Raw genomic sequence first — 72,089 nt, 5'->3', positions numbered from 1 at the left:
CATTCTGACTGGATTGACAATGGCTTCAACTGTATAAGGCACTAGATATCTGGGCAGGAATTTCCGTGGTCCCTTCAGAGAGATATGTTTAGTGGCTAACCAAACCGTATCCCCTATTTGATAGCTGGGAGCTTCCTTTCTATGGTGGTCTGCACATTTCTTGTGTTGCTTTTAAGCCAGTGACAGATGCTCCGTAGCTTCTTTCAAGTCTGACGAATTGTGTCATGAATGGATTTAACAGCTGGCATGTCTAGGACTTCGGGTGGGTAATAAACAGAGGTTTGTGGGTGTCGACCATAAAGCACATAGAAGGGACTTTCCCCAGAGGAGGTGTGCACTAAGTTGTTGTATGCATATTCTGCTATCCATAACACCTCTGCCCATGTTTGTTCCGTTTGATGGAGCATGCAGCAAAGGTATTGTTCTAGTGTTTGATTAGTTCACTCAGTTTGTCCATCAGTTTGAGGGTGGTGACTGGAGAATAACTGCACATCGATCTTCACTAGATCGCAACTCCTTTTCCAGAATTTAGATATGAATTGACTGCCTCGGTCTGAAATTACTATGGAGGGGAAGCCATGAAGCCTGACCATCTGCTCGAGGAAGACTTTAGCCGAGATGGAAGCTGTTGGAAGTCCTTTTAGAGCAATGAAATGTGCCATTTTGGACAGAAGGCCCACAACAACTAGGATAGTGTTGTACCCATTGCACAGTGGCAAGTCTGTAATGAAATCTAATGATACTGTATGCTAGCATACCGGAGGTACCGTTAGTGATTGCAAAAGACCAGATGGTTTTTGTTTCTGAGATTTGTTTTGTGCATAGACCTTGCAGGTTTGTATGTACTGAATAACATCGCTGCACCAGGTTGGCCACCAGAAGAATCATTTAATCTTGGCCAAGGCTTTAGTGATCCCGGGATGTCCTTCCATCAAGGTACTTGTATAGTCTGCCAGAACCTGATTATGTATGGTGGGCGTTGGGAGGTACAGTCGCTCTTGGTGATACGGTAACCCTTCTCGGATCTTCCAGCCTGCGTCTTTGGCCACCCACTCCTGTAGTTCCGTTGTTGTCATGGTTAGTCTTACTGATGCTTGCAGTTCTTCTAGGGGAGTGGAGACGGTTTTTAAGACGCCTAAGATCTTGCTTGCCGCGATGATGTCCACTGGTTCTGGTGTGGCATAAGTGTCCTCTCCTTTCCCTAGGCACGACAATGCATCTGCCTTGCCGCTTTAGACCCCAGGCCGATAAGTAATCACAAAGTCATATTCCGTGAAGAATAACACCCATCTCAGTTGTTGTGATGATTGTGCACGTTCAGAGCGCCGATATTGCAGATTTAGTTGGTCGATAATGAGGGTGACAGAATACATGGTGCCTAGTAAATAGTGCCTCCATTCCTTGAGGGCCGCCTTGATGGCCAGCAGCTCTTTGTCGTTGATGGCGTAGTTAAGCTTGCCGATGTGAACTTCTTTGAACAAAATGCCTCTGGGTGCAGTTGACCAGTATCTGTGTGCTTCTGGGAGAGTACAGCACCCATGACGATGTTGGAAGCATCAGTTTCAACCATATACAGAAGTTCCGGCTTCGGATGCTGTAGTACTGGTGCTGTCGCGAACCTGCACTTCATTGTCTGGAATGTGTCCTCAGCTTCTTGAGATCAATGGAATGTCTTGTTTTTTCGAAGCAAGGTTGAAATAGGTTGCACCAACTGAGAGAAGTCAGAAATGAAGCGACAATGAAAGTTTGCGAACCCTAGAAAACTCTGGACACCTTTTACTGAAGTCGGGGAGGGCCAGTTGAGGATCGCATCAACCTTTCGGTTGTCCATCCGTATACCCTGCAGGGTTAGGATGAAACACAGAAACTCGACTTCGCTGACGTGAAAGGTGCATTTTTCCAGTTTCGCGTACAGCTAGTGTTGTCACAACTTTTCCAGAACAGCTCCCACATGGCCTATGTGAACTTGAGGTGTGGCAGAATAGACCAAGATGTAATCGATGTACACCACTGCACATACATCCAACAATTCCTGAAAAACGTAGTTCAAAAAATATTTGAATGCTGCAGGGGCATTGCACAACCTGAAGGGCATTACCTGGTACTCATAAAGCCCTTATTTGGTGCGGAGGCCAGCCTTTCATTTGTCTCCATTCTTAACTTGCATAAATGATATGCCCTCTGAGTTCAAATTTGGAGTAGATTGTAGCATGCTTAACTTAGCACGGGTATTAATGGCAATTCTCAATTGTTATTTGGTTTAATGCGTAGTTGTCTATACATGTTCTCACCTTCTTTGGCACAAAGAAGAGGGGAGAGGTCGCCGGGGACTTGGATGGTTGAATGAACCCATTGGCAAGGTGTGAACAATGTAGGCTTTGAGATGGAGGTTTTCCTTCTCAGTTAGTGCATAGATTTGAATTCACAGGACTTGGGACCCAGGAACAAGAACAATTTGGCAGTCATACGGCCTGTGTGGAGGAAGGGTATTAGCTTATTCCTTTTTTAACACATCTTGAAACTCTGAGTACTCGGGGGGCAGCGCCCCTACCAACTCTAGGATGGCACTAGTGCTACGAGGAGGCATCACAGGGTTTTTCCTAGGCGCATCATTCTCCCGATAACATGTGTATCTACATTTGTCAGAGAAGGTAAATGTTCTTACACACCAGTCAATATGAGGATTATGGCCTTCCAGCCAGGACACACCAAGAATCATCTGGAACTGAGGAGCACTGATCAAATCGAAAGAAATCTTCTCCAGAGCAACTGAGTGCCATCCACTGCTGTGATGTTCTCAGCCACAGGTTTTGATCGAACGGGAACCCCAATTCTGTGGGCCAAGTCGTGATCCATGTATTTGCCGATCGCACCGTTGTCCACATATGCTTCCAGGGTGTTGATCCGTGAAGGCTGTTGACGGCAGACGAGAACCACGGTTATGACTAGATGTGAGGCCAACAGTACCTCCTCATGGCTCGACAAACTGACCTCTATGCTTGCCGGGCGTTGGAGTTTTCCGACTGGCTTCCTTCCTCCCCCTTGTCCAGAGCTCCCACTACCTTCTTCGGTGGTTTCACAGCACACTCCCTAAGGAAATGACCTGCTTTCCTGCAGTATAAACACAGCTGCTGCTGCCTTTGTTTTTTTCTCTCCTCTCGGATGAGAGGGTTCGGTAAGCCTCCTATCTGCATAGGCTCTGGGTGCAACTCTGGTTGGCGGGCTGAGTTGCCCCTCGAGCAGACGTATAGGGGTCTACCCTCTGAGCATGCACGATCCGCTCTGTGGTTCTGCAATCTGTGGTCAAGCTGCAAGGCCAAGTTAATGTATTGTGCGCATCCCTCAGGTGGATTAACCACTTGGGCCAGTATGGCCTTTAGTTCCCCTCTCATGCCACGGTAGAACAAGGTTGTTTGTTTTGCCTCTTGCCAGTTTGCTTCTGCGACTAAGCGGTTGAACGTTGCTACATTAGCCAAAATGTCTTGACTTCCCTGCCGCAAGGATAAGAATTCATTGTCCAGTGCCTTCCACTGAGTACGGCGGGCAAACAGTTTCTCTAATATCTGCTGGAACCCCTGGGAAGTTACGCAATAGGTGGTCATCTCGGTTCACCAAGGGGATGGACCAGTTTGCAGCATGTCCCCCCAAATTGGACAACACAAAAGCCACCTTCGACTGGTCAGTAGGGAAAACGCCCAGTCTGCAGAGGAAATGCAAATGACACTGATTCATAAAGAATGCAAACTTGTGAGGGTCACATGTGAAGCATTCTGGTGGGGCCAACGGGACTGCAGCAATGATAACCACCTGTACTGGAGCGACGAGAGAGACTTGCGGACCAGCTCTGGGTAATGGGGCTTGCCCAGCCTTATTCTGGAGCAGCTGTCTTGCTAATTCCTCTGTAGATCCCTACTCACCACTAGTTCCCGCCGGAGGGCATTAGTCTCGAGCAGGCTGCATGGACCTCTGCTTGGAGCTCCCCTAACAATTGGGACAACTGGTCCACCCCTGAAGTATCCATGATTCTCAAACAGAAGGTTAGACGTGGGCTTCGTGTTCTGTAACGCTTACCGTCTGTTGTGGTCTTCTCCGGGAGCACCTGGGCCTTCGGGTAGACTGAGCTTGCTCTGGGATGAATGGAGTAGAGGTAGCTAGGGCTTCTCCTGGAGAGAGGGAAGAGAGATCTGACTAGCTGAAACCCACTGTGCCCCCCACCCTTCCTTGCCTCCCTTCAGTATAACCTCTATGTGCGTTTAGCTCACCTGGGTTTACGTGTTGTTGGGATCTCCGTCCTGCCATCTGCTGCAGGGGCGCAGTTCTTCTGTCCGCATGTGCACCAGTTACTTCACTGGTGTCAGGTCCAGGCCAATTGTGAGCTGGAGTACTACGCTTGCCTTAAGTGAAAAACAGTGAAAGAAATGTTCTGGGACCTTCATTGGCTGATCCTGAGGGTCTAATAGGCTATAGAGCTTCAGTGGGGCTCTAGAGTTTCTGTGGTCCTGTGAGATGTCTGTGAGGCTGCAGAATGAAGCTATGGAGCTTCCGTGAAACTGTAGGGCTTCTGTGAGTCTGTGGAGCTACTGTGAGCGCTGCTGCGCTACATTCTGCAGAGCGCACCTTGCCAACACTACTCTTCAGCCCAGCATTAAACACAAGCACAGACACACTCACACACCATTCACACATGCACCTATTCACCATACACTCATAGACAGGCACATCTAGCCACCCACACATCATACACCCACTCATTCACACACAGTACATAATATACATATTCAACCCCACATGTCCCTTCTGCACCCTTCCCACCTTCTCCAAAACCCAAAAAATCAGCTCCTCAGCCCAGCATTAAACACAAGCACACATCCATTCACATGCCATTCAGACATGCACCATACACTCACAGACACGCACACCCAGCCACACATATATGATAGACTCACTTATTCACAAATGTTACATAATATATATATCCACCCCCACACATCCCCATCCCTCACCAACACCCAACACAGCTCCTCATCCCTGCATTAGACAGAAGCACACACACATTGACACATGCACATATTCACCATACATGCAAAAACATGCATACACAGCCACACATATATCAAACACTCACAAGATATAATGTACATATACACCCCCACATGTCCCGTCTCCCTCCATTCCAATCCCCTCTCTGAATTCTGTAAGCTCCAAGAAACTCTTCCTCTGCAGACAGAAGTCATGTATTCGGCTCCATGCTCCACGCAACACAGGAACAGTTCCTGTCATGCATAGAGCAGAGTAGCCAGAGACCTCCATCCATGTCCAGGGTGGGGAGTGGACTCTGACTTCTAAAAGAAATAATTAGTTTTAGAAGTCAGAGTCCACCCACCATTCACACGTATAGATGCACAGGGGTCACAAGCAATCGACCAGGGGTCATGACCCCTGGTTACCCCCAATTGATGTCCCTGAGTATGAGTAAGTAATGTGGGGGTCTGTGCTCTGTACATATGCATCAGAATCCCAGTGTTTCATGTGTTTTTTGCACAGTTCTGAACACTACATTTACATTCAGTTTCCTTTGCTGTGCTTTTAAGTAACTGTCTCAGTTTGGAAATGGTGGAATGTGCACTGAGTCCGAATTTGAAGTTATCCTGGCAGACTTGGAAGGGGGTAGGCACTTTAATCTCGTTATGTACTATGTTTTTGAGAAGAATGTGTCTAAAATACAGTATGGGTATGCTTATTTGGGAAGTCATAGGCTACGGGTTCTGTGGCAGCTCAGAAACAGGAGACAGATTAGAAGTTGCCATTTTCAATGTTTACTTATACAAAATAATAAACACATACCTAACTTTCCCATAGCTGTTGGTTTCCCTACCTAACACAAATAACTAGGGTGCTCGTCGTCAGTTGTGAAGTCCAAATCAAGTCTGTCCTCTGTTCAAATCTAAGCTGAGCTGATCTACCACTAATGTTAAACAACTAAAATCCAGGAGAATGACTCCCTTCTCCTGAGTTGCTTCACCAGTATGTCTCTATCAATATATAATCTTCAGATAGTGCTTAGCTATCTCTTTCAACAGTTTGTTCACTTTGCTTAAGAAACTTTTCCACGCCCCTTGGTTCCCCTTCTTTATGGATGCTCCAATATCTTGAGATCTTTTCACTGTCTCCTTTTTGCAGAAAATGCAGTCTCACTCTGTCTGATTTAAAACTTAAATTTGGAGGCTTACAAACAATATTCTTCTCAATATCAGCCTTGGTCTTCTTTTCACTTAGCTGTTCACTGGGACCTGTACAATATGCCCTTTAAAGATTCTCTCTCATCTCTGAGTTTTGTATTTCACTGGGACGAGTATGATGGACCCAGTAATTATCCTCACTCTGTTTGTTACTTTGTGTTTCACTGGGATGAGTTTGATGAGCCCAGTACTTAGTCTCACGCTGCTTATCACTTTGTATTCTGCTGGGATGAGTAGGATAAGTACAGTAGTATTTCTCACTCTTCAGCACTTTGTACTCTACTGTTCCCTCGAGTTTACCAGTATCGCTCTCACAGCTGGTTTGAAACTCCTGGGTCTCTCTCTCCTCCCACTCTTATGATGCTGCTGTGTGGCTTCCCAGCATCTTGTGGAAGTCCTTCTTGAGTTTCTGAGCCGCATTCATTATGACTCGCTTGGGTTTCTTCGTCACAGTACCAGGCATGTACTTATCTTAGTGGCAACTGCACAAACATTCTTCCTGTTTTCTTTCAGCGTGTTTGCTGTTGGAGAAGTATGGGCTGGGGTGGAAAGGGAGTTCTTCCTTGGAATGGGAGTCCTTGTCCCCATGGGAGGAGTGTCTCCCTGTGAGGTCCCGCTTGCCTCTACCCCTAGGGCAGGTATTGCATAGTGTGTTCACCTCCGTAGCCTCACAAGGATAGGCTCCCCCCTGGGATCACTCAATTTGTCGTAGTGCACTAAGGGAGAGATGTGACTTAAAGGGGTAAGAACACAACCTTACATGTCAGTCAGTATTTGTATATGATGTTTCCGTGCAGTCCAGTAATTGTTTGATTTTGTTATGCTGTAAGCTGTCGCCTATGATCCAGAATGTGACTAAGGAGAACCCTGTGTTGCATGAAAAGAAGTAGATGGAGCTTGGCAAGGTCTTTGCAGGCATACTGTTCAGAGATAAGACATGTGAACACGTAAATTAATGTTTAAGCAGGATAGCATTTTACTTTTATTTCATTTTTTTGTTTGTTTACAAAGCTTTCTTTTCAAAACACTGTAAAAATAGTGACAGGAGTAGAGGAATTCTTAGCGAAGATTGTTTATAAGCAGGATTTGAAACACATTGCATCAAGTCATTAGGTTAAACCATGAGGTAAAGATAGCTTCAATGAATTATGGGAAAATACTCTTACAATAACTACTATGTTAGCTGATATTAATAGCGCTAATTCATATTGGCTTGTGAGATTCTAGTCCTCTGATCTGATCATGATATTCTAAAGTGACATCTGGCAATGCCATTAACAAGTGCTTTAAGAATATAAATCCATAATCACTAGGATCAGTTAAAAAAGATATACATAGATACAAAAGAATCACATTAAAATAACTTCTATTGGTAGTGAATATTTTACAAAATGTGGACAATTAATCATCCAATCAAGGGACGAAAATATCCACAAACAGTAAACTTTCAAATGAGAGATTACCAATAATTCTAATTCTGAATGGGTTCATGGTACTTAAAATGGAAAATGTATTGAGATTACTATTAAGCACATGGCAGCATGGCTGTGTAGTAATCATTGCTTTTGAACTGAATCAATCCTTGTTCTTTGTTGAATAAATCACACCGCACATACGTTTATCATGCTACGTAACTCAGGATTTTCAACATAACATGGCAAGAAATATATTTTGGATCCATAGAGTAGTTAGGTGCATAACTCTTTAAGATAATTATGAGAGTATCCACAGTGATAATTAAAATTTCTTATATTGCAATCTAGATTCATAATCCTCAGTCATTGTTAAATATATTTCTTGGACTAGGTTAATTTTTCTTGCAAGTTATCCAGATGTTCAGACTGAGCAAGACGCTACAAGACCTAGAAAGAAGTCAGATTGCAAAGACAGAACCATTCTCCACAGGCTCTCTTAATGACCAACCTATATTGAAAGTCATCTATTTTAGGTGCACTGGGACAAACCTAGAGCTTACCTAACTCTAGGTAATTTTCTGGTTTATGCATTTGCTTGTAGGGAATCCTATTAGAGCCAGGTTGAATCAACATATCACTTCAATCCTCTATTTGGGGATACTCATTCTCTGGTCCAAAGCTTACTGCCAAAAGAGCAATGGTCTGAGTTGTGCTTCATATAGAATTCCATGCATTCCAAGTTCTAGCTGGAGAGAAAGAGAGAAAGAATAAAGGTTGTCATAACCCCATATATCGGCCACATATAAAGCTGTAGAATTAATTTTGCTCATTAGATTTCTAAGATTTAGTCAATGGCTTTCCTGCCATAATGCTTAGAAAATATTTAGAGCAAATTAAGAGCACCACCAAACCTGGCCAATGACAGCTCGCTTCTTACAGTTTGTTTATCCCATGAGTCTTTTTCATCAATATGCACTCTGTCTGACAGACCTCCAATGCACACACTTGGAATAAATACAACACATGAGGGAAAAACACCCAGCATACCTTTTGCAATGAGAACAAGGTTTAATTGCATACAAGAAAAGTACATGCCATTAAAGAACTCTGCTAACACGGAGCGCACAGAGACGTTCATGCCAGACATCAGAGTTTTGAATGTCCATGTCATCATAGGCGTTGTGCATCGAATAAGTTACAATTTCCAGTAGCTGGTTGGTGCAACCCTCTACATATACCACCTGCTCCATAAGGGAGGCCAGGCTATTGGTCCCAGCTTCTCCTGTTCATCTTCTTCCACGTGGGGTTCTTCTCTGTACATCATCAGGTGCGAAGCTCCTAATTGGCAATTGCCAACACAAATCATAACATCCCCTATCTGTTGCCTAATATGCACCTGGTACTGCAGACATGGGCGCAGACGCTACTTTCGAGGTCAAGATAACTCTCCAAACTATGCAAACCCTTGCCTGATCCCAGACACATTTGCGCCTGTCCAAATCTTCCTAACTCGAGTTTATTTATTTATTTTATTTATTTATTTTATTACATTTGTTATACGCCCAGACCCGGGGTATCACGGCGTAGTTACAGACAATGGGAGAATGCAATCTTAGAAAGTACACAGAGGTACACAGGAATAGCAGTCAATAATATACAATAATATGCAAGGCAGTCAATAATATACAACAAAATGCAAAGCAGTCAGATATGTACAGTTAATTGGAGCGGATTAGTGCTCTAGTTCAGTTATAACTTATTGAAGAGCCAAGTGTTCAGGAAACTTTTGAATTTAGGGAAGGAGGTTTCGTTCATAATGTGGGTAGGTAGCGCATTCCAGTGTCTAGGTGCCAGTGTTTTGAAGCTACTACCTTTTACCTTAGCTTATATTTGTTATTTTTCCCCCATGGAACCTGGCAGCACAAATCAAAGGGATCCCAGTTGGGGGGAACTATCCTCACTGCTGTGAACCTCCTGATAATTTATTACACTGTGGGCCCGATTCATGGAAAAGTGTGCAGAGATCCTGCAAAGGCTGATCTCTGAGAACACCTCTGCGCAAGCCTGTGTGCACATGTTTTTCTGCACGCTCCACGTATTAATGGATTGTCCATGCAAAGTGACCGTATACGCAAGTCGCTGCCGCAAGGCCCCCAACACGCTCCCATGCAAAGCAAAAAGAGCCAGATTCAGCTAGCTTTGCATGCTCCTTGGGTGTGAACACATGCGCCCTTAAAACAGTGCGTGGGGTCTCCACAACTAGGTCTGTACCTCAGGGGCAAAGCGCAGGGGCCGCCGTAACTATTACCGGCTCCCCGACAACATGCGTACAAATGTCCATATCTCAGGTAAAACTCCAGAAATTCTGCGTGCGAACCTCCGTAAACTGTTCATGCACCCCTCTACACTGTGTATGTGCACCCCTCGGTTAGTTCTGAACCTGGTTTGCATTCACCCAACCCCAAATCCAACAGGCGGTCTCACCATGCAGACGTGATACCTATGCGCAAGTGTCTATACGCTTACCTTTGGGTTGCAGATAGATTGAGGGCTTTGCATGGGCCTTTCCACAACGAGACCTCATGCGGTCAGCTCCATGAATACACTTCGCTACACGCATTTGTGGGCATGCATTAGACCATGCTCTTCCCCATTATGCGTGTTCTGCCCCTTGCCAACACAAATCATCACATCCCCTACCTTTTGCCTAGTATGCACCTGGTACTGCAGACATGGGATCAGACGCTACTTTCGAGGTCACAATAACTCTCCAAACTATGCAAACCCTTGCTTGATCCCAGATACATTTGCGCCTGTCCAAATCTTCCTAACTCGAGTTTATGTTATTTTTCCCCCATGGTAATTGGCAGCACAAATCACAGGGATACCAGTTGGGGGGAACTATCCTCACTGCTGTGAACCTCCTGATACATTATTACACTGTGGGCCCGATTCATGGAAAAGTGTGCAGAGATCCTGCAAAGGCTGAGCGCTAAGAACGTCTCTGCGCAAGCCTGTGTGCCCATGTTTTTTCTGCACTCTCCGCGTATTCATGGATTGTTCATGCAAAGTGACCGTATATGCAAGTCGTGGCCGGACCGCCCCCAACACGTTCCCACGCAAAGCAAAAAGAGCCAGATTCAGCTAGCTTTGCATGCTCCTCGGGTGTGAACACATGCACCCTTAAAACAGTGCATGGGGTCCCCGCAACTAGGTCTGCACCTCAGGGGCAAAGCGCAGGGCCGCCGTAACTATTACCGGCACCGCAACAACATGCGTACAAATGTCCATATCTCAGGTAAAACTCCAGAAATTCTGCGTGCGAACCTCCGTTAACTGTTCATGCACCCCTCTACACTGTGTATGTGCACCCCTCGGTTAGTTCTGAACCTGGTTTGCATTCACCCACCCCTAAATCCAACAGGCGATCTCACCATGCAGACATGATTCCTATGCGCAAGTGCCTATACGCCTACCTTTGGGTTGCAGATAGGTTGAGGGCTTTGCATGGGCCTTTCCACGCCGAGAGCTCATGCGGTCAGATCCATGAATACACTTTGCTACACGCATTTGTGGGCATGCGTTAGACCATGCTCTTCCCCATTTTGCGTGTTCTGCCCCTTACTCTGGCCTCTGCGCAGGCCATGCCCACACTCTGCGTGGTGTCTCGCGCAGTGCAATCGACTGCACTCAGAAACATGCAGAGTCTGCGTGAAGTCCCGGCAAAGTATGGAAAAGTCCGGTTTGTAGATTCCATTAATCGACAAACAGGATTTTGCACACAGTTTGGTGCGCAAAGTCCCTATTTACTGCTCAGAAAAATACATGAATTGGGCCCTACCAGTTCTATGGTCGGTGGTCTGGGGCTGACTGGTACGCTGGAATACTGGGGTCTCAGGGCGGGAGTATCAGGACACTAAAACTTAGAATTTGGAATGGTGAAGGTTGAATGCTAATGCCTTCCTTTACGTGGGATAACAGTACTCTCTGCCCCCTCATGGCCTTGCAGGGCAAATTCCTTCTGAAATATATGCACTAATCGTGTGAGACAAAGGAAGGTTTATGAATCTCCAGGGATTTGGCCTTCTACACTGAGGCCTATGCTGCGACCCGAGCCTGCATACACACACTCAATTCTATGTATTGGGACTGGGCATAATGCCCTGGCTGCAGTGCAGTGCTAGGCCTCGATTTCAAAATGGCTGCTGATTTCTAAAATGGCATTTCACTACTAGCGCAATCTATTCCTAAACAAATAATGATCTCCCCCAATCCAGCTTCTATTACCGATTCCCCTCCCCCCTACAACCTCCTCAGGCACCTACAATGCACTCTTATGTCTCTGCCTCATATGGAACCTCTTGGAGGCCAGGGACAACCGACCTTGCTTCCCACCATTCCCACTCTTTTGTTAATCCTACATTAATGAACTCCCACCCAAGCCTTTGTTTGTCCTCCTCCTCCATTTTCTCCCTTTCCAATATTTCTGCTTTACTCATACCACCAAGCTCCCTTCCTTGGAACCCACGCTTTCCATGCAGATTGCAAAATTTCTCGTGCCTGCGCATACTGCTCTAGTGTACACATGAGATAAATGCATCCCCCATCTGCTGCACGGTTGAGACAATGTTCGCTATAGATCTTGGGGTCTGGTTGGGGAGTAGTGACAGTGCCTGGGGGTGAAGGCGTTGCTCTATCCTAACCATGCAGGGTGCGGTAGGGTTATCCATTTGTTCCTGGGTATCTTTTTTACCACAAGGTGCACTTTGTGCCCCAATTGAAACTATCATCATTGCACTGCTAGACATAGCCTTGGCACAGCATCGAAGTCCCATCTGGCATGTGCAGAATATCACCACCATGTCCACCAACATACTAATATCTACACGATCGCCCCCATCCACGATGGTGCCAATGAGAAAAGGTCATCAAACCAGCCTCCGTCTGCATGTGGGTACCGAGGGTGTGCATATCCTCTTTTATTTGTGTGAGAGACCCATTGGCTACGTTGTAAGGGTGTATGTATGTGCAACATGAAACCCCAATTTCTTTTACAGATGCCTAGTTCCATTGCTGTAAGCAAGTCCAACACGTAGCGATTCTGGAATGTCATTAACCTGATCGCTCGCATCTCAGCCTTTATTGCGTTCAGTCCTTGTGTGTCTCGTTTTCCAACTGTATCACTTCCCAGTGAACTATGTAAAGTCACTTAGTGCTTGCAGTTGCTTGTATTCCTAGCAAAAAGGGTCTCTTTTCTGTTGTACAGTCTCTATTGGTCTGATATTCCTTTGAGAAGCTGCAATGAGTCTTGGGACAAATACTTGGATCTCCTCTTTCTGCGCAATGTTTCTTTCTTCTGCTTCTCTGGCAGGATACGGAATATGGGGGGTGGTGGCAGGATCATGATAGAGACATCTGACACTGGTGCCGGTGTTGGGGCGGGCAACCCACCAGGCCCCACTATTAAATGTTCTTATGGAACCACAGGGAGAAAGGAGTGCAGTGAGGTCAGCAAGCAGGTGCCCCTCCATAATGGTGGTAGGTGCAGAAACGCTTGCTGGCCACAGACCCAGTAATTATCCATCACTGCTGATATGCCTTTTTTGTGGTCTGGAATGTATAATGTTTGTTTGCATTTGTTGTTGGCCCCCACAAAGACATTTCACTTGTTGTAGAAACACAATTGATGTTCTTCTTGTTTCTGCACTTTCACTGGCTTTTCCATAGCTTCAATCCACATGAGCTTTGCCACTTGCTAACTCCAGTACTCTCGGCACACATCGTTCACCCTCTGGATAACTTCTTCGCCAAATCCCACGAGTCCTCTTGACATGCAGCTCATTGTAGTCTCTTGCCATCTGTTTGCCACAAATTGTACACCTTCCAACTTCATATATGGCCTTTGTATATCCAGTGGGCTTCTGTCCATCTTGATCCATCATCACAAGTTGTATGCTATGTGCCTAGAAAGTGTGTAACAGTCTGCATAACGTGAGATGGACTAAACACTGAGCCTCCATAAGTGGAACCTCTTGCAGCATCAATACTTTAGGGGCCCGCGACACATGTGGCATCAAGGAACAAATGTAACAGCTCTCATTCACCCTCCTTTTCCCCACTGAGCTATTGTCTACGTACCAACGATTACTCAATTCTGGGTGGTGCACATCTTCTATCATATCCAAACCCAATCCTCTATGCTCATCATATTTGTTTCCCTTCACTTGTCTTTAAGAGCATTTAGATGCAGTTAAGATTGCAGTTATACTAGAAGACATTAGGGAATAACAGCAACATGGCCAGTTTAGTAACATTTTCCATTTCTTCCTGGATGGCATTCAAATTAATAGCAGTTGTATTGTTTTTCCCCGTTTCCCAATTCTGTATTGAAATATTGGCATTTAGGGATGAAATATTGGCATTCAGCGATGAAATATTGGCATTCCCCTGTCCTCGCTTTTATATGCCCTCATAGCAAATAGTGCACCCAGTTCTTCTTTAACGTGGTGCACAACTTTGAAAGCTTACTTTTCAACTGAGCATTGATCCATTCTACAACCCTGTTGGCCTGGGTGTGGTAAATTGTGCACATCTGATGCCTGATGGCCAGCTATCTCCTTGAACAGCTCATTGTAGAAGTGCATGCCATTGTCCGACCTTAATACATAAGACACTCCCTAGCAAGGAAACACCTCTCTCACCAAAAACTTGGCAGCACACTCAACATCTGTATGTGCACACGGACCTGCCTCCATCCATCGGGAGAAGGCACACACAGTCACAATCATCTACCTACATCCATTACAACGTACCCCCATGTCGGCATAATCAATTTGTGGCACGCAGAATGGTCCAATTGGGTGGTGTTAGGATATCTCGGATAGTTTGTAGGGGTTGAACAGTACTGTTAGTTTGGCATGTAGTGCAATTGATTACCATTTTGGTCAGCATCTCTTGCAGATTGGGGACAAACCAGTCCTCCTGTATATCTGCAGTACTATGTTTTGGTACATGAGATGTGTAGTGCAATGGTCAAAAGCGACCAGCAGTAGCGTGTGTGGCATAGCGGCTTTGCCTGTTGGTGCCTGCCACCATAATAGTTTGTGGTGGACTGTTTACACCTTCTCCTCTGACACAAACCATTCTCTTCCTGTAGAGAGCGCTCCTGTAATTCAATATTTTGTCCAATTGGTAATGAGTGGTAAGGTGCAGGCAACTGCTCTCATCCCCATGCTTTCAATGGATATTCAGAAACACTGGGCATGGGAAGATACACGGCCTGTTTGGCTGCAGCTTCTGCAGCAGTGTTACAAAGTGAAACTTTGTCCATATAATTTGTGTGGGCACTGCACTTAACCACCGCCGTCACGGAGGGCTGAGAAAGGGCATCAATCAATTTGTCTAACAATGCTGCATTTCGAACGGGGGAGCTGTCTGCTCTCTGGAATCCCCTCCTTTTCCACCTTGCAAGACCAGAATGCACTGTAGTGGTCACATAGTGTCATGACCCCTGACCGTGACCTTGGCAGTCTGGCCACCTGGGCTGCACCATGGTCTTCCATCATGGCCCCAAGGGCCCCATTATGTCCCCCAAGACTTGCTTGGAGTCAGTCCTGGCACCTTTGGCGCCAGGCTCATATGGGAAATTGAGGAACTGGAACTCACAATGACATTTTCACAACATGGATGTCCCCGCATGGCTCAGTTCCAGAACTGAGCCATGCGATCTAGCATTTAGGGTGTGGTCAGGCCTGGGGGCACCTGGGATACCTGCAGGCTATATAAGCCATGTCCAAGCTGGAGAACACGCTTTGTGTTACTCTGCTGGTCGCAGCGTGATGCTCACTGCGGTCTGTCGGATCTTCCTCTGCATTCCGGGCCCGATACCTGCAAGTACAAGAACACTGCTAGTATTCACCTACCTATTAGCGAGCCCTGCTTCTGTCATCCGCTCCAGAATCCCAAACTTAAAGCACCTCGGCAAACGCTCGCTCTCTCTCTTGGAAGCTGCAACCTGGGAAGAACAGAGAAGCAGCATTAGTAAGCATTTATTCTTCAACATTGAAAAAACAACCAAAAGGCGCACGCTTACCTGAATTTGACTTGCTTTTGGTCAACGTCCATTCTGGGCCTTTCAATGACCTGCAAGAAGAAAGACAAGGCCGATTAACCCACATAAGTGCTAGAAGGCGGTTCGAACAACACTTTACTCACGGCTCTCCATCTTCTCGGCAACATAAAGTCCGGAACATCACGGCGGCCTGCAAGAAAGGGACAACAAACAGGTTAGCACAAGAAAAGCATCACCAGAACTCCTTCCGCATCTAAGAAAGAAGGAAAGACATTAATAGGGGTAATTACAAATAAGGGCAAGCTGCCAAAACAGCAGACTTACCTGACAAACTGAGTCACAGCACGTCTGGACTCTGAGGGGCCCGCACCAGTGAAGCAACTAGGTTGCGACATGCCCATCCACAACACACCCCTGCACAGAACAGCAGGACGGAGAGCGCACCCTACCAAGAAACAAGGTGAGGAGAGCACTAAGGGGTTGTTGGGTCCACAAGGGAGGTGGGCTCCGGGCTAAAAGAGACAATAATCTAAAACCTAAACTCCTGTGTTTTTAGACTTGGTCCTCAGCCAAACAAGAGTCCAAGGGAGTGGGTCCAAGGTCGGAAGCAGTCCAGCCAGATTGGGTGACATCCCCGTGGATACCAGGTGAGCGTTACACATAGGCAGAATCAAAATAGATAGTAACATAACACCTCTGGGATGCTAAAAGCGATTTGATGCATGCAATAAGTTCTCCAGCTTGATCTGAATAATGCATGGGTAATCTATTTTGTAGCATTACTTCATATTCCCCGTTCACTAGGCGTACTACCGCCACACTAGTTTGCCTTAAGCCTGTCCCCTGGTTAATGATCGCTGAACTGTCAACAAAAAGCACTCGCATGGGGTTCCCTGTTTTCCTTGGTGGCTGCGACACCCCAGGCCCAAATCTGTAGGTTGTCCACAAGACCAAAATCCTGAGTAGCGCTGTGCACTAATGCAGCGCGCTCTGGGGTTATTTTCTTCCCATGAACAGATATCAATTACCCTAGGTAAAGAACTTCCTAAAGGCAATATTGTAACTTGACATGTCCACTTTGTACCCCTTATGTGCTAGCAACTGAAGGAGCATGACTGAGTCTCTTCTACACTGTTGTTCTTCATCACTGCACACTAACAGGTTGTCTACATATTGGATGATGGTGCTACGTGCCTCTATGTTCCCTAAGTCATTGTGCAGCATTCTGTTAAATATACTGGCGTCTCTCAATACCCCTGATGCAGTCTTGTGTGCTCGTACGTCAATCCCACATGTATAAATGCAGTGAGATTTTGGAAGTCTGGGTGCAGATGGAAAAGAAGGCGTCTTTTATCCCTTCCTCTGCTTCTTTGAACAATGGGTACTGCCTCACTCGGGTAGCACCGCACCAGGTTTCAATGTTATTCAAACTGAGGTCCCTCCTTGTAAAAGACCTACATCGTGAGCACTAGTTGTCAACAGCTTCTCAGGTACTTGGGCTAAATCAGTCCCAATTAATGTGGGGGCTGCAATGGAGACCATCATGGGGATTGGACTCTGCAGTATTGTACCATTATGTCACAGGGTATACCTATGGCCAATACTATTTCTCCCTCATCAGCCCTGTCCTCAAACAGTTCCTCATCTGTCACTTCCTCCAAGGGGATTGTTGGCACAATACACAGTACAATGCACCACTCACACCCATCTGAATTGTACAAACATTTTGAATGAAACACCTTCAAATGAACACCATGAAACACTGTCTGACAAGGCTTTATGTAGGCAGAGCCAGTAAATGCACCCAACAACGAAAACGGGTAAAGATAAAAACAAAATATGCATTGTACCATCATGATGTATGCAGGGCCCAACAAAATAATAGTGGCAAAGTTGGCAGGTAGGATAAACCTGACAGTGTCTGTCTTCAGCCGATTGAGGTGTTCCCAGGCATGCATCTAATGTCTGGCCCACAACCACAATGGGAATGATGCATGTCTGTGTGCTTATTTGCCTAAGAATAGTGAAGCAGGAAGTGTTATGCATAGGGCATGCAGGTGGCTTGATCCCTGCTGAATGACAATGAGGTACTCAGTGGTGAAACGAAAGCCATTATCTTACATGGTTGTCTCGGCTGTAATTCTGAGATGACTTGGAACCAGATTAGTGGTCACATATGTTAGTGAAATGGCCGTTTCAGTTGATATAAAGAGCAATATGAACAAATATCCCTCTCAAATGCAATAGGTTGGAAATCCTTGAGCACTTCATTGAACCAATTCCGTAAACCAGCACAACCAGTGTCTTTGAATTAAATGTCGAACCAATTCTGGTGACCCTCAAGAGCCACTTGCCTTCAAGCATTAGATTTGAAACACAACAAGCCTCCTTTTGACCCTGCTCAACACCACCCCATGCCTAATACAATGCAACCACTACACCCAAAAGTCTTGAACCCCATGAACAGCACCAGACAGCATGGCTCGCCATATTCGACTCGCCAAGAAGATACTATTGACCCATAACTGCCATGTTGGTCCATTTAGGGCCCAAGGGATTTGTTAGGACACGTGCACCTTTTCGAGTACTGCATTCTCTCTCTTCTTGAATATTCTCTGTTCTTTTCACAGGGATAGATTTTGTGCAGTTGTCCTATTCAGTTTTCTTTCAGATGTTGTATTTAATGAAAGTATATATTTTTGTATAGAACCTTGATTGGACATTCCCTTTATGGTGAGCTGTGATACATTGTTGTTTGGGTATCTACTAAATCACATTCACACCCCTATTAAGAGTACAGCTTTCCCTCGGAGCAGGTTACAGCCAAAGGCAAAGGAGTTATATTTCTTGACTTTGCCTGTTTTACCTTTATGATTGGGATCCCTGTTGGTTTGTAAAAGTGTGATGACCGAATAGGTGGTTAATTTACTACTCACGCCTTTACTTCTGCAGAGCAGAAGTCATTTCGTCACACATGGGAAATATATGAAGGAGAAAGCTCACACCTGGAGGGGAGGTGAGAGCACAAAGCCCTGAACAATTCTGTGACCTGTAAATATGGAGGAACAAGCCCCAACTATCACAGAGTGCATTTAGAGACTTGAGACTGCTGAAGCAGCATGTAAGGAAGCATGAGACCACTTTTGAGAGATTTAAGACTGTGCTGCGGTGACTTGGGAAAGTGGCTGAGAGAGTGGAAGGAAAAGATGAGAACAGGTGGCTGGTCCAGAAGGCCCACTCCCTTAAGGAAATGAGACAACACGGAGATCTTAGCGCAAGAATCCTGATGCAAGTCATAGCCCACAGAATAGCAAGGGTCAGAGCGCATTGGGGAGGAGTGCTATTAGCCTGCTGTAGACCATTCCCCATACCCTGATGGAACCCAGTAGCCACCCGAAACCGATGAGGAGCCTTACTAGCCTCCTCCCATCTCCAAGCCAGAGCTTGACGGAAGCCAAAGAATAAGGAGATGAAAACCTGTGATGGGCTCAAGCTCTGGATGCCAACCCTTGGCTGGTGCGGGATAATAACTTCAGTCTGACAAGTACCCAAGCATTGGAGCTAACATTCCTGCTAATAACAGCCATGGGCACCCCATAAGGCCAGGGGAAACAATGCCTTCTCACTGATAGGAGTGTGCTGTGTAGACATCAATGGCGCTCAGAAGGGTGATTCAAGACAAGAGGGCCTCCCCACCTGCTTCATGAGCCACCCCCAAGGTCAAGAAAAATGTCTTCTCAAATGCTTAAGGCGTTGTTGGACGTTTCTTTGTGTACAGTGTGAAATTGGACTCGGACTGGGACAACTTGTTTTGTTGCTACTCAATCCTGACTTTGTTAGCCAGAGCTCTTCTTCTTAACTTATACATGACCATCTTCATACCCATTCTGAGATATCAATACAGGTGTTGAGCCTATGTTCTGTGTCCTGAGTGCACTGTTAAGGCCATACCATGACACGGGCGAGGGGGGAGTTAATTGTATCTTGGTGGATGTTTGTCTTTTAGGTGCGTTCTTAAAGCACGTTGCCAAGAGTCTTGCACTTTTTTCGTACTCACTCAGGTATTCTTAATTAAAGCAATAATATTTTTTGATGAAGAGATGGCTAAGATGCATGCAAGATAATTTTCAAACATACCTTTAAGTCATTTGAAATCAGAATACTCCTTTGTAATGTTAGACCACTCCCGGGGTGTTACAAACTTACTGTGAAGTTGAAAGGAAAAAAAGTACATGAAACACAACTTGTTTTAAAAGCACCTACTGTGAGTCATAACTGTTATTCAGTGATACTGCAAGTATCCATTTCAGAAGATACATTTCCTGGAAAAAATATCAAAGTCGTTTGTTCTTTTTAATATTCTTGCTAGTCATTTTACAGGTATTCGCTCTCAGATGTGGCTGTGTCTTTTCTAATTGCTAAATTGGAGGTCAATTACAGATTTTATTTCAAACAAATTTAATACACACCAGAAAAACAAAAAAAAAATGTAATTTACAACTATTTTTTTGACAAGCAATACACATTGAAGTCATGAAGAGGATCTATGAGCCCAAAGCAGTAGGGATATTATATTAAAGGACGCTCCTGACAATCAATCTCAAAGAAGCCTCTGAGAAGTTCACTAAAAGGTTGCACGGTGGCACCACCAAGATCTTAACCCCAGAAAAAAACACTGTCACAAATAAATGAAAACGTAATTGATCTTAGAGTCATCTGCCTACAATCTCTCACGCAAACAAACAGACCAGGAACTATCGTGTTAACAACACCTACAAGCCCCGTGCAAAAAAGGCTGGAGGCCGGAGTCTGATGCCAGCCTGCAAGTGCCCTGTACAGCACGGGCAGACTGTGTGTTGACGCAGTCACTGAACTGTCAGAGCCGAGCAGCTGATTTGGAGAATAAACATCAGCTTTTTTGGACAGAGCACATAGATGTTGGTAATCGTATTTGGCAACTGTCAAATTACCAAACAAATTCATTGGGATTTCAGTTTGTGAAATGTTGCCTTTTCCAAGCTGGGAGTACATGCTCGTGAAGCAGTTCTGCATCTCACACATAATAAATATGGCTTTACTGCTCCATTTAGGGGGTAACTGAGGGGTGCAAGGTGGCATTTTGCCAGCTTGGTGATGCATTCTGGGATGAATACGTGTTTGTCCAGGTAAACATGTTTTATGGAAATGAGCAACTTTCATGGAGTTAGGCAGCATTTGCAGAATTTGCTGGTAATATTCACATTTCTCAAGCACACACAAGGGAAGTCGCCAAGAATCTGATTGTTGTTGCCCTAATCAGCTGCTGGCCTTTCCAACAGCTTCCATGGCAGCATCAACTAAGGGCACACAGTGTGACTGCTGTCTGCCTACTACGTTAATTCTACCACAAGTGAGACGCTAAGGTTTGGATCAGGTTCCCTCCCACTGAAAATGAGGCTCAGCCAATAAGAGACATTACACGCAGCCCACTGAAGAGTCGCCAAAGAGGAATTGCATTCGCTTGCGGCCAAGTTGACTGGCCCCTCATACAGGGATTTCAGATCAATTCAGTTCCCTTAATCCTTTCAAACTATCAACACTTCTTTCATGTTGCATGTCCTGCATCTTTTCTTTGTTAATTGATGTAAAATGTTCAGTCCCAATCTGTGAGAAGGTACCCCCATGGTTGGTTGGTCTTCGTTAACTTACCTCCGAATGGCACTGCACATAAGGAAACAACAGCTGGATTCAAGGGGGTGACTTACACTATTTAACATCATTATGGGAAGGTGTTTTCGAATATTTCCGAGAATAATGTTTTCCCTCTTTTCCCCCATAAGACAAGATTTTTAAACTTTTATTGAATATGGTCGGCTAATATTTCCTCATACTGCAGATATGTGTATCAGATATCTTAAAGTTTTTGAATACTACTATGTATATCTTATTTGGATTATCTTCAAGTATAATGAATTGTTTTTCCAGTGAAAATATCTTTTTCTAAAGATCTTTTCACTGAAAGGTCACTTTAGAAAGACCGCTCCGTGACCGCATGGAGCGGTTTTTCTAAAGCAAACTGTCACGGCCCTGCCACACAGGAGAGAGCGCTGGGGCTGACAGGCTCTGCGGGACCAGGAAGCGAAGAGCCAGGACAACAGGTAAATGCGTGTGTATGTGCGCGTGTGTGTTGGTGTACGTGTGTTGTATGTATGTGTTTTGTTTTGGTTTGGGGGAGGGGCTGAAATCCAGTGGGAGAGGGTGGGGGTGGGGGGAAAACAATGGGGGACTTAGGTGGTGAAACTCCCTGAATATTAAAAAATAAAAAAGGGAGAAAACCGCTTTTTAAAGTTAAAGATCTCAGGAGAAATAGACCTTTACAATGAAGGTTTTTCTGATCAAAAGAAAATCGGTCAAAGTAAATGGGTCTTTATCTCTTGAGATCTTTAAAAAAAGGTCACTTCACATAGAACCTGAATTGTTTTAATGTTACTGTCTGTACTGAGATGATATACTGCACTGTATACTAAATGTTGTTTTTGTGGATTCTTTTGTTTTCCGAGATAAACATATTTGAGTGAGTGAGTTATTATTGGGCTTGTGTGACCTTTGAACCCATGATATTTGTTTGAAATAGAAGGAACAATTCCAGTTTGAGGAGAGTTCCTATGGGGTGTGGAGTACCTGTAACTTTAGTCAACTTGCTTTCATTCCTCCTTGGCTTGCTAATTGACCCTACGTCAAAGCTTAGGACCTATGCAGTGTGCACTGCAGTCTGACCAATTTTGGATCCTGATCAGCCAAGAACTGAGGATGAAACAAAGTACTGGAGATCATCTGTGGATTTCTATTTGGATACAACCCTGAACAAAGCAAATGGACTAAAAGAAACCTTCCAAAGAACCTTTCTTCTTCAATATTCCTCCAGAACGAAAAAGGGCACTTACATATTGAAACGGCACGGGTGATAATAAACATTAGCTCAATTAGGCCCACCTCCAGATTTTAATAAAGGAAACATATATGGTTAATACCAGTGCTCAAGTAGAGAGGACGCGCGGGTGGATGAAGTCCACCCAAGTTTTCCAGAGGGTGGACCCAGTCCATACCAGCTAAAACGAGAAACATTGAATGTCCTCTTTGAATTTATGAACTAAAGCCAACCTCAGAGATCACACTGCAGTCCCCAGGTTTGAAGCCGGACACTTCACCACTGCACTATATCATCTGATGAAAAATAGCAAACAACTAAAGGCGAAATGTCCCATTTTGATACTGCAAGTTCAAGGAAAAACATGTGTATTGGTTCTTGGAGTTTAAAACATGCACCTTTAAATGTTATCAAAAACACTATTAGAAGAACATATGCTCTTTCGGTTGTGTGTGTTGATTTTATGAAAGGCAAATGCCATTCGTCCTGTGCAATTTGGGTGATTATGCAAAGCCAATATAATAAAATGTGCATATTTCCCTAGATATGCTAATTTCTGGCCACATCACATTGCATTTTGTGATGAGTCACCCCACTAATTTTTTAGGACTTGCCCACTGGTTAATACAATCGTTTGAGAACTGCTACTTTGTGGGTTCTGTGTATTGTAGTCTAGTTTAGGGATTCCCAGACACTGCAATAGTGATGGCTGGGTGAGAGTAACAACTCAGAATCATCGAAAGTGTGTTAAAACGCTAAAGCAAAATGTACTATAAGGGAAAAAGACAAAGAGATTGGTCTAAAATGGTTGACATTTCGGGTGTGCCTAGTTGTGGTTATTTCTGTATTCAGTCTAGACTACAAGAGACATTAGGGGGACCTGGACGTGCTCGAGTCTCCCCTGCAACTATAACACTTCTGCAAACCTCCTGGACCCATGCATTCATTCCATTCATACTCTACAGTGTGACAGTGATTGTGCGCAATATTCTACAAATGTATTTAATTTCTCTGTATACACAAAACCCAAGGTGGGAACCTCAGCAGTCACTGGCACCTTGAGGTAGAAGCATACAATGAAATACAAAGTGGTGCCAGGAGAGCGGGATCCTCCAAATAAAGTGGAATGAACAATTGTTAGATGTATATGTGAAGAGATTTGGAAATGAATCGTACATTTCTCTTTTGTATCTTAAAATAATTAAAGAAATGTTAGGGATTTATTTAGACTGAATGAATGAATGTTTGGATGCATGTTTTATAGAATGCTTTTATAACCAAATTGATTAAAATGTGTAATGTTTTTGTATTTAAATCAAAATAAAATGAAATAATGATTTGATTTGTTTAGCTTCCTGCCCTCCGTCTCTTAGTTAGTCCCGCTCTCCTGGCACCACTTTGTATTTCATTTCATTTCTCTGTAAACAAAAACCTTCCAGTTCAATTTCTACACTGCCTATACAAATTAAAACCAATCTCAATATATCATCACAAAATAAGAAAATTGCTCGTTCAGCCGTCTCTACATATGCTATAGGTTTTTTCAATTTTCAACATGATCATTATTCCATATTTTCTATTTCATCCAGGCATTCTGCGTAATCCCATCTGTGATTTTATATGGACACTTACACCTTTTTCTGGGTTTTATTTCCACCAACCACCAATGTCGGTGTGCCAGACTGCCCTTGAAATGAAGCTAGACATATATTGTATTCATGTACCTCTGTTAGTGGTTAGGATCAATAATCAGTAATATCTCGACAGCCCAACATGTTTCGTTCCCTAAACACCACATAGATCAATGTCACACTGTAGAGTATGATTGAATGCATGGGTCCAGGAGGTTTGTTGAACTATCGCTGTATTCACACATCACAAAGTCCTGTAGAAAACTTACCAAACTTCACAAGTTTGAAATGTTTTTCGCAGGCGCCAAAGAAATCCCACAAATTGGGTTTTGCAGGTATTTAAATATGAATAGGATGTATTAACAGGGGAACATGGAGATCTGTAGGAGCTTCAATGTTCCCCTTCAGCGTACATCTGAAACTCACACAAAAATCCACTTACATCTGTGTATCAAACCCAAAAAGTCTGTGTGAAGACATTGGGCCTCATTACGAGGAGGGCGGTAAGGGGTTAACGGTGCCGGTAAAGGTGCCGGAGCCGTTAACCCGTACCGCCCTATTACGAGGTCCCCTTCCGGGACTCGCTCTGGACATCTGGTTTTTACCAGACGTCCTTTGCGGGTCCTGCGAGGGGACAAGCATGCTAACAACGGGCCCCAGTTGTTAGCATGCTCCCCATTCCCATTGAGCCCTATAGGATCTCAAATGGGAATGGGGATGGTCTGGGTCCAGGTTCCCTGAATGGGGAAATACCAGGCCCTCCAAAGTCGGAATGGCACGATATTTCACCATTCAGGGACCACGGACCCGTACTCGAGTTTGGAGGCAGCCATGCTCTTATTAAGGGCATGGCTAACTCCAAACTAATAATGAGGTCCAATCTTGCAAAGGTATTACTTGCTGAAATGTGCCCTCACAAACAAATTACTTCCAGGTCAAATGGAGATAGAGATGAGCATGCCATTCATGGGAGTCATCCCAGCAGCAGGCCAAACCATATACCACTTCAACATCCTGCCTTTGCCATGTGACTGTCCCAAGAGTGTTGATTTCCAGATCTATGGAGGACGAAAATGTTTATTTTTTGTAATGCATTTTTCTGCATATATATGCATGGGGTGACCACCCGCTGACCTCCCATAACCCCAACATTTATTATTACTTTTCCTACAGCCTCATGAGTGGACACATTTTGATCATCCTTTGGCCTGCTGTGTAAACCTCAGATTGTTTTGTTTCATGCTGAAACACAGTTCATTTACTGATTCCATTTCATTGAACAAAATATTTTGTTTTTGTAAAACTTTTTAACTCTTTTTAGAGGGATGTAAATGTGATAATGCATGCTTTGTTTTCTACTAAATATGATATGATATTTACAACGCTCTTAATACTCAGAGGTTTCTAAGTGCCGACCTGGGGATCGAACCTGTGTTTCTCCATGTTGTTTTGCCTCCAAGGCGAGCATGTTGCCCCTGAACTATCCTCCCGATGTCCTTTAGCAGAAGGCCTGGATGAGCGTTTTCACTCCAATGTTAAATCACCCATATTTTAGGTGATCAACCAATCTGACTTTGAAGAGATTTCACCTGGTCCCACGATGCAACCCATAAAGTGTCTCACGTAGTTGGAGCTCATTTTGAGCCTTTAGCAGATTTTAGAGCGGTTTCAAGGCCACGGCTGGATTCAGGCTCAATACATTTAGGGAAGGGTTAATAAACTAGAATGGAGTTAGAGAGGTATAGGTAGAGATAGTGAGGGAATGGGGGCTTAGTCACAGAGTTGAATTTAGGGTAGGTTCACTTTTGATGTACGCAGAGCTGTAGAACTCATTAACTAATTCGAAATCGTTCAGGGGCACAAGCGCCATCTAGTGTAAGTTTAGGGAGTCAAATTTCCTCAAAGATAGACTACTTAGGTGTATCCTAGGCGAATACCTATGGGCAGCTGGGGCGAGAGTCACGCTTGTGTGATTTTATGAGATAGGAATCAGCAGAAATTCAGGGAGGCAGGTGATAAACCTGTCAGTGTCTGCCTCATGCAGTGTGTGGACAAGACATGTGCCACAGGTGGCATCTGGGAGGAAAAACTGTGTGTCTCTGAGGGACGTTAGTGGGAGAGCCATGAATTGTAAGAGGGAAGCAGTAAAGATTCAGGGAGACAAGTGATGTACCACCTCTGTGCCAGTCTCAAGTGTTCTTGCTGTCTTATGAATTGACAAGACAATGTACATCCCATGCTTTGCTCATGTCTTTCACTGCACAGTCAACGGTTTTTTCAGTAATTGTCAGCCTTTTAAAACAATGGTCACTGTGGCCCAGAAGACCAGCACCCATTTCAGCCAGGCTTGGCAAGCCACAAATGCAATGCACCAGCTCCAATGACACCACAACCTGAACACCTAAGTGGCTACTGCTAAACCTCCACATTGCACATGTTGGTTAGCCTATGTGTGCAGCAATATGCCATCACAGATTACTGCAACACTCACATCAGACATTAGATAGGGGTGTCTTTGACACTGTGTTAGTACCAGCTTCTGACTAATGTCTGATCCAAACTATGACCTTCAGAGCCCACCGCCAGGCACATTATCATCACGCTTCCTCTCTCAGTGGGTTGCTTCCTCTGGTCTATCTGTTTGAGCTGAACCTGACAAACATAATGAGGCCCCATGACTTTACATATGATACTCATGTGGACAATCTATTGAGGGACCTGCTTTACACATTGTGTGGTAATCTGTTGTTAATTGCATTAAAAGATAACATTGAATACCTACTAGCTTCTTTAATGGACCCAAGTTTTAAGTAAAAGTGGCCACTTTTCATGTGCAGTTGTCTGAGCGGAGGACTCACAGAAACCATTGACATGGAGGAGATACTGTGGGAATGTGCAAGGATGCTTTGCTGTGACACTTATATCATAAATTGGAGGAAGAAAGCAGGTTGCAGGAAGATCCTCCACAATCCCTAACCCTATCAACTATACCAGACATGAGAAGCTTAAGATGAATGCCAACAAGGGGGAAATAAATTACGGACACATGTTGAAAAGTTGAAAATGTTGTAAGCAGTGCAGGCGCAGTCTGCAGTGTGGAGATGCTGGGGGGTTGTGGGATGCCCTTTTCTGTTACTCATCCATTTTGAATACAGACAGGTCATCTTAAGTGCTAGGCTATTATTGAAGTCTATGTAAAAAGGACGAGTATACTCGTCCTTGGCACTTAAAGGGTTAGGAACAGAGAGAGAACCATCATCTGCCTCCACATATATGTTATGAGTAACTACTGGATACTTCTCCCATGCAAAGGGATGATATTCCAGTACAGTATTGATACAGCAAGCGATCCCTCTGGCTAGAGGCACATGTGAAAGTGGCTGTTGAATGACTGAAATGCATTCTGCAAGTGTGCAGTCCAAGAGAAATGTTATTGCACCTAGGGCTTCATCATCCGAACATGGGTCTTGCAGTGCTACATGTTGAACAATTAACATTTTTTAAAATGATAGCTGTAGTAATGACTGAGAATCCCTAACCGATAGCTGATTTATACATAACATTGTCTATTGTGCCAGAAACGTTTCTGAATCCAACAATGGTTAGAATCATAAGCACATCCCTCAAATGTTCATAGGCCCTCCAACATTATGCAACCATCCCTTAACGTTCTCAGGATCTCTCACAGGGAGCCACCACCCATTACATTCAAGCAGTCTCTCGCAGGGTGCAGTCAACCCTTAAAATTCTCAGGCTCACTCACAGGGCAAAGGAATCCACTAACTTTCTTGGGCTCTCCCAGAGGGTACTTTTGCACACTACATTGTTTAACTGTGCCACCCACAAAGGATTTCAAGTTCTCTCATAGAGCTCTGTCACTCTCAAATGTGTGTATTTGACCTGTGAGGTCAATCTGTCACCCGTGACTGCTCATTCCCTCTCCACTGCACAAAAACCTAAAGGAGGGAAGGATGGCAGAATTACATGTGCCACTGCATGTTAGTCAAAACAAATGAGTAGTCCAGTTCTCTCCTGCTTACAGGCACCATGCAATACAGGCAATAGGTGCCTGCATGCACCATGAACTTTTACAAGTGGTTCTGCCAAAAGCAGGCACTGTCAGCAGTGTTTCTCTCCAAACGCTTGTCGCTGCGGTGCCAGTAAGGGGTTTGCTGGGGTTTGCTGCTCGTTGCAGTTGCCAGTTCCACTATCACTAATTGGGAAGCCTTGGTGGTTGTGGGTTTTCTGCCACAGTGTGCCTGATTGTGCTGCATTCTGACACTAAGATGTACCACAACCCACTTCTTCTCCAACAGTGAAGGGTTTGGTGGTGACAGGCTGGTCTCTAGTGGGCTCAGCAGAGGCAGGAGATGCATGTGCCATTATCCCCTGAGCACGGCTCTTGCCCTTATCTTTCTGCTCCTGCCTCACTGCCTCACCTTCTTCCACACAGACCTCCACACTACAGAAGATCTCACCTTCTTCCCTGGATGGTCTTCCCCAATGACAGGGATCACTATTGCGACACCCAGGCTCATGTGGGCAGGGTGGGTGTGTATAGGACTTTGCTAAAAATGTGCCTGACCTACCCACCCCACAATGGCAGGATCAGAGCAAGACTCTCCCACCACCTCTTCATCCCCCTCCAAGTCCTCCTTCCCCTCAGATAGGTTCACTATATGCTCTGGCAGCTTCACAAGCTAGCCCCCACCCAACACCTTTCTCCTCTAGGCTCCTCGTGACAGAGTTTTCTCTCATCCTCAGTGACCAAATTATGCCTAGTGAAGGCCATTTCCTCCTCACTGGCCCCCACGAGACAGGAGCCATCCTATGGTCCTCCCCAAGCCTCACCCTCCTCCCATGTGGCCATGTCCTCCCACTTCACTTGCATGCCCTACTTTCCTGCCTCCTTGTGAGTGTCCACAGCAGTCCCATCTTCCACAGGCCTCTGTGGGACCTCCCCCTTAAGCTTTCCCGAGACATTCCCCAATGGAGATAACAACAGTGCTTTTCCACATGAGGGGATGATTCGGAGGAAGGTTTAAAAGGTAAAAAAGGTAGGTGGAACCATAAGGAATACTTGAACTTAAGAGGGCCAAAGAACCCTGAGAAGCACTCATAGCTAACAGGTGATGAAAGCTCACAGAAGCACTTGAACCCAAGAGGTGCAACAATCCCTAAAATATTCTTGAACCAGAGATGCTCTGAAATCCCTAAGAAGCTTTTGAACCCAGGAGAAATGGTGAGGGCTAGCAAACGCTTTGATAAATTTTAGAAGCACTTAAGTTTGAGAGGTGATGGGAACCATGAGAAGCACGTGTACCCAATAGTTGCAAAGCACCCTGCGAAAATCATGAGTTAAAGACATGATGAGACTCTTGAATGACAATTCCAAATGACAAGATGGGCATATAAGATCTGATAGCAATTCCTAAAAGGCATGGTTATTTTCTCAGAAGGGACACGTTGAGGTTGAAAAGGGAACATGATACCCTGAACCTATAATGGGTTACTTTTCCTGTATAAAGTGTGAAGAGCGTGAACTCAGATCTCTTATGTTTGCGACTCTGAGATAAGAACAATATTAATGTAATGATTAAGTGCATTAAAGTGAACAAACGTACCTAAGAGCAGAAATAATTACTGCCACAGCTGAAACAGCTGAAGCAGGGAAAAGGAGGAATGATGGGATTAGCAATTCATATCGAAGAAAGATAGGAAACCAGAAAAACTGTAGAGAAAAGTGCTAAAGAACTGGACACTACTGAAAGCCTGGAGACAAAGTTTGTCACATTCCATAGCTTTTCAATATATTTTCCAAAACCCATATGGAAGCAGCTGGATTCAGTAGAAATCATGTGTTCCAGTCCAATTGCAATTTTCACCATAATAATTTCAGGAAAAATTCCCACGGTATTTCTAGGGTTAGAAGTCATGAACATGAGGGAGGCAGAGAAGATTGTCAGGACATCAGATATTGCTTTGCTTTTTCAGGGGAGGGAGAAGTCAAACATGGAGGAGATAAGGGAAGGTTGTAGGATGTCAGATATTGCTCTGCTGTAAGGGCTGGAAGGAAGTTCCCAAATCTCAAGTGTAAGTTGGGTATTTGCAGCAAAGGTTTCTTGTAAAAACGGTTCTTAACATACATTCAAAGGGTTTGGGGTTCCTGGAAACGTAGAAAAGTGCAGGGGGAAGACATTGAAGCCTGATCTTGGAGAAGGAAGTGTGTAAAAAAGCAAAAGAAAAGTCTTGTTCTGCTAAGCATGTCAGTGAATGTTCTATGGATTCGACAACACAGCACATTATCACCATCATCATCAAGTCAAGTTTATTTCAGAGAATATTGCATATCCATAAAACCAATATTTACATCACAATAGCAATTCAGCATAAAACCTGTAGAAAAATAATTGATCAAAATAAGACATTTTTATTTTCACTACAGGAAGGCCAGGAGCGCCAACACCTGCATAGCCGCCGCAGCGATCTATGCAGAAGCCTCACGCTGGAAAAACCAAATCCTCCATGCTCTACGATCCTCGTGGGAACTTCGCGACTACCCTTGACCTGAAGCAGCATCCCATATCCATTTTCTGTTCTTCACTACAGGAAGGGCAAGAGTCCCAACACCCGCATAGCCGCAGGAGCGGTCTATGCAGAAGCCTTGCGCTGAAAAAAACAAATCCTCCATGCGCTGCGATCCTCGTGGGAACTTTGCGACTACCCTTGCCCTGAATCAGCCTCCCATATCCATTTGAAACCCACAGGCATCTCTGTGCCTGAATGCCACGTGGAGCACCGGCTTCGTGGTCTACCAGCTGATTTTACAAGTTTCTGCAAGCATTTTGCCATAGGCAAGATGGTCGATGCATTTGGCGTGCACCATACCATCCGCTTGATTGCTTTACCAGGTTGCTAAGCAACCGATCGTGATGCTGTCCATATTAGCCTATTTTGTCCGCCGGCTGGTGGAAGCCAACCCTTGTCGAAGGCCCACTCTATAAGGCCCTGTCCGGAGCCCAGGACCAATCTGTTCTTCACTACAGGAAGGGTAGGAACCCAACACCTGCATAGCCGCCGGAGCGGTCTATACAGAAGTATTGCATTAAAGAAACAAAATCATCCATGCGCTATTATCCTTTTGGGACCTCCGCGACTACCCTTCCCCTGAAGCAGCCTCCCATTTTCATTTTAAACCCACAGTCATCTCTGTGCCTTAATGCCACGTGGAGCGCCGGCTCCATGGTCCACCAGCTGATTTTACCATATTTTGCAAGTTTCTGTGAGCATTTTCCATAGACAAGATGGGTGACGCATTCAACCTGCACCCTACCATCTGGTTGAATGCTTTACCAGGTTGCTAAGCCACCAATCGTGACACTGTCCATATTAGCCTATTGTGTCCGCCAGCCATTGTCGAAGGCCTGCTGCATAAGGCTTTGTCCCGAGCCTGTCGGGGCCGGGAGGACCGAGGGACCGTAACAAACTTGTTGAACACATCGACTATCTCTCTGATCTGGTAAGCACCAGCCCTATCCAATCCTCTGCGCACTAAACCAGCCACAGCTGTATGCCAGTGGCACCACAACTCTGGCTCCCCGCTTGTACACTGTGGATACACCCGGCTGAAGCCACACACTCTTTACACTAAAAAGGAGCCCACTATCAAGAAACCTCATCATACTCCCCACTAATGAGTGCCCCCCGCTATACCCCCAACCCTTTTCCCTCAACTGATTTGTCTATTGACTTTCTATGCTGCTGTATTACTTGCAAGTTATCATTGTAATTGCCCCACAGCTACATTTGCTTATCTCGCTGGACCGTTCAAACAAACTGTTCCCCTTATAAGCAAGCCCATCTCTGCCCCCTTAAACATCTCCCCTGACTCCTCCTCGTTTTTACGCATAGCGCCCAGAGCCCCTCTCAGTGCACTGACTACTGTCAGCTTTTGTAGCAGTGCCAGATCTCTTAATTTCACCCCACAACCTTTAGCCGTATGTCCTCTCCACATTGCATTGTTTTATAATTGCTCGTCTGCAGTGCGCCTGTGGCACCTATTCATAGCGTTCCTTCTGCCTTCGGCTGCCCTACTCTGCCTCCGGACCGGAGCTAACAGACACACGTTCATATGCCACCGTATAACTGTTGCACTATTGCCTTCAATACCCGACTGCGTTGCTTCCTCCACCTCATGAATGCTAGTAATTCGGTCAACCCACGTCTTGGCCCATAGCTTTAGGTCCTGCTCCCCCACGCCAATATATATCTTTGCCATGTCACCACTGTGTGTTGTTTCTACTATGCTTGCCTTGCTTTGTGATTGTTATTATTAACAAAATCAGTTACTATTATGTTGTCCAATTGCTATGTTGCCCTACCTCACAAATCTCTAGTCAGGTTGTGCACCTACCATTAGGCCGCTAGATGCTATGTGTGTTGCATCTTCTACGCTGGCCTTGTTTTGCAATTGTTATTATTAACAAAATCAACTACCATTGTTTTATCCAATTGCCTTGCTGCAATACCTCCACAAGGTCTAACTAGGGTGTGCACCTACCACCAGGCTGATAGCTGCTGGCCACTCCCATTCTTGCCACCACCTAACCATAGCTTTTCCATCGTGGTGTCCTACAGAGCCTAAGCCGTTATCTACCCAGTGGCATTAATCCTACCTCTGACACCCCCATCTTGTAGCCACCTTATAGCACAACAGCTTGCACTGCCTATCCTATCTCACACATGGGATGCAAATGTACACTAACCATGGCTACCCTCCTACCTTTACTTAACACCATATCACCTATCAGGTTCCTTCCACCTCTTAACCTACAGCCGCCTAGTGCTAACAATAATTCACCTGCTAGTGACCACTTCCCCATCACCCCCCTACAATGGATTCAGCTCTATGCATCCCGCCCTACTCCCAACCTACCTCGCCCATTAAATATCAGAAATGCCAGACTAGGTTCTCTCTTCAAACATGATAGGATGGTTAATCCATGCCATGTACCCTCCACAAAGTGCATGCCTAGTCACACGACCACCACAAGTGTGAACCCAAGAACATCTCTAATATCCCTGTACCACAAGCACCCACTCCCACAGGTACTATTACACCCACCTCAAAGGAGGCTCCTCACTTCAAAGGAGCGCTCATCAATGTGAGATCACTAATTGCCCACGCCTTAGACATTGCAGACCTCATCACCTCCAACAACCTCGACTTTCTGGCAATCACTGAAACCTGGATACACTCAGCTGCAGGACCTTCTCTGTCTCTAGCTCTCCCAGAGAACTACACTATCATCGGAGCAGACAGAGACTCCAGTAGAGGTGAAGTTGCATTCACCGCTAAAAACCAACTAGGCCTCAGAGAGATTACTAAAGAACCCTTCCCCTCAGGTGAACTTATCTCAGTCAAACTCCCGCTGTCAACATCACGTACTCTCTCGCTACATCTCCTATATCGACCCCCTGACCCAATTTCCTCCTTTGATGAAGACATCACTCTATTCCTATCACGTAATACCAAAGCTTGCTCCCAAATTGTGATAATGGGAGACTTCTAGGCCTACATGACGCAAATGACATCAATGCAACAGCCGTAGAAAATATCCTCTCTCAGCTTGGCTTTGAACATTGTGTCAGCGGCCCCACCCATAACAAGGGAAGAACCCTGGATTGGCTGGCAGACATAAACTGCACTACCAAGATAACTGCCAACTCTCAGTGCGCGTGGTCAGACCACCATTACATCATCTATACCTTTCAGGACAGCCTGCCTCAAAATTCTAATGTCACCTTAGCCCCACAGGTCCTACCAGAAACATACGGAACATCACTGCAGCCAACCTTTTGCCCCTGCTACAACCCATTACCAATCCGGTCACTGGTGCAGACAAGGACCCATCATTGCTCATGGACCGGTACAAACCATATCTTACTACAGGCATTAAACACAATTGCTCTGCTAAAAACAAGACATGTCAAACATACAGCCAGCATAAACAAGTGGTTCTCCACTGAGTTAAAAACCATGCGCAGCTCCAAATGATCATCCAAAGCCCTGTGTAAAAAAAACACCTTCTGACTTAAACAAGGAAAATTTCACAACTGCAGCGTCCCTATACAAATCCCCCATTCTAAATACCAAAAGAGAGACCTACAATGTTAGAATACAAAAGGCTAAATCAGGTACAAAAGAACTATTTACCATCTTTAGGGAGTTGGAGACCCCTGTTGCACCCACTGAATCCTGCATCAAAGATGCCTTGTGGTGTACCAATAGCCAAAAAGCCTTACTTGACAAAATACCTCTGTTGCAATCCAAAATTGCAGCCAAAAAGCAAAGTCTGACTTTGAGCAGCAATCTCAGTGAGCCACACAACTTACCGTCTACCTCCAGACCCCTATTCCACTTCTCCCCGGTATCCACCAAGGAGATAGAACATATCATAGCCAGCCTAAAACCTTCTAAATGCCAGGGACACATTTGCCCAGCCACTATCATAAAGGAAGGAGCAAAGGATTTTGCTCCGTTCATCACCTCACTGATCAATGCATCATTTGAAACCGGCATAGTCCCAAACAATCTCAAGGAGGCATGGGTCATACCTCTTTTAAAAAAAACGAACTTAGACCCAAATATCCCCACCAACTACAGACCCATAACAACAGTGCCATTTCTCCTGAAAATCCTTGATAGAGCTGCATAGCTCCACATCCAAAAGCATCTTGCGGACAACACTCCCTGCCCTCCGGCAATCAGGTTTCAGACCGAGGCATGGCACTGAAACGGCCCTCCTCGATCTGAAAATCCAAATGGACAAATGAAAAGAAAAAGGCAAACTGGCCATCCTCCTGTTGCTGGACCTCTTAGCCGCCTTCGACATAGTCGACCATAATATATTCACCAAACACCTGACCTCAGCAGCTTCCGTCTCCCCGAACGCCGCTGCCTGGATACAATCCTTCTTAGCAAGCAGGACTATAAGAGTGTTCACACCGTCGGCCTCAGCCGAACCTGTACCAATCTCCTGTGGAGCCCCACAAGGCTCCTGTGTCTCTCCCACCTTATATAATATCTTTATGAAGCTCCTGTTCGATCACCTCGACAACTTGGGTGTCACCTACACTAACTATGCAAATGACAGCCAAGTCCTAATCACTCTTACAGGTTGCTACGACAAAGATTCCAAAATGCTAAACAAAATGTATCTTTACATCCAGGCATGGATGGCTACCCATGGCCTATGCCTGAATGATGATAAGACCAATCTTCTTCTCATAGGCTTTCAGTCCCACCTAAACAAGTTAGATACCCTCTACAAATCCTTCACATTGATGGGATTATCACCAACGTTTCTAGTGAGGTCAAAACTCTAGGCATATATCTAATTCCACCTTCTCCCTCACTAAACAAGTCAATGCAACTGCCTCAGCTACCGCATACACTACTAAATTGATCAATGTCTGCAAACCCTTTCTCTCCTCCAACAGCTGCATTATCCTAGCCTGAGCCCTAATTCTCTCCAGGTTAGACTATTGTAACACCTTATACTTAGGCTGCAATAAACAGAATTTTAATGAACTTCAAGTGCTCCAAAATAACGCACTTAGATCTGCCCTTAATATCCCTCGCACCGACCACATCTCAGCAATTAGACAGGCGATACAGTGGCTCTCAGTTCAAGACAGAATCTCACTTCATAAATTCAAAGATTTTAATTTAAAGATATGATTTAGGTGGACTTGGTGCAAACTTGGTTCAAGATCTCAATGTTAGAATGACATTGCAATTCATTAATGAACGAGAATTGACAAAGCCAGCAGTTTGGGATTTTGTTAAGGCATGGGAAAGGCACTTTGCGTATGAAGGAGTGGATTTGGTGAAAATTTGGTTCAAGAGCTCTATGTTAAAATGAAAGTGCAATTCATTAAAGAAAAAGCATTGACAAAGCCAACATTTTGGGTTTTTGTTTAGGCATGGGAAAGGAACTTCCTATATAAAGGAGTCGACTCGATGCAAACTTGGCTCAAGATCTCGATGTTAAAATGACAGTGCAATTCATTAAAGAATAAGCATTGACAAAGCCAAAAGTTTGGCCTTTTGTTTAGGCATGGGAAAGGCACTTCATATATAAAGTTTGATGATGAGGTTTTAAAGCGAGCTCAAATGTACAGGTGGCTCAAGTAAATCTCCATCAAATGTTCTAAACCCTACATCAGGGTTCTTATACATTTTTCCTTTTTCTATGCTTTATTGTAATTAAATGTATAGGGGTCTAATTACATGCTTATCTATGCCCTACATCGTGTTGTTTAATTAAATGTATAGGGGTCTAATTACATGCTTATCTATGCCCTACATCGTGTTGTTATCAATTTTATATAAAATCAATATACAATTTATATTTTTGGGGGAATTCATCCAAGGTATATACAAATTATGTGGTTCTTATCAAATTGCTATAAAAGTTATTTCAGTTCTCATCAATTTCATATCAAATTTATCTACACAGTTTTGGCTGTCAATTACATTTTTTGAGTGCAATAAAATTTAAAGAGGTTTGTAGGCATGGAAAAGGGGGGCCACCTGTCAACTGAAACACTTGATGAAATGTATCCCACCATACTACCGGTATGTGGGACAGGCCCCCCTTCCTAACAGGGAGACCTGCAACCCCATCAGCCTGCCAAAAAACACTGAATTCGGAGGCCTAGCAGCAACTTCCAAGATGGCCGCCGCCGTCCTTCAGTGCACACCAGGCTCCCAGGCTACCCTGGGCCTGCAGAATCATGATTGGCTGATGTCCCCATTTGAAGCAGCCAACCCCCTCTGCCAGCAGGTGAAGCCGGCCCCCACTGAAGGCCAACACTCAAGGCCTCTTCCAGCAGTCTCTGCCGGTCTTAGGCTTATTGACCGCAAAGTTAGACACGCTTTGCATCAGGTACTGTCTGCCGCTACTAATGGACACTGGGCACATACCCTCTTTGACTATAATATCTGCCAAATGTATGTGCTGCATAAGATTGATGTGTCTGCTTTAACAGTTGTCCCTACAATGCCTAACTATTGCTATGCCGTAGAAAATGAGATGCAGAATGCTGACTCTATAGGAAATGCTCAGTTAGCAATGAGCAATATTGTTATACCATTTACAGGTTACTTGCGCAATGTGAGTCCTGTAAGCAACGACAAGAGTATGTGCAGTATTACTTATGTTAATACCATTGAACAGTCCAATGCTGACACAACAAATTTGTATGCCAGCCCTGCTTGCTACGCTACCAAACGTGGCATGGCCATAAATAAACGTATCCTCCCACATGTATATGCTCACCTTTCCTGCCACACAGGGATCCCACTCCCACCGCCCAGTGCCTTCCTCAAGCCAGCTCTGACATCTCCTACTGTATTTCCTGCTAATGATTCAAGTAACCCGGTATTGTATCCATCTAGCTATGTTCCTGCATTACATCCACGCTGTCTCACTGATCATAATACACTTGAGGTGGGTCTCACGTCAGATGATGCATGACTTAGAAAATATCATTATTGTGGGTTCCCCTTTTGTGAATGATGTTGTAGCACAATAAACATCGGCGAACGTTCGCCTGTATTGCAACACTTCAATCCCATTGCCACCACCAACCCGCCTCCTCTGCTCCACCTTAGAGAGCTCTGAACTTTAGCCTAAAACCGTATTGGATCGCACATCGACGCTCGATCACTTTGTTGCATCAGCGACTCACTGCCGAGCTGCCATGACAGAAAGTTTGCCCCTATTATGCACAACTACATCAGGGACACACTTCCACTCACCTGCAAGCATACGCCATTGCAAGGATCCTCTGCCGAGTAGTCCTGCCCGGCTCCGCGAGGAGCACTGCCAGTCAAGGGACGCTCGGTGCGACTAGTACAAAGAAAACTACACTCCCCAAAATTCTGCACGATCGGCATGCACGCTCTGAAACTCCGCCCCTCCATAACACACAAATCTTCAGTGAGCCGCAGTTATCACTCAGGCATACCTGCAGTACTGCCACACACTAGCCCTACGAACAAAGGCAATATTGTTAATCCTGACTATGCCTGCGCTAAAGACACACAGGCAACAAGTAACACTACCCTCCAATGCCTACCCACAGCGCTGCCACGATCCCTCCATGTTCACATGTCTGCACCTCCAAGCACAGCAGGTAGCACACCCCCCTAAAACATCTTAGACCCTCTCTGCACCATGGCAGGTTATCTGACGTAGCGACTCCCCAGGGAACCCACACCAGGAACTCGCACCTCAGGTCACACACCACCTCAAATTCAGATGAGTTTAAAGGGGTTGCATTCTGTATGGCCGAGATTCTCACAAACAGTCATACCCTCTCTAGGCTACCCCCAGTCATAAGATCACCCGAACAACAGACACCTTCCTCCCATCCCCAGCTAGCCACCCTGAAACAAGCCCCTACTCCTGATCAAGCCACTGACACCATGCACAATGACCCTCATCCTATCCTAACATGCACCTTTATCAACGCTCGATCAATTCCTGCACACGCACTTGATATCCATGACCTCAAGACCAATTATAACCTTGACGCACTAGCCATCACAGAGCGTTAGCTTCACAAAGCTTCTGGCCCCGCCCGAGCCTTAGCTATCCCCACAGAATAAATCATCCTACGCAATGACAGATCCAACTCTAGAGGAGGCAGAGTCGCTATGATTGCAAGAGAATCCATTCCCCTCAGACCAGTTCATACTTCGAATGAAAGGAACACTGATCTTCTCTCTCTCAAATTCTCACCATTCTGTATGTGTACGATCACCATTCACCTCATTTGTCACCCTCCTGTTCCTTCTCCAAACTTTGAGCAAAACATATTCTGCATTCTCCAGGACAACCACAAAGCTTCCTAAAAAAGAATCCTGTTAGGTGATCTCAACCTCGGCCTACACAACCCTAATGATCTAACCTCCAAATCCTTATCTGACACTCTCAACACATTGGGTTTCACTCAACTCGTCACCAATCCCACTCACAATGAAAGCCGAACACTGGACTGGTTCGAGCACAACTGCCAAATCTCCACAAGTGCCAACCCACCCTGTCCTTGGTCTGACCACCATATTATACATTTTGCTATCTCACTGCCAAACAAGCGTACAGAACCATCCAATCCTCTTCCTCCTGCTGTTACAAGGAGCTCACGGAAGCTCACTAGAGACAATTTACTACCCCTGATCAACAGTCCCAGCCTTCAGGCTCACTTCACCACTGACACTATCACACTAGTGGATACCTTCACATCGGTGTCCAGTCATAATTTCGAAAACATAATTTCGAAAGTCAAAAAAGTCGAATCAAAAATGTCGAAAAAAAAAATGTCGAATTGTTTTTTTTTCGATATTTTTTTTTGGGCTCTAGTTTCTGTGAAAAAAATAGGTAAAAATAAAAAAAAAGGGGGGTTGGGGGGGGAACCCCCCCATTTCGAAAAAAAACGTCATTAAAAAAAAATTCGACATTTTTTTTTCGACAGTTTTTTTTCGACTTTTTGACTTTCTAATATTTTGTATTCGAAATTATGTCTATGAACCCTTCACATCTATCCTCTCTAAGGCAGTTAACACCCTAACCCCTATAGTTCCTCACAAAGCAAAGTTGGCCAGACACTGCAATTCCTGGTTTACCCCTGACCTGCTAGGACTATATACCCTGAAATGACAAGCACAGCTAACTTGGCTTAAAGAACCCACTGTCTCTGCAACACAGGACTTCACCAAAGCCTCCAAACAATACAAATCAGCCATAATCACAGCTAAGTCCATCTCCTTCAACTCTAGAATTAGCAATGCCAAGTCAGATGCAAAAGAAATGTTCTTCATATACAGAGAACTTGAGTCCCCTGCAGCCCACCCCCCCCCCAACCATCACTAAAGACAAGACCTGGTGCTCTAGTATCCAAGAGGCACTCCTAGGCAAAATTGACACCCTGAATAAGAAGATCTTATCCCAACAAGTGACATTCAATATAATAACCACGACCGCTACAAACATGTGCCATCCACCCACCCCACTCCCCTGACCCCTCAGTTCGTCTTCAGGGACCTATCTGAAACCAATGTCACCAAACTGATTCATAGTCTAAAACCCTCTAAATGCAAAGGCGACATATGCCCGGCACCCCTCATCAAGGACTGTGCCGACATACTAACCCCCATCATCACTGCCATCATAAACACTTCCTTCGCTCAAAGTACTGATCTAGCCAGTCTCAAAAAAGGCTGGGTACTCCCTCTTCTGAAAAAAATGTCCCTGGATCCAGCCGTTGCCACAAACTACAGGCCAATCACCACTGTCCCCTTCTTCCTACAAATCTTGGACCGTGCTGCCTACCTACAGGTTCAGCAGTTCCTGGAGGACAACCACATCCTAGGGATGCGTCAAACCGGCTTCCGCCCTAGGCATGGAACAGAATCCACCCTGCTCAATCTAAAAGAACAAATAGATGAGACAGGGATGAAGGCAAGTCAGCCCTGCTCCTCCTCCTAAACTTATCAGCAGCGTTTGACCTGGTCAACCACCAGATCCTCTGCCTCCACCTCACGCTCATTTCTCACCATCAATCACTGCCTGGATAGCTTCTTTCCTGAATGGGAGAGTCATGAGGGTTTTCTCAGAGATCGCCAATGCCCGCCCTTCTCCCATCACCTGCGGTGTGCCACAAGGATCTTGCATTGCCCCTACGCTCTACAATATCTTCACCCGGCCTCTATTCCACTTCTAGGATTATCTCGGCATAGCATACACTAACTATGCCGATGACACTCAAATCCTCATCCCCCTCTCAGGCCAGTACATAGAGGACTCTAAAACCCTGAACTCGATCTATTCCACAATCGAGACTTGGATGGCTCCAAATCATCTCTGGGGCCGATTCCTGGAACAAATGTGTGCCGAAAATCGTGGCGCAAGCATGAAAAAGCAAGCGCACGTGCAGGCGTGCAATTCATGGAAGGCCATGCGTGTGTTCTCCCTGGGATGTGCGCCTAATCCGTGCGTGGCACACACGGGTGCACACGTCATTGCAACATCCCGAGCACCATGCGCGACGGGCACAGCGAAAGAGCACAACAAGAGCGCCTTATAAAAGTGCGCGCAAATAACAAACACGTATATAAAGCTACGATGAATGCCCAATTTGTCACAGCACTGATCGTGGGACACTGCAGGAGGAGGAGAACAGCCAGGTCCCACATTCTTTTGCACAGGACCAGCCTTTTTGGGATGCCTGACGACCAGGTCTATGGCAGGTATAGGTTTCCACCTCGTATCATCCTAGACCTGGTCAGGGAGTGGGAAGATGACCTTACGTCACCCACCCTGTGCTCCCAAGCATTGAGCCCCTTGGAGAAGGTGCTCAATGTCCTGCATTTTTTGCCACTGGGTCATTTCATTGGACAACTGCCATAGTTGGGGGTGTCTAACAGGCCACGCAGTCACGCTGCCTACGCCAGGTGTTGGCAATCATGACTGCGCGCCCCTCAGTTCGCAGGCACATATACATGAACAGAACACCCGCAGAAAGGCAGGCCGTGGTCCAGGACTTTTACAGGGTGGCACACTGCCCTAAAGTGCTCGGTACCATAAATTGCACCCATGTGGCCCTACGTCCACCTAGGGACACGGAGCACATCTATCGAAACCGCAAGCACTGGCATTCCATCAACGTACAGGTTGTATGCAATGCCCAGGGAATCATCACCTCTGTCTATGCAAACTATCCTGGGTTTACCCATGACAGTTTCATTTACAGAATATCTGCCCTGAGCCGGAACCTGGAAGCTGGGAAGCATGGTGACACATGGCTCATTGGTGAGTACAAATGTCTGCGCACATGCATGCATACCACACACACACAAATACACAAACCGAACTAATGACAACCATCCTAACCTCCCCAGGGGACAGTGCCTACTCTCTGTGCAACCACATAATGACCCCAATACGGAACCTCACCACACCACCCCAAGTAAGATACAACGCTGCCCATATTGCAACCAGGGGCATAGTGGAGCGCACATTCGGAGTGCTCAAGTCACGCTTCCGCTCCCTTCACTGCTCTGGCAGCCAGCTACTATATGCACCCCCAGTAGTGTGCAGGATCATTTTGGCAGCATGTGTCCTGCACAATGTTGCAACACGGCGGGACGTACCGGTGGACATGGTGGTGCCCCGACATCCCCAACCACATGCACAGGCGCTGCCAATGGGAGGGGAAAGGGCAAGTGGCGAGGCAACCCGGACCCAGCTTGTGGCCACATTATTCACCTAAACTCCCACCCCTGCGGAGTGCACACAGGCCTGGCACATACCAGGTGACAATCGATGATGACAAGGAGACAGTCAACTGTCACAACCCTACAACCCTGAGAATGTTGCCACGGAAGTGCTACATTGTGTGCATCCCTAGCTACTTAAACATAACCAACCCTGTGTGACCAAAAGGAACACATGCAAGGTGTGTATCACACCACCCCCTGCAAAACTGGCCATGACAATCACTGGTATGTCACCAACACCCTCCCAACCCACATCAACCATGTCTGCCACACCATGACATGGCATGCAACAGAAAAAGCCCAACACATGACCAATGAGATATGAAGTGACATGTGACAAATGGAAAGAGGCCCCAGACAATCACGCCTGACATGCAATCAGATGAAATGACTGACCAACAACCTCCCACACATACAAAGTCATACAAAAATGCTTGCCACCAGTGGTACCATCAACAAAAGACTGAATGCCTGTTCTCATGCACATTGGCCAAGCCAAATCCGTTAGTCCCTAAACCGTGTGGTGTGTGTGTCTCCTGCCACACACTGCTCAGCACACAGCACAGTGAGTAGCCATTGTGTTGGGGATACACCTTGAGCATCACATAAAAAGGACAAGCAACCAAAATAACCTATTGACGCATGTACACAATTCCCAAATGGTAAGTGATCATGCGCTGCAGGGACACAGCATGCAAGAGAAGGTAATCTGTGTGCATGTGTGGGCATGGAAGGGTGGTTGTACGTGTGGTGGAGCATTGTGTAAGTGTGTGTGTGTCAGTAGGGACACACACTCAATATATGCATGTGAAATGAAGTGACCCTCAGTGTCCTGTACACATCACGTGTGAACATCGCCCATGTCTACACCCCAGCATGTCAAACCACAACAACCCCCTGACACCTGAAAAGTAAACACAACACAGGAACAGCCATTGACCAGCAGAACACATCATGTACATAGTACCCCACAATGACAATGTCAGAGAATGCCCAAACACTGTAGCCCAACCTTACTGTCCAACAACAAAAGGCCATCCCTCATTTACATCACCATGACCTTCTGAAGAACTGTGTCTGGGGTATGTAGCTTTCTTCCTTCTATTCTACCTGGCTTCAGGATCCCCCTACCCCTTGGTTTCCATGTTCTACCTTGCGTGTAAATAGGGTCTAGCCCCCTCAGAGGCCACCTTGACTGTTAAAATACCAAATCGCTATGAACTCCAAGGAGCCAAACCCCCAAACCAGGGAAAAAGCCTGTAGCCACCAAAGAACCCTGGAAGAGTCTACAGTAGATGATTTGAAGTCGTTGAAAATGTCCAAGCACATGTCCAAGCAGATTTATAGAACAACCAAGGTAGCACAGTTCAACAACGGTTCAACAGGATGGGTAGCATTTTCACTACACAATATATAATGAGGATGCAACAACTGATGGGTAGTGTAACAGCTCTGGTCTCCAGGTGCAGGAGTGGCACGAACCAACCACCCCCTCCGCGGTCTGGACGCCTGCAAGGTAAAACTTACACAGGCCTCCCATACCCTGGCAGGGAAAGAGGGTCAGGGATCTGTTGTTTGGACAGGCTTTGGTATTCAGGATAATTGGAAAGAAGGGCAGGAGAGGGGAGCTGGATGGGCAAGGGAAAGCAGACAAAATACAAAATACAACTATTGACAATAACACATACTCATTCAGATAAACCATGTTCTTCATGCACATTGTACATAATGGGTCAAATGCAAGCCAAAGAGAGACTTATCTCTGGGGTGAGTGCTGGCCTCCTGCCTGCACACTCTCAGGTTCAGTAACAGGAGCAGTTCAATGCTGCAAAGAGAGGGTGAGTTACTAATCTGTGTGTGCTTTCACCATACACACAACACCATTCATGCCTCAAACTAAGTGACTTTTCCACAAACAAACACCCTTGTCTGCTGCTTTGTTCGTATACTTTTGCTTGGCCCTTTGATGGGTCATACACTGTCAATGCAGTAAGGCACCCGCACGTGGCAGCGCAGTAAATGGAAGACCAATGTGTACAGAATCACACATGATAGAATAGTCCTTAGGTGATCTGTTAGATGCGTTTGGCAAGGTGCGACTTCAGTACAAGTTGTGTTCTGCCAGCCACGTATTTCAATAGGTAGTGCACGTGCCAATTTGCATATGCAAATGATATGCACAGCACTCGAGACTGTGCGTTGCTGGGTGCCCCCGTGTGCTGTATTAGTTTCTGGCTAGGAACGCTACTGCACTAACAACTCAGCTTTTATGGAGCAGGGGGGACTCAAGGATATGGGTGACGCCCCCTGCCCCTGACAACTTGCAAAGCTACTCGGCATTTGTTCCTCAACGTGTCTTAGCTGTACTGTGCGCTTCTTCCCCAATGCCTGGCCAAGCTCCCCAGCACTGGCGCTACTTAGCATGCATGTGCAAATGGCCTGGAGGAAGTTTGGCTGGGGTGTGGCCCCTCGTGCTGCTCACCTTGCCTGGAGCTCCTGGAAGCTTGTCTGTTTCTGTCAAACGTCTGAGCACAAGCCCTGTGCTTCTGCTTGCGCACGCATGGGCACATGTTCACCACCCAACGTGGCCAGGTTTCTGTAGTTCTTGGCCCCGTGTCTGCTGGGAAAGGTAGCCTGGAGGCTCCCTGCAGAAAGGGCAGAACAGCTATTAATAAGGCTGGAAAGTTCCCTGTGTGTGTGTCTTCATGCTGGTTGTCACTGGGCCATGTTTGAGACCTACATCTGACCTCCTCTCACCATCAGTGTGATTTTGACAGCCAAAGGGTGCAGGCTACTGTCTACAGCATGAGGTGCATCAAGCACATATACAGGCAAGAAAAGAACACACATCACAATCAACATCAATAAATGGACATATCAATTATGTACTCACCAGAATTGATTGCACATATGCCGTGGAGAAAAGCTACATTATTCCCACTAGGGTTGTTAACACAAGTAGTACAGCAGCAGACAGGCCACAGATATGACGAAAGTCCAATGCCCTAGTGTAAATGGTTGTAACACCGAACCATCCGTGCAAGCCCATGGATAAGGGAAGCGGGAGTGGCATATGTGAGACAGGACCCCAAGCTGCAAACACATACATGAGACAAGCTTGAAGGGCACAGCTGGAATAGACAGTGGATGCTTTCAAAAGCCACAAAGCACCACACTGTCATATGAAGGCACAATTGACAAGCAATTTTAAACTATATTAACTAATTAAACTAACTATAAAAAACAATATTAACTAATTAAACTAACTATAAAAAAAAAGGATATTAACTAATTAAACTAACTATACAAATCAAAAATGGCCACATATGACCCGGGTGGGGCACCCAGGAGGGGGGTTACAGGGTGCACCTCAACACCCACATGCGATGATGTTGAGATAAAAAAAAAACCTCCATGGGCTCAACGCCTGCACAGCCCGACCTGTGTGGGAGATAAGTCGTCGCCCGATTCACCCTCTGGCTCAAAAGGTTGACGTGGCACAGTACCCTGACCACCCCTATGCGCAGCTTGCCCCTCATCAGCAGCAAGTCTGCGGGACGGGTGAGCCTGGTTCTGTGCAGCGATGACACGTAGGTCAGCATGCAGAACCTCCCATGATATGTGTGCTTCCTCTTGCAAGGTAACACATGTAACACAGAGTTCTTCCTGCATGGCCTGGCTGGACAACTGATACACCTCCCGGCAAGCACGTAGCTCAGCCGAGATGGTATTCTCAAGCTGCTCCAACCTCTCCTCTGACCGCTGCCTCTGGGACATCAAGAGCACACCCAGGGTAGATCTGAGGGATTCATAGTCAACCCTCATGGCCTCCATGTGTGCCTCTGCTTGAGCAGCAATTGCTTGACGCAAAGACACCATTTCAGCCCGGCGTGCCCTGTCTGAGGCCGCCATGCCCAGCATGAGTGAGCGGGCTGTGGACTGTGCCGCCCGCTGCGTGAGATCCACCTGCCTAGCAGGGGGAGCACGGATTGGGCCACACGCTCCATGCTCTGAGCGCTATTATGAATTGCTGCCCCCTGTTGTTCGGAATTGGCAACCATGGCTTGCTCCCACTCAGTATACCCCAGTGGCGAGCGGCCACCGCGTTGCTGGGCTTGACACCTGCGGGGCCCAAGGAGCTGCCATCCTTGTTGGGTTGGCACCGCCATCGGCTGCAGGACTACATTCCTCCGTTGACGTGATGCCCCAGGCACATCAGCAACTGGTGTGGAGTGTGACCCTGCGTCCCGATCCACCACAGGCGGAGATCCCACCACCGTCTGGCCCCTCAGTGCAGGTGTCACGGACAGAGGAGCGTCCACATCAGAATCACTCACCATTGACGAATGGACCCGACGCACATCCAACTTGACATTGTCATCAGAGTGATAATCCGGGCTAGACTCATTGCCAGCCCTAGAGACGATGGTCTGGAACACAAGTGGGTTCTCGTGGTCTACCACCCGATGATCTCCACTTGTGCTGGGTTGCTGGTGTGAAAGCAACCCTGTGCCTGGCATGACTACACCATCCTCTGGCTCCATTGCGTCATCATCTGAAAAGGGGAAAAAAACAAACATGAGTACACATGTCAGAAGCACATAATCCACACACACATAGACATCACATTGACAGCCAACACATGAAGCAGACATGTCACACACAAATGAGAACCTGGCATGCATCCAGTGGCCTTGATATGCAAAGACATCCCAAAAGCAGAAATGGATGTGCATGAATAGCAAAGCCTACACAAGTACAAAAAGTAGTATATGAACTCCGTCAGAGACCACCTCAGTCAGGCACATGTCACAGGCATAAAAGACAGATGGCAACAAAGAGATGGCACATACCATAAGGCATGTCTGAACTGCAAATTGACCACTGCTGCAAGTGAATCGAAACACACAATGACACACGTAATATGCATGTACACATGCATCACTAAACCATCATCACCAAAATAGCTACATCCATCTGCAGCTCGGCCCGTACCGGGTGGCATGGGCACTGTAGATATAGTGAATGTCCCAAGCAAAGCAAATGCCTGCAATCAGGCATGACGGACCATAACGCCCAATACAGTCTGAACTGCAGGACATGAAGCCTCCACAACACCCCTCGGGGCCTGATTGAGCACATTGTGCTATGAAAGTGATCTATTCCATCATTCCTTGTGTAAAATCTCCACGTCCAGGCACCACCATATTAGCTAAGTGGGCCTGGGCGTACACATACTGCACTACAGTGCACCTTCAGGATTATGCCAGTTGAACATAACATGCGCAATGCAGAAATCTCACCAGCATGAACGTCAATCAACTACATATTAGTCAGTCAACAAAAAAGCTGCGGAAGACACATGTTAAATGAACACTTTCACACACACATAAGTGAGTAGTCGCAATGTTGCACTACACAACGTTGAAGCTGCTTGCATATGTACATGTGAAAGCGTTTAAAAACACCCCTTTCCCCATACACCTGTATTGTGAACATGAACAGCATCCAATACAGCAAAGGAAGCAGCTACAACGCTGCTTGCTTTATTGCTTTAATGTATGTTGGAGCGTACACATACACACGTGAAGGCAGCTCCACAGTCATTACAACCCGATTGGCAGGCGACATTCAATCTGCGCCCTATGCCTGTTGGTATAGGCCGCAGATTGACCAATCAACTTTGCTAAACAACCACTACGGAGTTCCGTTACTGAGTACATGTATCACAGGATGCACCTGTGCCCGTGGCATTCATGACAGAGAAGGGACGAAAATCTGACCATACAAACCAGGTCACTTTGACATTGCATCAGTGAGTAGACATGTAGAACGGTGTAACACGGCTCAGAAGTGGGATGATGCAGTGCAGAACATGTGTATGTTACCCACTATCTACATGAACTAGTACATGCAGTGCAGTGTAAGGGCAAGTTCAGGCACCATGTGCAATGTGCATGCAATGGGTTGCATGGTTACAAGCAACTCCTCCCAACCCCCCAAGGGATAATACAGGGAGGCATTGCATGGCAGCAAAAGGGTGACCAGAGGCCTGTGTATTGGCAGACAATGTTGATAAGCGTCAATTGCATCATCTGAGTCAACTGACAACACAGCAGATGATAATGGGCCAGTAAGCATGACACATGATGAACCCTCAGTAGTACACCCATGTGTGCAGAAGCCACTATACCAGTTGAACAGAGTCAGGGGGCCTGAAACAGGGGGAAGCCTGTGCCCCACACAGACTGTGACACCATAAACATATGGTGATGCAGGACTGAGCCAGAGTGGGCATGGAATGGATGATCAAATGCCATGAAATGTAGGTCATCCTGGACACGTACTACAATGATCATCCAGTCAAGGACACATAGGGGCATGCATGGAATGTACATGGAGCATGAATGGTCACTCCTGTCCCAGCAGAGCATCTGCCATCTGCACAGTCCAAGTGAGACACCCTGCATCAAGGACAAAAGATGTACCCCACTCTATGTGTCTGGCAGGTTGGCTGGAGGAAGTGTGCATGTACAAAGGAGCCTTGAAGAGGCCATTGCATTACTCCAACATGATACACACCAGTGCCATGGTAAAATTGGGGTGCAGGGGGGTGGAGGGGCAAGGGAGCATGCCTACATGGAGTACCCGCATGCAGGCAGAACACACATGCACATCAGTCATGCTATGACATAGTCCCAGTGCTGAGAGGAAAGACACCCCAGGCTACATGCAGAAGGGCCAGTGAGCTGGAACATGGACTGGAGGTGCTGCCGGGTGAGTAGCATGTCAGTAGGGTGCAAGTGTGGTGATGAGGACAGTCCCCGTCTGCTCTACATGTCCAGCATGCTGCACAGCAGGCACACATCAGTGAAGCATTGCATGACTCACACATGAGAACCATGTACACATGACATGTAGTGGCAGTCAAGCACAACATATCACACAAGCAAAACACACATGGTCTGGACAAACACGCGACAACACTCACTGGACGGGGCATCTAAGTCCTGCATCTCTCCCACTCCTTCGACCAATTCTGCCAGTATGAACCCTGCAATGACTGACTCGTGCGAAGTAAGGTCTTCCTCCTGAGCTGGTGACACACCTCATGTCCGAATGCACTCACCCAATCCGCAACTTGCTTCAGTGGGACATACGATGGGCAGCCGTAGTGTGACAATTCGGCCCCACTAGCATATCACGGTTGTGGTCCCGCACGTAGTCCACAAGGAAGTCCCGTTCCTGCTTGCCGAAAGGCTTCTTCCTCAATGTGCTGGAGGCCAGAGCTGTGTCTGGGGTCCCAGTCTCTACTGCAGGTGCAACCTTCCTCCTCTTGGACTGTGGTCCGGAGCCTGACTGGCAAATGCCGCCCTGATCAGTATGGGCAGTGGCACTGGTGGATTGAACCAAGGGAGTGGCAGGTGGAACAATGATGGAAGCCCTGACTTGCGTCGGTGGCTGCTGGGTGCCCCTGACTTGACCCTGAGCAGCAACATCTGCTGTGCTAATGTCACTGACTGGGACTGTCCTGGATGGTAGACTCACAGGCGGGGTGGTGTCGGCTGCATCTGCCCATGCACTTGCCGACACCCCGCTGCTCGGGGCAGCAGATGACAGTACTGCCCCAGGGACATGTGCCTCGGTCAGGGCAGCCCTGCATGCACTTACCCTGTGCCTCCTGAACTCCTGGAAATCACCCAGGGATTCTTCCGGTGCCAACGCAGCATGCGCTGGTCCACCCTGAGCCTGGGTGGTGGTGTCCACAGCCGCACCTGCAGCTACCACTACCCTTGGGCTGTGGCAGTCGATGAAACAGACTGCCGTGTCACGTCACATGGGCACCAGTGCCAGATGCAAGAGCTGCATCTCCCATAACCACAGGGGGTGGTGGCATGACTGTACGAACATGTGGCACAACATCGTGCTAAACTGGCGCACCCCTGCCTCTTCCCCCTCTGCGGCCACCCTGGACACCCTGGAGTCCCCCTACTCCCTGGTCATCCCGGCCACGTCTCTGACCATGCCGGCCACATGGAGTACGCCCAGCTTAGGCGCCCCTCACCTTTTGTGGCCTCCCAGCCATGGCACAGATGGAGTAGTGCCGGCACAGATGGAGTAGTGCCAATGGGAGGTGTACACGACAATTGTCCTGGGCGATTGGGGGTAAGGGGTTGGGATACAAGATGTTAACAGCACCCCTGTGCACCTGCAAGGCTGTATATGACCCCGGTGATAAAGTGACGGGTCACGCAACGCTCAGGCACCCCAAAACTTCAGTAAAAACGTGCACGCAACCCCCGGTAGCCCACTTGTGTGGAATTAACCTCCCGCTTTACGCGGTGGCACCCAGGGACACGAAAAACAGGTACGCGTGGGACACGCAGGCTACTATGACCTCGAAAACGGGTATGCGATACACAGGGGCACCCGCAGTGGGAAAAATAGCATGCACGACTCACCGTCAGACTAGCATGATAATGAAAAACACGCGTAGCCAATACCCCCGTCAAAAGAAGAGATACGTCATTGATCCACTGTGAAGTTGTGATGGTGCGCGAAACAACACGAAGTTACAACACACACGTCGGTCTCCACGAAAGGCACGTACAGCGAATTGCTGGCCCCACTCACCTTTAACCCATGCTGAGGGAAAAGCCTGTGCGCATCACTTCACTTACGCGCTTAGGCCCTTTCCTCGAATAACATGCATTAACACACAGACGTGTTGTTTTTTCACGTGCTGATTCACTATGCACCCGTCATGAGGGAAACTCCTGCGTGCGTTACGTCACAGATGTGCTTATGTGCTAAGGGCCTTTCCTCGAATTACACGCTGACATGATATTTTTTCACATGCCAATTCACTCCGTATCAAGCTGGCCACTCGACAACACACGGAAGACCACGCTCCTGCCCAGAAGGCCATTTTCGTGCCCCCCAGAGCCCTGATCCCGCTTCCACCTGCCATCTGCTGCTGCATGCCTGCCACCTGGCCACGTGCACTGCTATTTGGTTCCCGCGACATGCAACACGTCCGGAAACGCTGTGAGGACTTCAGGTCCAGGACCCTCAGAAAGGCCGGCACCTCTTGAAGGCAGCGCATGCAGAGGGGTGCCGGGTCCACCTTACCAACATCCAGATGAGGGTCCTGGAACGCATACACCCAGCGCTCCACCTCCAGGTCCTTCAGATGCCGACCAGTCCGGAGACGACCGGTAAGTGTCCATGCATACTGATTGGACGCAGTGCATATTGAGGTGTGCCAGGAGTCTCCAGGTTGGACATATGTCTTGAAAGGCCCATGTATGGATGTGTATGCACAGGGACATGAGCCTGCCACATTTGAGTCCAGTCATGTGTGAGGCACATCAATGGTGTATGTGTTCAAATGCATGATGTCCAAAAGCATGTGTGGGTGCACACATGTTTACATTTCTGTGTATGTGCTATGGCATGGTTGGGGTGTGACACATGGATGCTGGTTCCACCTTCATGTACGTGCACGTTGTACATGTGCGTGTGTGTGTCTTTGACATGTGTGCCACTGTGATACACCATGGATGCATGTGACACTGACATGTAGTAGCAGGCTGATTGGCAGATGTGACATACTTGCCGATGATTTCACTGTGACAGGTGGTGGAGATGTACAGATTCATGTATGTCTGGTGGCGTGTGTGCATGTGTTCGACACTCCCTGTGTTGCATGTGACGTCAGGCTAACCTTCGGATGCTCATGCTGTTGTATATGTATGGATATTGCTGCCTGCTGCAACATTCCTGTTAATTTGCGCATGTGTGTGGGTTCGAATGATATGTGTGTTGGGGAGTGTGATGCCATCTGTGAGGTTTGACACTGCCACTCATGTGCAACTGTCATGTGTGTATCAAACCATTGTACAGTGCCCTGATGCCTGTGTTCTGTCTCTCCCTGTCTACAGCGTCAACTGATGAAGAGGGCGGAGGCGGTGCTGTGGAGCACAGCGGCAGGGATCCCACTGCCAGCCGGAGACGCAAGGCCCAGCTCCCTTCCCGGGTTGTCATCTCTTTGGGGAGTGAGGAGTCTGGTGCCACACCCGCGGCCACAGCTGCCGAAGGTAGGTCCAAGAGGCGGAGGTCGGAGGTGGACTCCTCGGCAGCAGAAGGGGCAGCTGAGACCCCACAGGGGCCTATGGAGTAAGATGGCACAGAGTCATCCAGGTTTTTGGGGTTTTGGTTGAGGAGGAGGCTGTGGAAGGCCCATACACAGGACCTGAAGGGGGGATTCCACTGGTGCTATTGGTGCAGTCCAGGGACAGGAGGCAGCAGAGGCAGCCGCAGAGGTGCCTGTGTGTAATCCTGTCCCCAACCTGTGACTGCATCATCCCGCACCAGCAGGGATGCCTTCGTCCATACCCGTTTTCAGGGAGGTGATGCGCGAACAACAACTGGCCTTCCTCTCCCTGCGGACGTGGCAATCCGGGACCGTGTTGAGCCTGTCCTGGCTGGGGTGGCGTTGTGTCAATGTGGCATTCGGGATGACGTGCAGGGTTCCTGTGTGGACAGTGCACGTTATTTCGGATGCCTCGTTGACCGCGTCGACCTACTAGGGCGGGTCACAAGTGCTCGGTTCCTCCGTTTGCTGGACCTTCTACCGACCACCTCCTCAACTGAACCTCCTATGCGCCATTCATCCTCCATGCCATATTCCTGCCCACGTATCACCTGGGATCCCTGTGGAGCTGCCCCTGACCCTGTGGAGCTGCCCCTGCCCCAGGCCAGGCTGGTGGAGGAGACATCCCTGCCACAGTCGGGAGTCGGAGGTCCAGCAGGGGTGGCCACCCCAACAACTGGACCCCAGCAGGAGGAGGACAAGCAGGCATCGACAGGCAGGGCACATGCATGGCAGCAGGCTTAAGGTGGGAGCGATGATGGCTCGGGCCATCAACATCACAGGGGCAGGCATCAGCCACAGGGCAGGAGGACCCTGGATTGGGAGTGTCTTCCGTGTGGCAGCGGTTGGGGCGGCAAATAGATGCGGAGCGGCAGCGGCCAGAAGAGGCACGGCTCACTATGGTCAGGGCGAAGAACTCCATGCACAGGGCATTGAGGAGGGCTGAGTGCCTCGAGGCAACTCGCAGGGAGTTGGAGGAGGACATGGCTGCATCCCTGCAAGACCGTTGAAGAGGAGTTCGATGATGCCCTGGCCCGGGACATCAACAAGTGAGCCGTTGGACTCGCCCGCCGCCTTTGTACATAGTTCTTTAGGGTTAGGTTTCCTTTGTTTTTTCTTTATTTTGGAGTCCATGGACTTTGCTCCACTTTATGTACATAGTTATTTTTATAGGATTTTTGGTAGGTTTCATTTTGTTTGGGCATCATGGACCCTTCGGACTTTCACAGACTTGTACATACTTTTGTTATTTTGTCATCACATGGATCAATGTTTTTTTTTTATTTTCTCATGTACTTTATTTGGACATTTGAAATGGACCACTTCCCTTTTTTCCTCTTGTGGATTTTTTACATTGGATTTTTTAATTTTTTTTTTTGATTCAATAATTTCTTAATTTACAAGTTTGATATTTCTTTATGTTTTTTCATTACGTATTTTAATACAAATCATATTTCTTCATTATTGGTGTTGTGTACTCTCATTGGTTTTGTGCATGTCTCAATGAGCATTGCTTCTGTCATGTGTTGCCACTGTGTGGCTCTGTTTTACATTTATGCATGGCCATGGTGGTTCTTTTGAGGCTCTCATGGCATGGGAAATTTGGGAGTGGGGGCAGTGGATGCTTGGGTGCCTGTACTGGGGGGCATGGGGGATGTGTGTAGGCATTATGCCCATGGTTCTCTTTTGTTAGAACATGGTGTTTGGTGGGCCACGTATCGGGGCCTGCTGGCAGGTGCCCGTCAATGGTGGGTGGGTGGGCGGGCATGGACATGAGTCAGGACCTGCTGGCAGATGACCGTCAATGGTGGGTGGGTGGGGGACATGAGTCGGGGCCTGCTAGCAGGTGCCCGTCAATGGTGGGTGGAGGACATGAGTCGGGCCTGCTGGCAGGTGCCCATCAATAAGGTGGGCGATATGAGTCGGGCTCACAAGTGTCTGGTGCCATGTGGGAGGCCTACAGGGCATGGTCAGGGGTGTAGGGTAGTCCCCTGTGGTGTGGGCTGCCTACAGGGCATGGTCAGGGGTTTAGGTTAGTCCCTTGTGGTGTGGGCTGCCTGCAGGGCATGGGGAGGGGGGAAAGGGCACACCCAGGAGGGCCCACAATGCCAAATCGCGTGTAAAACTCCCTGCGCACCCCCGAAATACACGTACCCCGCTGGCGCTAGCTAAATCACGTGTAAAACTCCCCGTGCACCCCCTAAATACACGGACCCCGCTGGTGCTAGCAAAATTGTGTGTGATACTCCCCGCTCTCCCCCGAAATACATATACCCCGCTCACGCCAGGCCTATCACGTGTGCAACTCCACGCGCACCCCCGAAATACACGTACCCCGCTGGCGCTAGCTAAATCGCGTGTAAAACTCCCTGCGCACCCCCGAAATACACGTACCCCGCTGGCGCTAGCTAAATCGTGTCTAAAACTCCCTGCGCACCCCCGAAATACACGTACCCCGCTGGCGCTAGAGAAATCGCGTGTGAAACTTCTCGCGCACCCCCGAAATACACGTACCCCGCTCGTGCCAGGTCTATCACATGTTCAACTCCACGCGTACCCCTGAAATACATGTACGCCGCTGGCGCTAGCTAAATCGCATGTAAAACTCCACACGCACCCCCGAAATACACGTACCCCACTTGTGCCAGGCCTATCGCGTGTAAAACTCCCAGCGCACCCCTCGGAATACACGTACCCCTCTCGCGCCAAGCCTATCGCGTGTTAAACTCCCCGCGCACCCCCGGAATACGTGCAGGCATCCCATCCACCCTCCCCATCCCCCGCAGGCAGCCCATTCACCCTCCCCATGCCCCGCAGGCAGCCCATCCACCCTGGGCTTGCCCCACAGGCAGCCCACACCGCAGGGGGGACTTTTTCCATGCAATTTACCTGGCATGAGCAGGGTACGTGTATTCTGAGGGGTGCGCGGGGAGTTTTACACGCGATAGGCCTGGCACGAGCAGGGTACATGTATTCGGGGGTGCGTGGGGAGTTTTACAAGCGATTTTGCTGACGCGAGCAGGGTACGTGTTATTCCAGGGGTGCGCTGGGAGTTTTACACGTGATTTTGCTGGCGGGAGCAGGTTACGTATATTCTGGGGGGTGCGCGGGGAGTTTTACATGTGTTTTCGTGGTTGGGGGGCTGTATGCTGGTCCACTGGCCTTTGTGCCATGTACTGGATTTGTGTGATGTTTTTGGCACACGGGGCGGTGTTGGGTGCGTAGCTGGCACTGCTGCAGGGTCGCTGCGCCACTCTGCACCACGGCTGCTTATGGATGCATTAATCAATGAATACGCTGTGCGCCTAAATGGGTTTTGGCGCACTCAGCTGGCGCAGACTGCCTCACACGCACTCTGCTACCAAGGTCCTTAATGCAGTCAGACCCTTTCTCTCGAAAAATAACTGCCTAACCATTGCCCATGCAATCACTGGATCCAAGATAGACTATTGTAATGTCCTATTCAATGGCACTTCTACCAGAAACATCCTCAAACTTCAAGTTATCCAGAATGACATCCTCAGAGCAGCCCTGAACATCCCAAAAAGAGAGCACATCTCGAGTGCTAGAAAACACACACACTGGCTCTCCATTCAGAAGCATATCATCTTCAAAACACTATCCATTACCCACAAGTGCCTTTCCAACACAGCACCACATTACCTTTCCAAATGAATTGCCAAAGCCCAGTCCTCAAGACCCACCAGCACCCCCTACATGAATAAGCTCATTGTTCATAAAGTGAAAAGATGCAAAGCCAGAAGATCCAGCTTCCCATACCTTGCTGCCATGCTCTATAACGACCTCCCACCCTCCTTGAGGGATGCAAAATCCTACTGGATCTTCTGCAAAGCACTAAAAACCAGGTTTTCTCCTAAACCTGAGGCTGCCGGCCTCACCATGAACTATCTCCCTCCACACCGTCCTTAGGCTTGCTCTGTCGGATAATGTCCATTCGGTCATGACTTTGTATGTTTATATGATAACTGCTATTAGGCTATACCTACTTGACCTTGTATCTGTATGTAACTAGGCCTCTTCAACATCAGCATAACACCTTATTTTGAAGGACTATTTTGCCAGTCGGTCTTGACTCTATGTTTTTATGACAACTGCCATCTGGCTATAACTACTTACCTTTGTATCTGTATGTAACTATGCCTACTCAACACTAGCTTGTCTAATACGTCATACCTGCAACAGTGCCTCAATGCCTATGGGTTCCATAGGCTCTTTACAAATTAAATAAATAAAACAAATAATAATAAATAAAGCAAGAAATGCATAAAACATGCAAACAATAGGCGATGATGCAGTCGGCATCACAGAACATTTGCTGCATTGTCCTCTTGTGAAATATCTGTTCCACTGCCTTTTGGAGGGTAAACAGGATGTGTGTGAATCACAACATTTTGCAATTCATTGATATCATAGAAGCCTGCCTTTTATGCATGGACTTTTTTCAGAAGGGAATTGTATGTGCTATGTTCTGCATTAGTGTCTCTGTGAGTACTGGGAAGAAGGTTTGTCATTTCAGGCTATGCACCACCTCACCATGCGCTGGGTATGCCTTTGGCACAGTGATGCAGTGCAGACACAAACTTCAGGAGTGGGATATAGATGCTGTGTCTTTCATGTAACTCACTAGATCTTTCTGGATGGTGGTCATGATGGACATGTTTCTGGGTCTTTCCAAGAGGTACACTGGCAAGATCTCATTATCTCTGGGCAGCTATGCTGAGGTGCTATCTCTGCTCCACCTTATTCTTCACATTCTCCTCCGCTCTGTTGCAACCGTTCCCCAGAACCTGAATAGTGAGGTGACTGGGTATGCTGTAACTCATGTTTTCTGTTGGGGTGTCCCTTAAGAATGCTTCCCTTTCATCCACGTCACACTTGAACCACCTGCTTGCTTGAAAACAGTTTCACTGGCAAATTGGTGTGTTTCAGGTGATGCTTTTGCACTCTTCAGTGAGCAGTGTTTCTAACTGTATTATCCTAGTCATAAGGCATTCCCTAAGCATTAAATCAAATTGCTTCCATAAGGCCTCATTTATTCATGTAGTAAACCCTACTCAGTCAATAGGCATGCACAGGTAAATTAACTAAATAAACAATAAGTGAAAGTTTTCTAAGCAGTTTGCTCAATGCTTAGAGAATTAATGAATGAACTGCGTGTACAGAGAAATACTTACCACTGCTTGGGAATTGTTATTTAAACATGTCAGCTGTTTGCCAACTGATTGGCAAATGTCAAGCAAGCATTTTTCTTTCTCTAGGGTTGCTTGGGTGGTCCGAAATGTATGTGCAGTTATGTTGCTTTGTCTCCCACGAGTCTATGTGCATTTCTCATGTGATCCTGAAATTTCCTTTTAAATCAATGTTTACATTTTTTTGGAGCTTTGGGCATATCTCTAAAAGAGTCCCTTACACATTTCCTTCTAAACATGTTCTACTACCAAAGACTGGACGCTTTGAATGCACTTTTGCTTATGCTGGCTAACTCCAAATCCCTATTTGACGGATCACTCTATATTTACGCTTCTGAAGATATAATTGATATTGGGGCCTTTAAGTGCAACAGATTAATTTATTATTATTATTATTATTATTATTATTATTATTATTATTATTATTATTATTATTATTATTATTATATCGTTTTTTCTTCTAGAATCCATTTGATCTGGACACTAACCTGTTTATCTCCTGTCTGTTTTTCATTGCTTGTTTCCTGCAGGTTTATGGCTTGTGATTAACTATGAGCAACGTCAGGTGTACTTTAGAAAACCTCTGATAGGCGTGTGCGTTTAAATAGCTGAGCATAGCTGTTGTGGAAGATCACTTAGCTCAAAGGACCGTTAACGTTTACTTTTACCTCTGTCTGTGATGTGGCACAACATCGTGCTAAACTGGCGCACCCCTGCCTCTTCCCCCTCTGCGGCCACCCTGGACACCCTGGAGTCCCCCTACTCCCTGGTCATCCCGGCCACGTCTCTGACCATGCCGGCCACATGGAGTACGCCCAGCTTAGGCGCCCCTCACCTTTTGTGGCCTCCCAGCCATGGCACAGATGGAGTAGTGCCGGCACAGATGGAGTAGTGCCAATGGGAGGTGTACACGACAATTGTCCTGGGCGATTGGGGGTAAGGGGTTGGGATACAAGATGTTAACAGCACCCCTGTGCACCTGCAAGGCTGTATATGACCCCGGTGATAAAGTGACGGGTCACGCAACGCTCAGGCACCCCAAAACTTCAGTAAAAACGTGCACGCAACCCCCGGTAGCCCACTTGTGTGGAATTAACCTCCCGCTTTACGCGGTGGCACCCAGGGACACGAAAAACAGGTACGCGTGGGACACGCAGGCTACTATGACCTCGAAAACGGGTATGCGATACACAGGGGCACCCGCAGTGGGAAAAATAGCATGCACGACTCACCGTCAGACTAGCATGATAATGAAAAACACGCGTAGCCAATACCCCCGTCAAAAGAAGAGATACGTCATTGATCCACTGTGAAGTTGTGATGGTGCGCGAAACAACACGAAGTTACAACACACACGTCGGTCTCCACGAAAGGCACGTACAGCGAATTGCTGGCCCCACTCACCTTTAACCCATGCTGAGGGAAAAGCCTGTGCGCATCACTTCACTTACGCGCTTAGGCCCTTTCCTCGAATAACATGCATTAACACACAGACGTGTTGTTTTTTCACGTGCTGATTCACTATGCACCCGTCATGAGGGAAACTCCTGCGTGCGTTACGTCACAGATGTGCTTATGTGCTAAGGGCCTTTCCTCGAATTACACGCTGACATGATATTTTTTCACATGCCAATTCACTCCGTATCAAGCTGGCCACTCGACAACACACGGAAGACCACGCTCCTGCCCAGAAGGCCATTTTCGTGCCCCCCAGAGCCCTGATCCCGCTTCCACCTGCCATCTGCTGCTGCATGCCTGCCACCTGGCCACGTGCACTGCTATTTGGTTCCCGCGACATGCAACACGTCCGGAAACGCTGTGAGGACTTCAGGTCCAGGACCCTCAGAAAGGCCGGCACCTCTTGAAGGCAGCGCATGCAGAGGGGTGCCGGGTCCACCTTACCAACATCCAGATGAGGGTCCTGGAACGCATACACCCAGCGCTCCACCTCCAGGTCCTTCAGATGCCGACCAGTCCGGAGACGACCGGTAAGTGTCCATGCATACTGATTGGACGCAGTGCATATTGAGGTGTGCCAGGAGTCTCCAGGTTGGACATATGTCTTGAAAGGCCCATGTATGGATGTGTATGCACAGGGACATGAGCCTGCCACATTTGAGTCCAGTCATGTGTGAGGCACATCAATGGTGTATGTGTTCAAATGCATGATGTCCAAAAGCATGTGTGGGTGCACACATGTTTACATTTCTGTGTATGTGCTATGGCATGGTTGGGGTGTGACACATGGATGCTGGTTCCACCTTCATGTACGTGCACGTTGTACATGTGCGTGTGTGTGTCTTTGACATGTGTGCCACTGTGATACACCATGGATGCATGTGACACTGACATGTAGTAGCAGGCTGATTGGCAGATGTGACATACTTGCCGATGATTTCACTGTGACAGGTGGTGGAGATGTACAGATTCATGTATGTCTGGTGGCGTGTGTGCATGTGTTCGACACTCCCTGTGTTGCATGTGACGTCAGGCTAACCTTCGGATGCTCATGCTGTTGTATATGTATGGATATTGCTGCCTGCTGCAACATTCCTGTTAATTTGCGCATGTGTGTGGGTTCGAATGATATGTGTGTTGGGGAGTGTGATGCCATCTGTGAGGTTTGACACTGCCACTCATGTGCAACTGTCATGTGTGTATCAAACCATTGTACAGTGCCCTGATGCCTGTGTTCTGTCTCTCCCTGTCTACAGCGTCAACTGATGAAGAGGGCGGAGGCGGTGCTGTGGAGCACAGCGGCAGGGATCCCACTGCCAGCCGGAGACGCAAGGCCCAGCTCCCTTCCCGGGTTGTCATCTCTTTGGGGAGTGAGGAGTCTGGTGCCACACCCGCGGCCACAGCTGCCGAAGGTAGGTCCAAGAGGCGGAGGTCGGAGGTGGACTCCTCGGCAGCAGAAGGGGCAGCTGAGACCCCACAGGGGCCTATGGAGTAAGATGGCACAGAGTCATCCAGGTTTTTGGGGTTTTGGTTGAGGAGGAGGCTGTGGAAGGCCCATACACAGGACCTGAAGGGGGGATTCCACTGGTGCTATTGGTGCAGTCCAGGGACAGGAGGCAGCAGAGGCAGCCGCAGAGGTGCCTGTGTGTAATCCTGTCCCCAACCTGTGACTGCATCATCCCGCACCAGCAGGGATGCCTTCGTCCATACCCGTTTTCAGGGAGGTGATGCGCGAACAACAACTGGCCTTCCTCTCCCTGCGGACGTGGCAATCCGGGACCGTGTTGAGCCTGTCCTGGCTGGGGTGGCGTTGTGTCAATGTGGCATTCGGGATGACGTGCAGGGTTCCTGTGTGGACAGTGCACGTTATTTCGGATGCCTCGTTGACCGCGTCGACCTACTAGGGCGGGTCACAAGTGCTCGGTTCCTCCGTTTGCTGGACCTTCTACCGACCACCTCCTCAACTGAACCTCCTATGCGCCATTCATCCTCCATGCCATATTCCTGCCCACGTATCACCTGGGATCCCTGTGGAGCTGCCCCTGACCCTGTGGAGCTGCCCCTGCCCCAGGCCAGGCTGGTGGAGGAGACATCCCTGCCACAGTCGGGAGTCGGAGGTCCAGCAGGGGTGGCCACCCCAACAACTGGACCCCAGCAGGAGGAGGACAAGCAGGCATCGACAGGCAGGGCACATGCATGGCAGCAGGCTTAAGGTGGGAGCGATGATGGCTCGGGCCATCAACATCACAGGGGCAGGCATCAGCCACAGGGCAGGAGGACCCTGGATTGGGAGTGTCTTCCGTGTGGCAGCGGTTGGGGCGGCAAATAGATGCGGAGCGGCAGCGGCCAGAAGAGGCACGGCTCACTATGGTCAGGGCGAAGAACTCCATGCACAGGGCATTGAGGAGGGCTGAGTGCCTCGAGGCAACTCGCAGGGAGTTGGAGGAGGACATGGCTGCATCCCTGCAAGACCGTTGAAGAGGAGTTCGATGATGCCCTGGCCCGGGACATCAACAAGTGAGCCGTTGGACTCGCCCGCCGCCTTTGTACATAGTTCTTTAGGGTTAGGTTTCCTTTGTTTTTTCTTTATTTTGGAGTCCATGGACTTTGCTCCACTTTATGTACATAGTTATTTTTATAGGATTTTTGGTAGGTTTCATTTTGTTTGGGCATCATGGACCCTTCGGACTTTCACAGACTTGTACATACTTTTGTTATTTTGTCATCACATGGATCAATGTTTTTTTTTTATTTTCTCATGTACTTTATTTGGACATTTGAAATGGACCACTTCCCTTTTTTCCTCTTGTGGATTTTTTACATTGGATTTTTTAATTTTTTTTTTTGATTCAATAATTTCTTAATTTACAAGTTTGATATTTCTTTATGTTTTTTCATTACGTATTTTAATACAAATCATATTTCTTCATTATTGGTGTTGTGTACTCTCATTGGTTTTGTGCATGTCTCAATGAGCATTGCTTCTGTCATGTGTTGCCACTGTGTGGCTCTGTTTTACATTTATGCATGGCCATGGTGGTTCTTTTGAGGCTCTCATGGCATGGGAAATTTGGGAGTGGGGGCAGTGGATGCTTGGGTGCCTGTACTGGGGGGCATGGGGGATGTGTGTAGGCATTATGCCCATGGTTCTCTTTTGTTAGAACATGGTGTTTGGTGGGCCACGTATCGGGGCCTGCTGGCAGGTGCCCGTCAATGGTGGGTGGGTGGGCGGGCATGGACATGAGTCAGGACCTGCTGGCAGATGACCGTCAATGGTGGGTGGGTGGGGGACATGAGTCGGGGCCTGCTAGCAGGTGCCCGTCAATGGTGGGTGGAGGACATGAGTCGGGCCTGCTGGCAGGTGCCCATCAATAAGGTGGGCGATATGAGTCGGGCTCACAAGTGTCTGGTGCCATGTGGGAGGCCTACAGGGCATGGTCAGGGGTGTAGGGTAGTCCCCTGTGGTGTGGGCTGCCTACAGGGCATGGTCAGGGGTTTAGGTTAGTCCCTTGTGGTGTGGGCTGCCTGCAGGGCATGGGGAGGGGGGAAAGGGCACACCCAGGAGGGCCCACAATGCCAAATCGCGTGTAAAACTCCCTGCGCACCCCCGAAATACACGTACCCCGCTGGCGCTAGCTAAATCACGTGTAAAACTCCCCGTGCACCCCCTAAATACACGGACCCCGCTGGTGCTAGCAAAATTGTGTGTGATACTCCCCGCTCTCCCCCGAAATACATATACCCCGCTCACGCCAGGCCTATCACGTGTGCAACTCCACGCGCACCCCCGAAATACACGTACCCCGCTGGCGCTAGCTAAATCGCGTGTAAAACTCCCTGCGCACCCCCGAAATACACGTACCCCGCTGGCGCTAGCTAAATCGTGTCTAAAACTCCCTGCGCACCCCCGAAATACACGTACCCCGCTGGCGCTAGAGAAATCGCGTGTGAAACTTCTCGCGCACCCCCGAAATACACGTACCCCGCTCGTGCCAGGTCTATCACATGTTCAACTCCACGCGTACCCCTGAAATACATGTACGCCGCTGGCGCTAGCTAAATCGCATGTAAAACTCCACACGCACCCCCGAAATACACGTACCCCACTTGTGCCAGGCCTATCGCGTGTAAAACTCCCAGCGCACCCCTCGGAATACACGTACCCCTCTCGCGCCAAGCCTATCGCGTGTTAAACTCCCCGCGCACCCCCGGAATACGTGCAGGCATCCCATCCACCCTCCCCATCCCCCGCAGGCAGCCCATTCACCCTCCCCATGCCCCGCAGGCAGCCCATCCACCCTGGGCTTGCCCCACAGGCAGCCCACACCGCAGGGGGGACTTTTTCCATGCAATTTACCTGGCATGAGCGGGGTACGTGTATTCTGAGGGGTGCGCGGGGAGTTTTACACGCGATAGGCCTGGCACGAGCAGGGTACATGTATTCGGGGGTGCGTGGGGAGTTTTACAAGCGATTTTGCTGACGCGAGCAGGGTACGTGTTATTCCAGGGGTGCGCTGGGAGTTTTACACGTGATTTTGCTGGCGGGAGCAGGTTACGTATATTCTGGGGGGTGCGCGGGGAGTTTTACATGTGTTTTCGTGGTTGGGGGGCTGTATGCTGGTCCACTGGCCTTTGTGCCATGTACTGGATTTGTGTGATGTTTTTGGCACACGGGGCGGTGTTGGGTGCGTAGCTGGCACTGCTGCAGGGTCGCTGCGCCACTCTGCACCACGGCTGCTTATGGATGCATTAATCAATGAATACGCTGTGCGCCTAAATGGGTTTTGGCGCACTCAGCTGGCGCAGACTGCCTCACATGCACTCTGCTACCAAGGTCCTTAATGCAGTCAGACCCTTTCTCTCGAAAAATAACTGCCTAACCATTGCCCATGCAATCACTGGATCCAAGATAGACTATTGTAATGTCCTATTCAATGGCACTTCTACCAGAAACATCCTCAAACTTCAAGTTATCCAGAATGACATCCTCAGAGCAGCCCTGAACATCCCAAAAAGAGAGCACATCTCGAGTGCTAGAAAACACACACACTGGCTCTCCATTCAGAAGCATATCATCTTCAAAACACTATCCATTACCCACAAGTGCCTTTCCAACACAGCACCACATTACCTTTCCAAATGAATTGCCAAAGCCCAGTCCTCAAGACCCACCAGCACCCCCTACATGAATAAGCTCATTGTTCATAAAGTGAAAAGATGCAAAGCCAGAAGATCCAGCTTCCCATACCTTGCTGCCATGCTCTATAACGACCTCCCACCCTCCTTGAGGGATGCAAAATCCTACTGGATCTTCTGCAAAGCACTAAAAACCAGGTTTTCTCCTAAACCTGAGGCTGCCGGCCTCACCATGAACTATCTCCCTCCACACCGTCCTTAGGCTTGCTCTGTCGGATAATGTCCATTCGGTCATGACTTTGTATGTTTATATGATAACTGCTATTAGGCTATACCTACTTGACCTTGTATCTGTATGTAACTAGGCCTCTTCAACATCAGCATAACACCTTATTTTGAAGGACTATTTTGCCAGTCGGTCTTGACTCTATGTTTTTATGACAACTGCCATCTGGCTATAACTACTTACCTTTGTATCTGTATGTAACTATGCCTACTCAACACTAGCTTGTCTAATACGTCATACCTGCAACAGTGCCTCAATGCCTATGGGTTCCATAGGCTCTTTACAAATTAAATAAATAAAACAAATAATAATAAATAAAGCAAGAAATGCATAAAACATGCAAACAATAGGCGATGATGCAGTCGGCATCACAGAACATTTGCTGCATTGTCCTCTTGTGAAATATCTGTTCCACTGCCTTTTGGAGGGTAAACAGGATGTGTGTGAATCACAACATTTTGCAATTCATTGATATCATAGAAGCCTGCCTTTTATGCATGGACTTTTTTCAGAAGGGAATTGTATGTGCTATGTTCTGCATTAGTGTCTCTGTGAGTACTGGGAAGAAGGTTTGTCATTTCAGGCTATGCACCACCTCACCATGCGCTGGGTATGCCTTTGGCACAGTGATGCAGTGCAGACACAAACTTCAGGAGTGGGATATAGATGCTGTGTCTTTCATGTAACTCACTAGATCTTTCTGGATGGTGGTCATGATGGACATGTTTTTGGGTCTTTCCAAGAGGTACACTGGCAAGATCTCATTATCTCTGGGCAGCTATGCTGAGGTGCTATCTCTGCTCCACCTTATTCTTCACATTCTCCTCCGCTCTGTTGCAACCGTTCCCCAGAACCTGAATAGTGAGCTGACTGGGTATGCTGTAACTCATGTTTTCTGTTGGTGTGTCCCTTAAGAATGCTTCCCTTTCATCCACCTCACACTTGAACCACCTGCTTGCTTGAAAACATTTTCACTGGCAAATTGGTGTGTTTCAGGTGATGCTTTTGCACTCTTCAGTGAGCAGTGTTTCTAACTGTATTATCCTAGTCATAAGGCATTCCCTAAGCATTACATCAAATTGCTTCCATAAGGCCTCATTTATTCATGTAGTAAACCCTACTCAGTCAATAGGCATGCACAGGTAAATTAACCAAATTCACAATAAGTGAACGTTTTCTAAGCAGTTTGCTCAATGCTTAGAGAATTAATGAATGAACTGCGTGTACAGAGAAATACTTACCACTGCTTGGGAATTGTTATTTAAACATGTCAGCTGTTTGCCAACTGATTGGCAAATGTCAAGCAAGCATTTTTCTTTCTCTAGGGTTGCTTGGGTGGTCCGAAATGTATGTGCAGTTATGTTGCTTTATCTCCCACGAGTCTATGTGCATTTCTCATGTGATCCTGAAATTTCCTTTTAAATCAATGTTTACATTTTTGGAGCTTTGGGCATATCTCTAAAAGAGTCCCTTACACATTTCCTTCTAAACATGTTCTACTACCAAAGACTGGACGCTTTGAATGCACTTTTGCTTATGTTGGCTAACTCCAAATCCCTATTTGACGGATCACTCTATATTTACGCTTCTGAAGATATAATTGATATTGGTGCCTTTAAGTGCAACAGATTAATATATTATTATTATTATTATTATTATTATTATTATTATTATTATTATTATTATTATTATTATTATTATTATTATATCGTTTTTTCTTCTAGAATCCATTTGATCTGGACACTAACCTGTTCATCTCCTGTCTGTTTTTCATTGCTTGTTTCCTGCAGGTTTATGGCTTGTGATTAACTATGAGCAACGTCAGGTGTACTTTAGAAAACCTCTGATAGGCGTGTGCGTTTAAATAGCTGAGCATAGCTGTTGATGAAGATCACTTAGCTCAAAGGACCGTTAACGTTGACTTTTACCTCTGTCTGGCCCTTACACTTTTATCTCCTCCTTGTTTGCGTTCTGCATCTGTTTCTGCCTACACCTACCTTGATTTTCATGACTCCCATCCCTGATTCCAGGTCAGGCAAATACAAACCATGACCCACATCTCTGCTTCCAATTCAGACAAATCAACTGACATCGTGTTACATGTCACGATGGGGAGAGAGGTTCTCGTTCTGTTAAGTCTGCATGGTATGTTGATTTATGTTTTGCAAATAAATGAACTTCTAATTCATGTTTTTAATGTGTTTTGTTTATTTAAGGTTTTCTTTAACACAGCTCAGGTCACTTCAGCATTAAAGTACACTTTAAACCTTGTTCATAATGTGTACACAAGCAGTATTCTGAGTTATGTTCTGCTTAGCAGCACACATCAAATAAAGTTTTAACTTTTGCACGATTTTCAAATTCAACATTAGATATCTTGTGCCTGATTCATGGAATTTTAAGCATGTGCAAAGTGACATTGCACTTGTGCAAAGTGACTTTGCACTGCAAATACCCTGATTCACAGAGTAGTGCAACGTGTATTTTTGCGGTGAATGATGCACTCATGGTCTCTTAGTACAAAAACAGCTCTAAAGTCAACCAGGGCCTACATAGTGCAGTTGATTGTACACTAGCCAGGTTTTACATTAACCAGATAATTTTAAGCAATTAACATTTTTTCTGAAAACATTGTAACTACAGCCCAAGTACAATGATATGCTGTAAGTGATGATCTCGGTTTTACAGTGTTTATTTTATCACCATGTCCATCTGGATTTACCAATATTCATTTTTAGTTGTTTTATCTGTATTTATCCACATTTATATTTTATCTGTAAAAACATATTTGCAACTAGTTCTTTTCAATATTTTTTCAAATTAAAAATGTAGCGCTTTGGTGCCTGTAATGGGAAGCTCAGAGGTGGGTTCTTGCACATCAAGCCAAGATCTATTTTCACCTTCAAAACAATCAGCTGCTCCTTATGCTGACATCGATGCTTGGATGGGCCTTTGGGGCAATAGGGAAATGACCGAATTGCAGGCCCACCATGCTAGTGTGTGCCACTTGTTTTGGTCAAAGAGGGACACTTTTTTGACCAAAGTGGGCCAGTTTGAGTTACCTTACAAGAAAGTGTGAATGTTTCCTACAATTACGAGACAGGAAGTTGGATTGAAAACATTTAAAAAAGAAAAAGCATATATGGAGTTAATATGTGAAATGGACATATTCAGATCAGATATTGCAGCACTGGCGGGATTTCATTGTTAGTGCACACCACTATCAAATATTGTTTTTTCAGGCCATTAGACCTCTTTTCAGACGTTTCTATGAGGAATTAACCTCTTTAAGGAACATTTTGATTGGTTCAGCGAATCAGGACCAATGAAAATAGCCCTGGTTCACTGCTCCGCCTCACTTGTCATGGGCACTGTGTTCCGAGTCCTGCCCTGCTTCCTTGGTGTCCCTGGGCTGTGATGCATGTCTTGCTGTCCATGCAGGACGCACAGGACATCAAAGCATGGTTTTCGTTCTCTCGCTCACCTATTTTGGTTCCTGCATGCCCCCTCCTTCTCCCCACCACTGCCGACAGACAAAGGTAACCACAGCCTCTAACTGTCCCTAAGCGAAAAACCTAGTTACCACCATTGTCCACTCCCCAAAGACTCAAAGGCTTAATTCTGACTTACTCCTGAGTTCAACCTAGGCTATTGGGTTCAAAAAGAACTTTCTAGGAGTAAATAAGACTTCTTCTCCACATAGTAGGAGTAGACATATTTAGGGTTAAATCAAGGGTAAGTCAGACTAACTTGTGAATCCTCTCCTCAGCACATACCTGGCACTGCATTGATGCCATAAAAACAATGTCCTCTAGAATGAATTGGGGTGGCAATGTGAGGCAGAAAGGATGTGAACGGAGTACACCAATATCGCCCTTACGGCACTGGTGGAAATCACAACAAAACCTTGAAGTCAATGGCACTTCAATGTTACTTCAACGGCACTTCAATGTGAACAGTACTTTTAGGCTGAGAAGATAGCTCAGGGATTGTTGGCCCCTGCGGTCACAGGTTGAACTCTTGGCACGGCTGACACCTTCCATGTGCAGGTAACTGTCCACCATTACATAAGGGTTGAACAGAACCTATTACTACAGTTCTCATGCGTGGGATGTATCTATAATGCAAAACTACATAAAAGCCTGACATAATTATTTTATGACAAGCCCATAAACCACCTGTTAATACAGATGCACTCATATTAGAGTACATGGCATTAAAACGTTTAGGATTGTATTATCAACCAGGAAAACAGGGCAAGGATGTTTTGTTTGGGCATTAATAGTGGTTTTTGGGCAGTAAATTGATTTTTTGGACAGTAAGTAGATTTTGTTCCCATGGACCCCTTCTTACTTCGCCCATTCGCAACCATATGGCCTTACACTCTTTGTACTTTTCATGTGTTTGTAATTGTGATAGCCTTTAAAACCATTTTCTCTGCTGCAAAGTGCTAGCCATCCAGAAAGAGCTTTGGGCAACGTTATTAAAGCTTCAACAGAAGAATGTTTCGGTGCTTGCTCATGTTTCGTTTCTTTAAAGTGTCAGTTATTTCGACGCTAAAGGCACTGCTGATTTAAAACAAATACTTTAAAAAACGTAACGTAATACATAGTATACTGGATATGAAGAGTATTGAATTTGTATACTGTTTGAACCTCGCCAATGGACAGACATTAAAATCAACTTGAAGATGTTAAGATGTTGATGGGTGTTCCAATTTGTATATAAAAAAGCTCCTACTGCAGCTTGTGACAGAATCTCTTTTCCTCATCGCACCAAAAACAACATTTATTGAATTCCCATTTTTTATTTAAAATGCTTTATTTCAACTGACAACAGAATCCTTTTTCCAAAACTATACCTTCAGAAATTAGTTTCCAGGCCTACTTTACATGAGTTCTTTCTTTCTTTCTTTCTTTCTTTCTTTCTTTCTTTCTTTCTTTCTTTCTTTCTTTCTTTCTTTCTTTCTTTCTTTCTTTCTTTCTTCCTTCCTTCCTTCCTCCTTCCCTCCCTCCCTTCCTTCCTCCCTTCCTCCCTTCCTTCCTTCCTTCCTTCCTTCCTTCCTTCCTTCCTTCCTTCCTTCCTTCCTTCCTTCCTTCCTTCCTTCCTTCCTTCCTTCCTTCCTTCCTTCCTTCCTTCCTTCCTTCCTTCCTTCCTTCCTTCCTTCCTTCCTTCCTTCCTTCCTTCCTTCCTTCCTTCCTTCCTTCCTTCCTTCCTTCCTTCCTTCCTTCCTTCCTTCCTTCCTTCCTTCCTTCCTTCCTTCCTTCCTTCCTTCCTTCCTTCCTTCCTTCCTTCCTTCCTTTCTTCCTTCCTTCCTTACTTTTCCCAAGTAATTTCCCTAATCCGTGCACAGTTGCTTAGTAGTGCACGAAGTGGGAAGAAGCAAAAAGATGTGAGGACAGTAAGGTGGAGGCTGATCTTTAGGAACAGATAAGTGCCAGTGAGAGGGAAAGGAGGAAGTGCATTACAAAGCAAGGAGGGCGACATTATAAAATAAACAATAGGTGTGATAAGTACATAAGTGCATTAGTCCAAGTAAATGCATGGGGTAACACGAATAGTAGGGCTTCGTTAGCTCCGTATTGTCAACATGCCTAAGGGCCAAACGTCTTCATTAATTGTTGAAGGGAAGATTGTTTGCTTGACTGCCTATGTGACAATCCATCTGTGCCCTTCGCTTAATCCATCTACTTGCTCACCTACCAGTCTGTTTAATGTTTCTCTTACTATTTAAGCTAATGTTTCCATAGAAAAAAAACAATTTTGAGATGCTTATTACTTCGGCGCCATTTGATGTATTTGCTAAAAACTTGGTAACATAACACTTACATGACCTGCTGAAATGCTACTAAAGGTTTTGTGAAGTTCTGTCCGTTGGCAACAAAGTTATAAGGGTTATGGGGTAAAGTTGCAGTTCACATTCATTTCCTCTGAAGTAAAATGTTGCTCCCATGTGCACAACAATGCTGCATGAATAAGCAGCAACTCTTTAGGGGGACTTGGCATCTGGCCCAAATTGAGTGCTTCCTTGGTTTGGTGAAAATGCAGACTATTTTAACTTATATATATTTTGGCCGTTAAATTCATGGATTTATTTGTGTGTGATTAAACTGAAAAAGAAACTATATGATTGTCTGGGTTACGATCCATGAATATTTGTGGATATTTTTAGATAACCATGTCACAAAATGAGTACATTTTGATTGGCTGATATTCAGCCGAACACTTTAAAAAAAAGGGTGCAGATCTGGTATGTTAAAATGAGGTGGGAAATTGCAGGAAAAGAGCATAGAGCAGCCCTTTGAGGCATCTTTTCAACTTAAGGTGGGTTACACAGTGCCCCATATAGGGGGGATATGACTACTTTTTGCACACGAAAAAGAACACGTTTTGGCAGCTAGATCTGCAATCCTGAACTGGATCATCATATCATTCAGCAAGTCCGGCCACCAGGATATGTTCACCATGTCAGAGAAGAAGTCACCGAACCTCAGTATGTAAAAGTAAGGAAATATCGAGGCTGAGTACCACAAAAGGAAATACACCAAACACGGGCTATAAAGATTCACAGATCTTTAATACTGCGCAGTTACAAAGAAACAAAGATCTGATACAGATAGGTATCTAGTTCTCGACACCTCGCAATGAGTACCAGCCCGTCAGAGTGAGGAGGGAGAGGTACTGGACGTCTAAACATTCGCATTATTTACACATATCCTGTAATATTGTCCAGCCCCTCTACAGGTTAATAATCTGCATTCTAGAGTTCGTGCCGAGTTCACCTATAGCTCATACAATAATATGGATAATGAATAATAATGGATTACATAGGTTTGTATTTCCAACAAGTTACAATGGCAAAGTGTATTCCTGGATTTAGCAGTGAGCCTTAGTACATATCCCTTCACAATGTAATTCTGCCAGTGTCCACACTCGACATTTAAATAGTATTGTCCTCGATGTATATTCGTGGATGAGGCTTGTTAGTGCAGACAATCCTTAGACCACAAGTCATGCTCGGGGCAAGGTCTCATTACCTAGTCTAAACATTCGGCCCTCGGACAGTCTAACCATTAACAGGATTCAAAGGTCGGGAAGGCTCAGTTGCAAGTTGGAAACACAGTCCACCATTTTAGAGCAGAAAATTACATGCAAACAGAAATCAAAATGGCGGATGATCCTAAAATGGCGGCGAAGTCGATCTAAAATTGGAACTTTGCAACGCGGTTTT

Source organism: Ambystoma mexicanum, chromosome 10 (assembly GCF_040938575.1).
Source record: "Ambystoma mexicanum isolate Mex_15411 chromosome 10, UKY_AmexF1_1, whole genome shotgun sequence".
Taxonomy (NCBI): domain Eukaryota; kingdom Metazoa; phylum Chordata; class Amphibia; order Caudata; family Ambystomatidae; genus Ambystoma; species Ambystoma mexicanum.
The sequence above is the reverse complement of the archived record's forward strand: the minus strand, read 5'-3'. Positions refer to the sequence as shown.